The sequence below is a fragment of the Nicotiana tabacum genome, chromosome 3, assembly GCF_000715075.1.
Source record: "Nicotiana tabacum cultivar K326 chromosome 3, ASM71507v2, whole genome shotgun sequence".
Taxonomy (NCBI): Eukaryota; Viridiplantae; Streptophyta; class Magnoliopsida; order Solanales; family Solanaceae; genus Nicotiana; species Nicotiana tabacum.
The window spans coordinates 12,845,712-12,917,800 of record NC_134082.1 but is presented as its reverse complement, the minus strand read 5'-3'; the positions used below and the strand labels follow the sequence as shown (position 1 = coordinate 12,917,800).

The 72,089-nt window shown below is 38.5% G+C and overlaps 2 protein-coding genes across 2 annotated transcripts; one reads left to right on the top strand and one right to left on the bottom strand.

The window, feature by feature from the left end:
* The first annotated feature begins 26,507 nt into the window (after window positions 1-26,507).
* On the top strand, window positions 26,508-60,980 carry LOC107804228 (DExH-box ATP-dependent RNA helicase DExH11). The gene is made up of 23 exons (XM_075249224.1): window positions 26,508-26,872; window positions 37,728-37,985; window positions 38,298-38,558; window positions 38,661-38,729; window positions 38,915-38,990; window positions 40,589-40,800; window positions 40,949-41,056; window positions 41,374-41,475; window positions 41,672-41,872; window positions 41,974-42,084; window positions 50,120-50,187; window positions 50,369-50,756; window positions 51,039-51,194; window positions 51,300-51,410; window positions 52,404-52,457; window positions 54,536-54,793; window positions 55,761-55,870; window positions 56,356-56,509; window positions 57,283-57,739; window positions 58,255-58,469; window positions 58,593-58,831; window positions 60,161-60,287; window positions 60,473-60,980. Exons 1-23 carry the CDS (start codon window positions 26,738-26,740, stop codon window positions 60,683-60,685), a joined length of 4,083 nt encoding a protein of 1,360 aa, XP_075105325.1. The 5' UTR covers window positions 26,508-26,737; the 3' UTR covers window positions 60,686-60,980.
* A 345-nt stretch (window positions 60,981-61,325) lies between these two features.
* Window positions 61,326-65,536, bottom strand: LOC107804229 (uncharacterized). Its single transcript, XM_016628077.2, has 4 exons — window positions 65,194-65,536; window positions 62,980-63,075; window positions 62,462-62,599; window positions 61,326-61,514 (listed from the first exon to the last, which is right to left on the bottom strand). The coding sequence occupies exons 1-4, from the start codon at window positions 65,422-65,424 to the stop codon at window positions 61,473-61,475; spliced, it is 507 nt and encodes a 168-aa protein (XP_016483563.1). The 5' UTR covers window positions 65,425-65,536; the 3' UTR covers window positions 61,326-61,472.
* Window positions 65,537-72,089: the final 6,553 nt, after the last annotated feature.

Sequence of the window (72,089 nt, the reverse complement as noted above, 5' to 3'; positions counted from 1 at the left end):
GATGAAATTGAAAACACAAATTTCACAAAACATGAACAGCCCCTTAAACAACACATGGACTAAAAATAAAGAAAAGGAAAACAAAAACTCACCTTAAATCCCGAAAAATCAAAGAGTCTTAGCTTGGATTCGAACAGGCCTTTCTTAAGGCTGAACGGATTTTAATCGAAGTGTTTCTCAGATGAGAAACACTTCGATTAAGGTCCGTTAGACCTTAATATCTGTGGCTTTAAACAGATACGGAACAGGCACGAGGTTTAAACCTAACCTCTTGGTTTAAACAGGCACGGAACAGACACGAGGTTAACCCTAATCTCTTGGTTTAAAACAGGCACGGAACAGACACGAGGTTAACCCTAATCTCTTGGTTTAAAACAAGCACGGAACAGGCATGAGGACAGGCACGGAACAAGCAAGGAACATACCCGAGGACCCTAGAGTTCAAAACATCAGATCTGGGGTTTGTGTTTCCCTGGTCAGATTCAGACCAAACCAAGCATGGTTTGGTCACGAGGGAGGTTCGGGGATTGTCTAGGGTGAAGATGGTGAGGTTTGGTGTAGGTCAGAGTTCGACTCGAATCTTCAAATGAAGATTCGAGACGAAGGAAAGTGATTCGAGGCTAGGGGGTAACAGATCTGTGTTCAGGATTGTGAGGTGGTCCTAGGGTGTTCAGGCGGGGGTCATCGGCGTTCATGCCGCCGGGTTCTGGTGAAAGGGGAATCAGGGCGGCTGCTAGGGTTTGGGGGGTTTCAGGCTTGGGGAAGGAGATGAGTGAAGGGGGGGTTCGGATAGGGGGCGTTGGGTGTGATAGAAAGCTTATATATGGTTTAGGGGTTTAGATCCTGGCCGTTGGATCAAATGAGATCTATGGTCAGGATCTATTCACTTAGGGAAGACGGTGTCGTTTGGGTTTTGGTAGTGGGTGAGACCGAGTAAAGCTGGATCGGGTCAAAATTGGACGGGAAAGCCTGGGTCCGTTGGATCAAGGGGTTGGACGGCTTAGATTAATCTTCCTGAAACGACGTCGTCGAAGTGAAGTGATCAACCTGATCAGGACCGTTTGTTTGAGTCAGATCAACGGTTCTGATAAGGATGCTGATACGGCGTCGTTTGAATCAGTGTTTGGGCAGGCCTAACTTGGACTGGGTCCTTGTGCCGATTTTGGGCCTATTTTTATTTCATTTCTGGGCCCAAACCGATTTTCAACTCTTTTCTTTTTGTTTTGTTTTGTTTTTTTTTTTCTAATTTTAAAACAAAAAATGAAAAATAACAAATAAATAATAAAACAAATGAAATTAAAACAAACAACAATGTAGCACTTCAACATAATTATCACACCAAGTTAAAATGTTTAAGTAAGTTAAATCGCAACCTAGAACGACCGATGCACATATATATATTTTTTGAATTTTCTTTTAATGACACATATTTTTGTATTTTGTTTGATAATGATTAAATGCAAAATGGACAGACCCACAAATGACTATCAACAGATGTCACGAAAAATCGAAAAATTGTACAACGGAGTCATTTGTCACTATTTTTGTTTTCTTTTGGAGCGATTGTCCGTGAAGCAAAAATCACGTGCTTACAACTTCTGTTGGGGATTGTTTTTTTTCTTTTCTTTTTCCTGCTTTGCTATAAAACTTGCTGGGGATGATATTATTTGCTGGGGCTGATATTCCTGCTAGGGATGATTTTTCGTTTCTCTTCCTTCCCCGCTCTGTGTTGTCCGACCATTGTGGAGCTTGGTCGAGAATCTGTCGGAGTTGTTCCTGTATCTCGCAAATCTGCTGGGGATCCTCTTGGAATTTGATCCATAACTTTTAACTGTTGTTCTTTCTATTTTTCTCCGACTTCCCTGGGAATTTGGTCCTCTTGGGATCTAGACCCATTCGTCATTTGGTCTTACGACAAACTTTTTTTCGCTTTGTCGCCTTATCTTTGGCCTGTCCTATTCGCACTTTGCTTTGCACCATTTTGGCCACTGGTAGTAAGCTCTGAAAATCCTTTTCAAAAACAAACTACTGGGGAGGTAAAGTCTTTAAACCAAGAAATGAAAAGGTGATGATTTCAAAAAATAGAAAAAGAAGAAGTCTTTCTGAACAAATGCTGGGGAAAAAGAAAGAAAAGAACTTATCTGAATGATATAACTGATCCTCAACGATCATGTCGTGCATTCCAAATTAATCAACCCAGTCTATTCGTATCAATCTATCTTTCGGACAGCTTCATCTTGCTGGGGATAAACAAGCACTCAACTTTTGTCAAATGCGGACCCTTTCCGCCAATCTTGCCTTGTCACCTCATAGTGCCCTTCGAGGGGTTTTCACTAATAAGACTCTCTCATTTCTCTCAACTCCCGTCGTCTTATGGTGCCTGTGAAAGTTTTCACCGATAAGACTCTCTCGTTTTATTTCTCTTATCTTCCGTCGCCTTATGGTGCCTATGAAGGTTTTCACCGATAAGACTCTCTCATTTTATTTTATTTTTCAGCTGGGGATTGGAGTGTTGTCGATATGACTCTCTTTGCTGGGGATTCTTTCGGCTATCAATTCATTTCTAGCTTATGATCTTCTTCTTTGCTGGGGATCAGAGTGTTATTCCCGACTTCCATTTGCATTGACTTAGCACTTTTCAGATACTGATCGGGAGGTCTTTTTTTTGGACAATCAATATGGGTTTTTGTGTATGGTTAAAAATGAAAAAGGGGTATCAAAAGTTCAAATAATTTTGATGGGTAAAACAATACAACTCTTGGAATCAAACTTTCTTACCAAAATTACTAACACAAACTTCTGCCCCAGTTTTTCTTGCTTGGGGATTTTTATTTTGTTACACTATGTTACATTATGCACACTATGTTACATTATGACCGAGCCGTGAGGCGCCTACGTATCCTTCTTTGAGGAATCAGGTCAAACGTAGTTCCCAATCCTTTATTTTTCTTGTGACTTTTTTTTTCTTTATCATCATTATTTTTCTCTTTTTCTTTTTCTTTCATTTTAATTATTGATTCCAAAAGAGGGATATGAAAGAATAAATAAGGCTCAAAAGGGGAAGCAAAGGTTAAAGTGTTTGGATAGAAGGAAGAATTGCCTCCGTCATTTCATTCTCCGATAAATGTCAACTACAAATAAACAACAATTACAATCAAAAGAGATCATACATAATATCTCTTAACTGCGTCGGAATTGATAGCCATGTCGACGCATTTCCCGTCGATATCTGTTAAACATAAAATGCCATTGGACAACACTCTAGTTATAATGAATGGTCCTTGCCAATTCGGGGCGAACTTGCCTTTTGCTTCGGCCTGATGTGGCAGGATTCGTTTCAACACCTGCTGCCCCACCTCAAATTTTCTCGGGCGCACCTTCTTGTTGTAGGCTCTCGCCATTCTCTTTTGATATAACTGGCCATGACACACAGCTGTCAATCTCTTTTCATCAATCAAGTTCAACTGCTCCAAACGGGTTTTGACCCACTCGTCATCATCAATCTCAGCCTCAGCGACAATCCGAAGAGATGGAATTTTAACTTCCGCCGGCATTACTGCTTCATTTCCATATACTAATAAATAAGGAATTGCCCCTACTAAAGTACGGACAGTAGTGCGATAACCCAACAATGCAAATGGTAAATTTTCATGCCATTTTCTGGATCCTTCTACCATTTTGTGAAGTATCTTCTTTATGTTTTTGTTGGCTTCTTCAACTGCTCCATTCGCCTTGGGACGATATGGTGTGGAATTATGGTGTGTAATCTTAAACTGCTGACATACCTTTTTCATCAAATTGCTGTTAAGATTAGCACCATTATCTGTGATGATCACTTTTGGGACCCCAAATCTACAGATGATATGGGAGTGAACAAAATCCACCACTGCCTTCTTGGTTACCGACTTGAAAGTTTTAGCTTCAACCCACTTAGTGAAATAGTCGATGGTCACAAGAATGAACCTATGACCGTTGGTAGCTGCCGGCTCAATAAGTCCAATGACATCCATGCCCCAGGCAATAAATGGCCATGGCGCTGACATTGTATGCAATTCTGTCGGCGGAGAATGAATCAAATCTCCGTGTATCTAACATTGATGGCATTTCCGCACGAAATTGATACAATCACGCTCCATAGTGAGCCAATAATACCCTGCTCGAAGAATCTTCTTCGCCAATACATATCCGCTCATATGTGGCCCACAAACTCCAGCATGTACCTCTATCATAACTGTCGTGGCTTGACTGGCATCTATACATCTCAGCAATCCCAAATCTGGGGTTCTTTTGTACAACACTCCTCCACTGAGGAAGAATCCACTTGCCAATCACCGAATGGCTCTCTTTTTTGATCTTCGGTGGCCTGCTCCGGGTATATCCCTATCCTGAGGTACTCCTTGACGTCATAAAACCATGGCTCGCCATCCATTTCTTCCTCTATTATATTGCAATAAGCATGCTGATCACGAACCTGGATATGCAGCGGGTCAACATGAATTTTGTGTGGGTGATGCAACATTGATGCTAAAGTGGCCAAAGCATCGACAACCTCATTGTGAACTCTTGGGATGTGTCTGAACTCCACTGATCGGAATCGCTTGCTCAGATCGTGCAAACATTGTCGATATGGTATGAGCTTCAAATCCCGTATTTTCCATTCACCCTGAATTTGATGCACCAGGAGGTCCGAGTCCCCCAAGACCAAGACGTCCTGGACATCCATGTTTGCAGCTAGTCGCAGACCCAAAATGCATGCCTCATACTCAGTCATGTTGTTGGTACAATAGAAACGTAGTTGAGCCGTAACAGGATAATGACGTCCTGTTTCAGAAATAAGTACCGCTCTTATTCTAACTCCCTTCGCATTTGCGGCTCCATCAAAGAAGAGCATCCAACCTGGTTCCTCAGGTAATTCCAACTCATCTATATGCATCACTTCTTCATCAAGAAAATACGTCCTCGAAGGCTCGTATTCTTCATCAACAGGATTCTCAGCCAAGTAATCGGCCAGTGCTTGGGCTTTCATGGCCGTCCTTGTCACATAGACGATGTCGAACTCCGTGAGTAATATTTGCCATTTCCCTAACCTCCCTGTGGACATAGGCTTCTGGAAAATATACTTTAGTGGATCCAAGCGTGAAATGAGATAAGTAGTATATGATGACAAATAATGCTTCAATTTCTGGGCCACCCAAGTCAGGGCGCAACATGTCTTCTCGAGTTGAGTGTACTTAACCTCATATACTGTAAACTTCTTGTTGAGATAATAGATGGCTTGCTCCTTCCTTCCTGTAATGTCGTGTTGCCCCAGTATGCAACCGAAGGAATTCTCTAGGACCGTTAGATAAAGAATTAACGGTCTCCCCGGCTTAGGGGGAACCAATACAGGTGGATTTGATAAATATCCTTTGATTTGGTCAAATGCCTCCTGACATTCTGCCGTCCATTCTATCGCAGCATATTTCTTCAGTAGCTGAAAAATGGGTTCACAAGTTGTTGTGAGTTGAGCAATAAATCTGCTGATGTAATTCAACCTTCCCAACAGACTCATTACTTCTATCTTGTTCTTCGGCGGTGGCAAATCTTGGATAGATTTGATCTTTGACGGGTCTAGTTCAATACCTCGCCGACTGACGATGAATCCCAATAGCTTTCCAAATGGAACACCAAAGGCACATTTGGTCGGGTTGAGCTTAATATAATACCTTCAAAGTCTTTGAAAAAACTTCCTTAGGTCTGCTACGTGGTCTTCCTGATGCTTGGACTTTATGATCATATCGTCCACGTATACCTCAATCTCTTTGTGGATCATGTCATCAAAACACAGTGGTCATTGCTCTCATGTACATTACCCCAGCATTCTTCAAACCAAATGGCATTACCCGGTAGCAATAAGTCCCCCACGGCGTAATGAATGTCGTCTTTTCCGCATCTTCTTCATCCATCAGAATCTGATGATACCTAGCATAACAATCTACAAAAGATCCGATCTCATGTCCGACACAATTATCGATCAAGATATGGATGTTGGGTAAAGGAAAGTTGTCCTTTGGACTCGCCCTGTTCAGATTGTGGTAATCGACACACACCCTGATCTTCCCATCTTTCTTCGGCACTGGCACCACATTACCCAACCAATCAGGATATCGAGTGACCCGAATAACCTTTGCTTGTAGCTGCTTGGTTACTTCTTCTTTAATCTTCACACTCATGTCTGTTTTGAACTTCCTCAATTTCTACTTGACGGGAGGGCATGCCGGGTCAGTGGGCAATTTGTGAACCACTAAATCCGTGCTTAATCCCGGCATGTCATCATACGACCATGCAAAAACATCTTTGAACTCAATAAGTGTTTTGATTAATTCTTCCCTGATATTTGGTGCAATGTGGATGCTTATCTTAGTTTCCCTGATATCGACTGCATCCCCTAAATTGATGGCCTCTGTGTCATTTAAGTTGGGCATGGATTTCTTTTCAAACTGGCTTAACTCTCTGTTTATCTCTTCGAAGGCTTCATCATCATCGTATTCAGATTCATTATCATAATCGACCTCTTGTATAGTTAGTTCGGAATCAGATTGATCTTTTAGACTAGGTTGAAGATTCGTTGTGCATGCCATGTCGTTAAGACCAGTATAAAAAGAACTGTTCAGAAAAAGAAAAGAATTTAAAAAATAAAAAATAAAATAAGGAATGAAGAAGAAACTTTTATTTTATTGAATTATGGGATAACAAGGTTTCACACTTTGATGAGCACAATAAAAATAAAAAGGAATCTGGATTACAACCCTGGATTAATCAAGAAAACAAGAAGGAAAATCAGAGCCAACTACCAGGACTCCCTCCGAGTAGGAAGAGGAATAGTTGTCCAATTGTTGACATTGGCCCTAGGCCCCACAAACTGTATGTCTGCCTTATTGGAACCCTCTCCAGCTTCTATCATGTTGACATCAACGAACATTCTTTCAAATCCCTCATTCAAATCTCCATCTGGCCCGATCAGGGGTCCGAGAACTTCCGGGACCGGCAACTTTTTGAACCCTGCTTTGACAAATGATCTGGATAGGCGCGGGATTGGCTTAGGAAGGACCCAGACTCTTTTCTTCAACTTTCGGGCCCGCTTTACATCCGCTGCGGTAGGCTTGAATCCTAGCCCAAAAGTATTCAGGTTCTTGGTCAAAGAAACTGGTTGGACCATTCCCTGCAGATCAATCCCCAAACCTTTTCCTAGTACAAACCCGCTGTTCAACATCTCCGAGGCTATCATGAAAGTCGTAGCTGCGATTCTGGGAAGTGGAAAGCCCCCACCCTCAGGAATTTTTTCTACTGATACTGCGTCAAAAACCTGATAAACCCATAGGCCCTTGTCATCGTCGGTTTCTATGAAGGGCACAATGGCCTCACTGACGGCATGTGTGCCGTCATCCCCGTGTACCACAATCTCTTGTCTATCCCATTCAAATTTGACCATCTGATGCAATGTAGAAGGCATTGCTTTGGCTGCATGGATCCAGGGTCGTCCCAACAAAAGATTATACGACACCGCCACATCTATCACTTGAAATTCCATAGTGAACTCGACCGGACCAATTGTCAATTCCAGTATGATATCACCCACTGTGTCAGTACCGCCCCCATCAAAACCTCGGACGCAGACGCTATTCTTGTGGATCCTATCATCAACAACCTTCAGTTTGTTCAGAGTGGCCAAAGGATAGATATTGGCACTTGACCCATCATCAATCAGTACTCGAGTCACCACCGATTCTTCGTATTTCACTGTCAGGTAGAGTGCTTTATTGTGTTCTGTACCCTCTACTGGTAACTCATCGTCAGAGAATGTCACTCGATTTACCTCGAAGATCTTGTGCACTATTTTCTCAAAATGGTTCACTGAGAGCTTGTCCGGGACATGGGCTTCGTTTAGAATCTTCATTAATGCCTGACAATGATCGCTTGAATGGATCAACAAGGATAGCAACGAAATCTGGGTTGGGGTTTTCCTTAACTGCTCTACAATGGAGTAGTCTTGTGCCTTCATCTTCTTCAAAAACTTCTCTACTTCTTCCTCCGTCACTGGCTTCTTTATTGTTACAGGATTGGCCCTTCTCAATTCTGCGGGAACAAAACACCTTCCCGAACGAGTTTACCCCTGGGCCTCGCATACTTCTTCCACAACATCCTTCCCCTTATGCATCACTGTCACTTGACTGTAGCTCCATTGCACATCTTTCTCATTTGTTATCGGCAACTGCACTACTGGCCTGATAATAATTGGTTCTACGTGGACCCCCTTCACCACCAACACTGGTGTGCTTGATACTCCCTGCAGCACTGCCTTGACTGCTCTAGCTTCTTCGCAACAACAGACGAACCTTTCCCCACTACCACAAATGGCTTGTCATATACCTTTCCCAATTGTACCATTGCCTTTCCACTGGTCGACTTTTTGTTTGGACTGGCACGAATCATCATTACCGTTTGTGAGGGTGTTTTAGGTTTCCCTCCTTCGTGCACTAGTACGATCATGTGGGCCTCATGGTGCACCGGTAACGAGTTTTCATTGATGTTGGGTGCCTCTGGTGCCTGAACCTCGATCCTATTTATGTCAATAAGATCTTGTATGACAGTCTTCAACTTCCAACACTTCTCAGTATCATGCCCGGGAGCCCCCGAACAATATTCACAGCTTACTGAGTGGTCCAGATTTTTGGGAAGGGGATTTGGTAATTTGGGTTCAACAGGACTTAATAGGCCTAACTGCCTCAACTTATGGAACAGAGTAGTATAGGTTTCTCCCAGCAGAGTGAATGTTCTCGACCTCTACACCCTCTCATTCCTGAAAGCCTGATTTCCGCGGAAGCTTGGCCCTGAAAGATTTTTGTAGGCCTTTGGTGGTGAGTATGTGCTTTGCGGAGGTGGGTATGTGTTTTGTGGAGGTGGATATGTATGTTCGGGAGGTAGATATGTATGTTAGGGAGGTGGATATGTATGTTGGGGAGCCAACGCACGCTATTGTGGGCGAGCCGGAGGTTGGGTGTAAGTTTGGGCGTGATGGACGGAGAAATGTGGCTCTTGTGGTGGATAATAGGGTTATTGAGGGTTGTATGGAGTGTGTGGATAATTTTGGTAATGGGTTCTGGGTTGGTAGAGAGGGGAAGGACCTCTGGATTTGGACCAAGTACCTGCTTCGACTGTTACGACCTCCTCTCTCTTCTTTTTTCCGAGCGCACCTCCCATGCCGCTTTGGATAGCCTGAGTTGTGGCCTTGATCGTCGAATAACTCATTATCTTATTGGACCTGAGTCCCTCTTCAACCATGCCACCCATTTTTACTACTTCATTGAAAGATTTACCAACTGACGTCACCAAGTGACCAAAGTAAGTTGGCTCCAACGTTTGTAAGAAGTAGTCCACCATTTCACCTTCCCTCATTGGTGGATCGACTCTTGCTTCTTGTTCTCTCCAACGGAATCCGAATTCCCTGAAGCTCTCTCCAGGATTTTTCTCCAGTTTTAACAGTGTGAGACGGTCGAGGATAATCTCAAGGTTATACTGGAAATCACCTGCAAATGCTTGTGCTAGATCGTCCCAAGTATACCACCTGCTAGGATCCTGCCTCATGTACCATTCTAATGCGGACCTCTTAAACTTTGACCGAAATAAGCTATCAACAGCTCATTCTTTCCACTTGCCCCTCTCATCTTACTACAAAAAACTCGTAGATGCACCATGGGATCACCATGTCCCTCATATAGATCAAACTTTGGCATCTTAAAACCTGCCGGCAATTGAACATCGGGGAAGGGACACAGATCTTTATAGGACACACTGACTTGGTTGCCCAATCCATGCATATTCCTGAAGGATTGCTCCAGGCTTTTCACTTTACGAAGCACTTCGTCCTGCTCCGGATTCTTAGCTGGCCTCTCAGTTTCTGTCGGGAGCTGAAGGTGATGGGTATAAGTGTATGGCTCGGGTGCTTTGAAGGTGAGTTTAGGAGGATAGTATTGATTTTCGTAAACCTGAAACACTGGTTCATCGGATGATTTTTGCAATGTGGCGGGTGGAGGTGCCACGAAAACAGGAACAGCTGGTGGAGGAGGGTTTTTTTTGGGTGGTGAAGCTTGGGGATTATAAGAAGTTTCCCCTTGATAGTATTGGGCAACGGGAAAGCTCGTTGATGGACCAGTGGAAGGGTGTTCCGGAGTCTGAGCTGGTGAAAGGGTAGGAGTAGGGGGAAGTATTGGTGATGTTTGTCCCTTAGCCCAGGCTAGGTGCATCCCAGCTATCTCTTGTCTCAACCTGTCTACTTCCTCCTTCATCATTTGCATCTCTGTTTTTTCCTCCTCAACACTTTTGTCCGAACCAGACATACTTTCCGGAATGGGCCCTTTTGATCTTGTGTGGTAATGGTAATCTGCCAGAACGTTCTAAAGAGCTAACTGTTTTGAAATCTCTTTCTCTGGCACAAACAACAAACTTGTTAGCGCTAGAGTTTAACACATATTGCAATTTCACATTGGGGAATGTAATGTTCCTAGGCAGTTTAACCATTTCTAACATGTTTTTGCTTCGACTGCATGCGTCATTCCGGCTTATGTCCTTTCTTTTAATCATTTTGCCTTTTATCCTTTTCTTTTTAGTGATGGTCGAATCTTATGTGGATTGCCTATGTATCATGTCCCCGCATGAATCAGACCGGGCGTAGTTCTGCCACAAATAAAGACACAAAAAAAAATTATTTTATTTTATTACCAAAATATGCTATTACAAACTACCTATTTGAAAAAGGACAAACAAAATACAGACTCCACACTATTAACATTGTTGGATATGAAAAGAGAACAGAAGGACAGACAACAGACTTTTGAAAACAACAATGCAGACTTGAATTAGGGATACATTAGGGTCTTGTATTTTGGTGCCCGCGAGGCATCGTTCGGCCTTTCCGCGGGCTTTGGTGCCAGGCCTCTTTGCAAGCTTTTTAATTCCTCCATGATCCGGTGGACATAACCCATGACTGAGGCAAAAAGGGTGTCACGGGGCATTTCTTCACATTTTAGGCACTTCGTGGTGATGTAGTGCCCAATCTCATCGATCCTACCCCTGATTTTATCCCTTTCCATACACAACTGTTCTATTCGTTGATTCTTTAATCCCAATACTTGAGTGTTGTCAACGAGCTGATCTTGGAACATCTCCATTTGTTCTTCCATTCGGGCTATTGAATCATAGTAGCGCTCCCTGTCCGTTCTAGCATCTCGGACTTGTTTAAAGACCTAATCTCTGAGAGTGGAATTTGTTTCTCTTAATATTGCAATGCTCCCTTCATAATCCCTTATCACTTGCCATAGGTGATTTTTCCGCGCTGCTGCACCTTTTGCCCATCTGGCCCGCATTCTTGTTATGCTAGCCTCAGATCTTTCCAAGTCCTTTCGGCTTTCAATGACCTGATTCCTTAACCCTGCTATCAGCCTTTTATCGGACCGGCTTCTCTGTTGGTTGTCGGCATCCATTATGACTTGTCAGTTTTGAGCTCTAAGGGAGTCATTTTCTTGGGCTGATTTCTTTCTGACCCCTTCATCGACCGTGGTCTGAATTTCTCTTTCAAATTGAAGATTTATGACCTGCTGCTTCAACTTGCCTATTGTGGCCCTGTTTTCTTCTTCTTTCGCCAACCAGTCTCAATGCTCTAGTAAGGACTTGGCAAACTCTAGAAAGTGAGGTCTTTTAGCCGGCCTTCCAGACGACACTTCCCCTTTGTACCAAGCCTGATATCCGGGTGAAACTTCTCCTCTTGCCCGATTCAGTACACAAGTATTTGCCTCCAAGTATTAACATTGGATCCAAATCTGGCGGATCCTTGCTTCAGGAAACTGGCCATCCAAATTGATATCAATCATTTGGGTGCTCAGGTCCTCATCTTTCGGCACTATCTAACACCTCCCAAGTTGCCTCAAAACCCGATACGGCGCATAAGGTTAAATACTCTTAAGCCCCATCAAGAGAAAATGGGGCCTAGCTGCTGGCATATATATGACTTCATCGATCGGTAACCATCCCAGTGTCCACTGTATTTGACGGGCGTTGAGGGTCCGGAAATATGAGGTCCATGCCGAGACTCCTTCAGGTAAGCGGACCTCATTAATTCTGGTGTAGAACTCCTCTATGCAGGTTTTCTCAGAAGATCCATGGCTCAGGAACTGGGCTCGGTGACATAGGTGTTCGGTCATCCACATTTGCAATAACAAGTTACACCCTTCGACAAAGTTCCCTCCGGCTTTGCAGGCCGTGAGAGCTCGGAAGATATCAGATACAATCATGGGCGCAAGCGTGCTGTCATCTTGAGTGAGCAAAGTACTGACGACTCTAGCTATCTTTATGTCAATATTCCCGTCTTTTCTTGGGAACACTAAAAGCCCTAAGAAGGTTATCATGAAAGCAACCCGTCTATGTTCATCCCACTTTCAACGGTTACTTTTGCTGCACAACTTGTTTTCTGGCTTGTCGAATCCTCCTATGTGGCCGTATCTTTGGTATATGAAGCTCAGAGTGCATAAACCTTTCGCCAAGTCTGGGTTATGGATCGTTCTGACTATCTTTAACGAGTCCAAAAATCGGTGCACCGCTACGGCTCTTGGAGCAACCAGGTATTTATGCCTTAATGGAACCTCAGCAATACCGATGTACCCGGCTATTTCCTCTAAAGTCGAGGTGAGTTCAAAGTCCGAGAAGTGGAAGACATTGTGCGCCGAGTCCCAGTAAGTGACCAGTGCCCTTATAATATCCCCTCGAGGCCTGATACCCAACAAACCCATGAGACCTTTCAGATGTTTCTTGACTTTGTCTTGCCCTTCTTTGCCTAAATCATTCCACCATAGCCGCAACTGGAGGGGGATTTTATTCAAGATTGAAAAAGGTTCATTTTGAGTCATGCTCATTCTGCACATTTATTAATGTGTTTAAACAAAAGAAAATTTATTTGACTCAAAACGATTTGATTATTTTTCATAAAAGAAAGACCCGATTTTCCGAACACGACCTTTCACCACTTCAGGGACGAAGATTTTAAGGTTGTGCGAGTCAACCGATCAAAAAAAAAAAAAAAGGAGTGGCCGTTTATGCCAAGTCAGCCTTCCGGCGTCCTTTTCGGGAACATTCGGCTATTTTTGACAAAAACGGCATCGCCCGACTCTATGACAAAAATTAAAATTTGACATTTTTTGTCTATTTTTGCAAAATGGGAGGTTGGACCCGACGAGGGTTGCCTACGTATCTCACATCCTGTGAGAATCAAACCGGCGTAGTTCGCCCAACATAAACTAAACTTGTAAAAAAGACTCCTTTTTTTTTCAAATAAATCAAACTAAAAATAATTTTTTTTCATTTTCAAAATTTCGGCAGTTTGGCAGGGTTTTGACACTACTTGGACATTGGTTTTATTTTTCAAAAAATAAGTAGTCATCTCCCTACACTGGTATTTTTCTTTTTCTCTTTTTCACAATTTTTCAAAAATTCCCGATTTCAGAAGTCGGTCAGCATGCAGATCTGAAGCAAATAAATGTGCAAAACAAATAAGATGCAACAGGATGGTCTTTTTTCATTTCAGGTTGCTTGCCCTAGACGGACCCAACTCCTGTGTTGAGTCCCCTAAGTCAAATGCAACATGATGCAAATAAATGTTCCTACTAGGGATCCGACATGAAATCAAGTTATTCTAGGTTCAACCTGGGTATATTTTCTAGACAGAGTATCCGAGCGGACAACTCGAGTTGAGGAAGGAGCTTCTTTCCGGGAACCAAAAGGCCAGCCGGCTTAGAAACTTTCCGAGCCTCTTTTATTTCAGGGTATGACACTAACAGAATAGGGAGTCTCAACCAGTAAGCACATCCCCAGAGGTGAGAAGAGAAGGTTTCGGCACCGTTTATATGTACAATTCAAATAATATCAAAGCGGTAAAAAACATCATTTTGCACATTTAGGCCAAAACATGTAATAAGATCAAATAATAAATAAAGTCAAACATAACAATTCATATAAGCTCGAATTCTGAACCCTGAACCAGAGATTCTGGGTTCTTTTTCCCCAGCAGAGTCGCCAGAGCTGTCACACCTCCTTTTTCGCCCGCAGAGGAAAGGAACTTAAATGGAGTTTTTCCAATTAAAGGACAATCGAAACGGGATTTTATTTAAAGATTCAGAGTCGCCACTTGGGAGATTTGTGGTGTCCCAAGTCACCGGTTGAATCCTGAATCGAGGAAAAGAATGACTCTATTTAACAGTCTGCGCACCAAAAATTCGGATAAGGAATTTTGTTAACCCGGGAGAAGGTGTTAGGCATTCCCGAGTTCCGTGGTTCTAGCACAGTCACTCAACTGTCATATTCGGCTTATTTATCTGATTTTTAATACATATTGAATCTATGTGCAAATTTTAACTTTTAACCGCTTTTATTATTATTATTATTTTAAACGAGAATTGCAACGTCGTTAGAGCACGTCTCGAACCACGTCACAAAAATGCACTCGTAGTTTTTAACATATTTTAACGTCGTTGAGATTTGATTTGGGTCACATAAATGCGCACCCGAATTCAGGAAAGTAATTTTATTAAATACGCGCCTAAAGAGACTATCGTGTTATTAATTCGGTGAAGGCCGTGGATATTCGCTAAACGGCCTCTCCCTAAAGCTAGATAGTTATTAAAAATAGAGGGCCTTGCTACTTATACGTTTTATTTTTTGGCGAGGCACGCCTCTTTTATTTTTAAAAGGACATTCCTAAAGTGTCTACATTTTCCTATTTAAGTTTGTCTCTAAAATAAAAGAAAATAATCCTAGTTAATTACATGCTTGAAAAGGCCATCACTTATTTATCGGATTAAAGCAAGCGCAACTGGAAAACTGCAATCAAACTCACGTAAAAGGAAATTATTTCATGCCTTATTCTATAAGTCAATACTACTGAAATTGAAAATACGGAATTGACAAACAATATGTATATTCAAAAGAAAACTAATTATCCTATAACTAATTTAAACCCACATTGTTAGATGAAATGAACCATTAGAACTAATTGTTTTCAACTACTTGAAACTAAGCCAACCTTAATTACTAATGATTACGAAAGTTTGCTTAAGCTGCTCTGATTAAATGCACAAGAAAGTTATGGCCTTGGTTTTAACTCTTACGACCAGATTTACATACTATTAGGCGTGTTATTGCATTTTTTTTAGAAAGTATCGGCTAAGATGAAGCGCTATTAACTAAATGAAGCTAACACATTCGAAATTTGCTGATTTTTAAAGAAACATGAACATTGGCTAAATGATTATTCCCAACACTAGACTCACCCGAGTGTTCATTCAAATTCCTATCTTTCTAAGTTTAAGGCATCACTATGTTCACTCAAAAGTTATCTGTTAATAGAAATCTATTATTTGCTATCGTCACTGTGAATATAAAACAACGGGAAAACTGGAAATAAACTACTACACCAAAGTACAGTCCATAGTCTGTTACTAGTCTAAATGGTTCAAAATGATAGAGGCAATCCTAATTGACCAGTTCTTGACTCAATATAATTCAAACAAACGGAAAATGACAACATTAGACTGACTATCACTACAAATATACACGTGAACATAGGCTGGAAATACTACTTCATTTCATTCCAATTCGAGGTTACACCAATGAATTCGAGCATGTACCTGGTATTGAAGAATACGAAGAAGGAGTGAGTAGCAGCAGTGGTGACAACCAAGCAGCAGCAAACCAGAAATAGATTAAAACCAGCACAAATCCAACAAACAACCAATGGAACAGTTTTGTTTAACCAACAGCAAACTCAGGACCAAATTCAGTTGCAATTTCAGAAGTACCAAACAGCAACACAGATATACCAGAATCAGCAACAAATAACCAGTACAGACCAGAAATAACAAACTTGGAAAACTACTTGAAATCTCAATGAAATCCAGAAAACAAATCAGCAATCACAAATAGAACAATAGAACCAGAAGTGCAATAGAACAACAAACTTTGATTTCTATTTTTAAACTCTCCAAGAAAGAAGCACTTTGAACTTTTTATTAAACACTTAACCAAGCTGATTCTGATTTTTCAGAAGTGAAAGAAAACAAACTCTCCAACTTTTTCCTCTTTAGTATTTTTCAGAAGATAGCTTTTTCAATCTTCTTCTGACTTTTTTTTTCTTAGTCCTCTCCTCAATTTCCAGCCTCAACACCCTTTTATACAGGTCTGCCCTCTCTCAAACCTACTGCCCGACCCTTTTTCTTACTGCCTTGCCCCCTTTTTTCCATTAAAATCTGAATTTTCCACTTAAAATCCACTAAGGAAGTTTTTCCTTATTTTCAGCCCCACCCCATTCCCTTTTGTTCCCCATTACCACATTAATTTAAAGACATTAATATCTCACTAACAAAACACTAACATTAACATATTATTCCTACTGTTTGATTCCCAAATTATCCCTGAAACCCCTTAATATTACTGCCCATCAGCTGTACCAACTCACCTAAGGAGGAAAGTTAATCATTTGACTAAACTAATTCCCATATGATCACTTAAATTACTACAGCTATAAACCAATTCCAGCTAGTAATTTTAAGGCAGAAAAATACATCAAATACAAGTGTTTCAATGATTCAGAACAATGCTTATAATCAAACAGAATCTTAATTAATCGGACAACTAACAATTGAAAACTATAAACAACAGAATGGCAAATGATTCAAACTATACAAACGACCTAATCAACGAAGCTTAATTAATCAATTACATATTACAATTGACACTAAACAATCAGACACAGTAAATCAGGCAATTCACGGGTAATTTTAGTGGTATTGACAGAAACAGGGACTAACAGGAAACTAATTAATCGACGCAACTTATTAATCAATTATACATACACAATTGGTAACAACAAACAAAATCAAACATACAACCAGGGTGATTCATGGCTTTGTACAAAATAGTGGACTTATGAAACTAATTATTCGACGACATTAATCAAATCGAATGTGTAGTTTATAACAGGTACAATTTAATCAACAAAAAAAATCGACCAAATAAAAAGGTCATTGGGGATGAGAAAATGAATTGATAAAGAATTGAAAAACCAATCAAACTAAACTAAACAGATACATAGATAAAAAAAAATGAACACAGAACAAGTGAAAAGGAAAATACCTCAAAATATCAGAACTACACAGACCCAGGCTCGATCTTCGGACTCGAACACTTTGAGGTTGAACAGACCTTAGTCGAAGTGTTCTCAACGATTAAGGTCGATTAGACCCCAAATCCTCACTTAATTTGGACGGATTCCATGATTTGAATTTCTAGGGTTCCTGGTTTTCGATTTAGGGTTCGAACGTTTCTAGACAGATTTGAACGGAACCAAAGTCATTTAGGGTATGAGGGAGGTCTGGGGGTTGCCTGGTATGAATTTGGAGTGGATGGGGTAGATCTAAGTCCTGCTCGAATCTTCGATTGAAGATTCGAGAAGTTGGAAGTTGATTCGAGGTGAGCAACCAACAGATCTGTAATGAGGGTGGTTAGGGGGTGCCTTGGGGTGAGTTTGGGGTTGGTTGGTGTAGGTTTCCATTTGGCTCGAATCTTCAAATGAAGATTCGAGAAGATGAGGGAAAATTCGAACCACACGAGTAACATATTTGGAACGGGGGTGGTCAGATGGTCTTAGGGTGTTAAGGTGGTGGTCACCGGCGTTGTTGTCGCCGCTTTCAAACGGAGGGGTTTCATGGTGGCTAGGGTTTGGGGTCCATCTCTAAAAGAGACGATGAACAGGGATGAGGGGGTGTTTGGTTATGGGGTGTGGGGTGAGAATTGGCCTTATATACGGAGGGGAGGGATGGATCTTGGACGTTGGATCAGGTGATATTGATGGCCAGGATCTCTTCACTTAATGGAACGGTGCCGTTTGGTTTAAGTTGGGGAATGGGTTGGCCCGGGGGTGAAGTGGATCGGGTCTTGGTGAGTTCTTGAGGCCGTTGGATCAAGATAGATGAACGACTCAGATCTGATCACCTAAAACGGCGTCGTTTCAATTATGCAAGGGCTGAACTGGACCGTTTGATTGAAACAAATCAACGGCAAAGATTTGAGACTCAAAAACGACGTCGTTCGAGTCTTCTGAGGGACTGACTGAAATGGACCGGGTCTTTTGAATGTTTTGGGCCTGATTTTTGGTCTAAAATTTTGGCCCAGATCCGATTTGCCTTATATTTTCAACTCTTTTCATTTTCTTCTTTTAATTAACAATTTAACAAAAATTCTAAAAATAAAATGTAAAATCAAAATTAAACTACAAAATATTAATTAACTCTTAACAATAATTATCACACAAGTTAAAGCATTTAATTAAAATAAAATCACACGATGGCACACTTTAAATGCATATTTTTGTGATTTTCTTCTTTTAAAACCAAATTATGGTTTAATTAATTCCTAATTGTAAGAAATAAAAATCCTAAGTGCACATGCCACATATTTTTTATTATTTCAATTAATTATAACAGAATAAACATTCATAGACAAAAACACAAATAATTATCCAAAAATGCCACGTCAATCCTAAAATTGTACACCAAGAAAATTTTGTTTTATTTTTTTTATTTCTTTTGGAGTAGTTTTCGTGAAGCAAAAATCACGTGCTCACATTGAGTGCATTGGTGTTGTCACATAGAAGGGGCACACTCTCAGTAAGTACCCCAAAATCTTCCAGTTTCTGCTTAATCCATAGAAGTTGAGCACAATAGGATGCTGCAGCTACATATTCTGCTTCAACTGTTGAAAGAGCCACTGAATTTTGCTCCCTTGTTACACAGGAGATGAGATATGGTCCTAGAAAGTGAGCTATTCCAGAAGGGCTTTTCCTGGCCACAAGATAACATGCATAGTCTGCATCAGCATATCCAATGAGATTAAAATTATCGCCTGAAGGATAATAAAGAACCAGGTCCTATGTTCCTTCAAGGTATCTCAAAATTCTTTTGGCAGTCTTCAAATGAGATTCTTGGGATTTGATTGAAACCTTGCATATAGCCCACACTGAAGACAATATCAGGTCTGCTGGTAGTAAGATAGAGAAGATACCCAATGATGCCTCTATACATGGTTTGATTCACAGGAGATCCACTTTCATCCATGTCCAGTCGAGTGGTCGTCGGAATGGGAGTATCTATCACCTTTGATGTTTCCATGTCAAACCTCTTCAAGAGCTCCCTGATGTATTTTTGCTGACAAATGAATGTACCCTTTGAGGACTGTTTTACTTGAAGACCCAAGAAGAAGTTCAGTTCCCCATCATGCTCATTTCAAACTCATTTCCCATGAGTTTTGCAAATTCTTCACATAGAGACTCAACTATTGCCTCAAAAATGATATCATCAACATAGACCTGAACAATGAGCAGGTTCCTTCCCCGTTTCTTTAGGAACAAAGTGTTGTCAATTTTCCCTCTTTTAAAACTATTTTTGAAGAGAAACTTTGACAGTCTTTCATAACAAGCTCTAGGAGCCTGCTTCAACCCATACAATGTTTTGTTCAGTTTAAACACATAATCAGGGTGTTCATAACATTCAAACCCTAGGGGTTGCTTCACATAGACTTCTTTCTTAAGAAGTTCATTTAGAAAAACACTTTTGACATCCATTTGGAACAAGGTGAATTCCATACGAGATGCAAAAGTTATTAGAATTCTAATAGCTTCCATGCGAGTGACTGAAGCAAACATTTCATCATAATCAATCACTTCCTCCTGATTGTAGCCTTGAACCACTAGCCTGGCCTTGTTCCTTGTAGTATTTCCATGTTCATCAAGCTTGTTCCTGAATACCCACTTGGTTCCTATAATGGTTCGATTTGAGGGTCTAGGTACCATGTGTCATACATTGTTCCTTTCAAACTGATGTAACTCATCTTGCATGGCTGTAATCCAATCTACATCTTTCAAAGCTTCCTTGATATTCTTGGGTTCTATTTGGGAGAGAAAGGCTGAGAAGGTAAGTGAATTTCTGGCTTTTGACCTGATTTGTACTCCAGAATCTAGAGGGGTGATTATGTTGTCAAGAGGATGAGAGATTTTGTGTCTCTAGTTAGACGTTTGACGTTCATTTGTAGGGAATGTCGGTACATTTGACTGGTTTTCCTGTGTTCTTCTCTCAGGTGCTAGTGGAGTACCCTAAACTGCGTCAACCACTATTTCTTCAGCTTCAATGGTTGTAATTGAAGTACCCGGTTCCATTGAAGATGATGCAGTATTTTCTTCACTCAGCTCTTTTACTTGGCTCATCATATCTGCCTTTCCATTTATCATGTCAATGACTTCACCAGGGACTAGTAAAGATTCTCCATCTTGATCTTCTTCAGCACTCTTCTCACAGGATAGATAAGACTCATCAAAACTAACATGAACACTTTCCTCAACACATTGAGTCTGCTTATTGTATATCAGGTACGCTTTCCTTTGAGAAGAGTAGCCCAGAAATATTCCTTCATCACTCTTGGCATCAAATTTGCCAAGCTGATCCTTTTCATTATTGAGAACATAACATTTTCACCCAAATGTTCTTAGGTGGGTCAACTTGGGTTTCCTTCCATTCAGCAACTCATATGGGGTTTTGTTCAGGAGTGATCTGATCATGCACCTGTTCACCAAGTAGCAAGCAGTGTTGACTGCTTCAGCCCAGAAGTTCTTTGCAATTCCACTGTTGATTAGCATTGTTCTTGCCATCTCTTCAAGAGTTCTGTTCTTCCTTTCCACTACTCCATTTTGCTGGGGAGTTCTGGGAGCTGAGAAGTTGTGAGCGATGCCATTTTCATTGCAGAAATCATCAAATTTGGCATTGTCAAATTCTGTTCCATAATCTGATCTAATGCATGCGACACTAGACCCCATTTTCACCTGGATTTTCTTCACAAATGCCACAAACACCTCAAAGGCTTCATCTTTACTTTTGAGAAACAGAGTCCATGTGAATCTGGAGTAGTCATCCACTATCACGAAAATATATCTTTTTCCTCCCCTACTTTGCACTCTCATAGGACCACATAGGTCCATATGCAGAAGCTCGAGTGGCTTTGAGGTGCTCACATCCCTTTTAGACTTAAAAGAGGACTTTACATGTTTTTCTCTAGCACAAGCATCACAAACTTTTTTCACCTTGAACTTTGACATACCAGACCATGGACTAGGTCCTTCTGAATTAGTTTATTCAAAAGAGAAAAGCTTGCGTGTCCCAATCTTCTGTGCCACAGTTTAGCATCATCATCAACAGTTTTTAGACAACTCAGATCACCACTTTGTAAGGACTCGAAATCAGCAACATAGATGTTCTTGTATCTCTTGGCCACGAGTACCACTTCACCAGTTATCAGATCACTAACTATACATATCTCGGACAAGAATTCCACTTCATTTCCTTTATCACATATCTGAGAGACACTCAAGAGATTATACTTAAGGCCATTGACATAGTACACATTTTCAATAGAATGAGTAAGTGACTTCCCGGCTTTTCCAACTCCAAGAATGTACCCATTTTTTCCATTGCCAAAGGATACACTCCCTCCTTGTAGGGCTTTTAGTGAAAGAAAGTCCATGGTGTTCCTAGTCATGTGCTTTGAACACACACTATCCATGAACCATTGTTGACCGCTTCCTTTCACTATTCCCTACACAAAAATATCAAGAGTTAGTTTTAGGAACCCAAACGAGTTTGGATCCCTTGTAGTAGTCAAGAGGATGAATAAAAGCTCTCTTAGTCCACGCAGGTAATATGCATTTTTGTGAGTGGAACCTGGTCCCTCTTTTGTAGTCATCTTTCAGCAAACACTTTGTTTTTCTAAACAGATTGAACCTTGGCCTGACAATTTTTTTTAAAGTGCCCATTATTCCCACAGTGGGTACAAAGCCAGTTATTAGGAACAATGACATAATTGTTGTGAGGGTTGTAAGGAGTTTTCTCCCTTTGGAACCCTATTCCCTGCCTGTTTCCACCATTATTAGTGTACATGGTAGTGATAGCTTCTGAGGACCAGGTCCACTTTAGGGACTTTTCAAGATCATTTTTTACTCTTTCCAGTTCAGTTTGGAGGTGCTTGTTTTTCTCAGTTTCAACACACATCCTAGTTCTCACAGCTTTCAACTCATTTTCAAGTCTAATGTCTTCCTCTCTGGCTATCTCTTTTCCTTTTCCAGTATTTCTAGGTTTAGACTTAGTTCCTAGTCCTTCCATTGTTTCCTTAGGTCTGCAATTTCTACCAAGAGATCATCTCTTGTTTTATCAGCTTCCCCTAGTTCTAAGATCGGGTCATCCTTATCCTCCACAAGGTTATGATAGGCATCAATCAATACATTAACTAAAGACATAAGTTTCTTAGGAGAGTAGGATTTCAGATTTCTCTGTATATCCCTGAAATTTACCTCTTTGTGGTCATCGTCTTCATCATCATATGATTGGGATATCAAAGCAAAAGTTGAGTCATATTCATTTTCCTTGCTTTCAACTGCCATCATGGAACTATCACCAGCTTCAGTTTCATCTTCAGACTCACTAGAGGAACCCCCCCCCCCATGCTGCAAAAGCATGTTTTACCGCATGTGGTCAGCATAACTCTTTCTTTTGAAGTCCTTGAGAGGAACGGGGTTCCTCTTAGCTACTTTCTAAGGGTTGTACCTGGAGAATTCTTGCTTCAAGAGAGGATAGTCTTTGGTGAAGTGTCCAGGCTTTCCACACTTATGATAGAGATCATAATTTTTTGGTTTGCTAGAGCTGCCCCTTTTTAGCATTTTTTCATTTCTTCTGACCATCTTCTGAAATCTTTTGGTTAAGTAAGCCATGTCACTGTCTTCCTCACTTGAGTCATTGCTATCAGCTTTGAGTACCAGATTCTTTTCTTTCTTTGTTTCTCTTCTTTCACTGTCTATCTTCCTCTTCATCTCGTAAGTCTTCAGATTTCCAACCAGCTCTTCTATGGTCACCTCCTGCAAGTCCTTTGATTCAGTAATAGCATTCACCTTGCTTTCCCATGGACTAGGTAGAATATTGAGGATTTTCCTCACTAGCTTGTTCCTAGGAATAGTTTCACCAAGTGAGTGTAACTCATTTATGATGGAGGTGAATCTTGTGTGCATATCTTGAATAGATTCATCGTCCTTCATCTTGAAGAGTTCATACTCGGTAGTGAGCATATCGATCTTAGATTGTTTTACTTGGGCGGTTCCCTCATGAGTTATTTGCAAAGCTTCCCATATCTCCTTAGCAGTGTCACATGCGGAGATTCTATTGTATTCTTTAGGTCATATTCCACATACCATAATCTTCTTGGCACGAGAATTCTTCTCCACAGCTTTCATGTCTGCGTCGGTGTATTCTTTACTGGTTTTTGGCATTGAAAATGGAAGTTCTTCCAGTACCTTTGTTAGAACATAAGGACCGTCACATATGACATCCCATAACTCAGAATCCTCAGCCATGATAAAATCATGCATTCTTGTTTTCCACCACCCATAGTATTGTCCATTGAACCTAGGTGGTCGGTATGTAGATTGACCTTCTTCAAAATTCGGTGGAGCAGCCATAAGGATCCTTCCTAGGTGTTAGCCTGGTAGGGGGAACCCGCTCTGATACCAATTGTTAGTTTGTATGAGTCCACCAAACAGTAGAGTACCTGGTCCTCTATGAGGTTGTACTGAGAATGCTAATAAAACAGTAAGTATATAAGACACGTGATTTTTACGTGGAAAATCCCAACTCAAGGGAATAAAAACCACGGCCTACACTTGTAGACTTTCAACTTCACTAACTTGTAAATACCTATTACAAGCCGCTTTGTAATGACTCAATTACAAAGAATTCAACTTAACTAACTTGTGATACTCTTACCACAAGCCACTTTGTCACTCTCTAGTTACAAAGACTTTAACTTATGACTAAACCTAGTCATAACATAAACTCAGAGAGTTTACGGATTTTATAAGAGGGTTCCTAATCAACGTTTCTTGCTAAGCAACTTAGGAGATACAATAAGAACAATTACAAAGTTACAACTCAACTAAGGACAACAAAATACCAACTTTAGGAACTGGTCCGTAGTAGAATTTAACTTTGTTCTTCAAGCTCGTGAGAATTGATTTCTCAGTTTTTGCAAAAGGCTTGAAATGAGAAATTGAAGTGTTCAAGTGATGTTTTGATATAAACTCATTGTTGATACACCTTGATGACATCACTTGAAATGATGTAAGCACTTTAGTTGGTCAAGGAATAAATGACCACTGGAAACAGTGCAGCGCAGGCAAAAATAGTGCAGACAGTCACGTCACTTCCAGCTGTGTCCCATTGACTTCGTACTGCTATGAGGGAATCACAAGGGTATGAGGTCCTTGTTTGGTTCTCTATCCCCTAAAGCTATAGCAGTTCACATTTAGCTGGAATCTATTAACTTGTAGTGTAGCCCAAGTATGTCAGGTTCCCTATTTGGTCCTTGATAGTAAGTTTGTTAGATTATCAAAACATAAGGAAAAGACATTGAAAACTTATCATATTCATAAAGAGATCATATCGAAAGTTCCATAAACTCATGGAATATTTACAAAGAGATCAAGATGTGACCGAACATTTCTTGACAATCAAATAGTTTAAGAACGTCTACAGCACCTCAAGGAGATCAAATACATCTCAAGAAAGTCCGCATCATCCTATATTCGAGAAATACGCTGCGTAAGTCCTCAAATCATGGAAAACTATCCGAAGAGAAGAATCAAGGAAATAAATAAAAATAGAACTGTACTCACAATTTACTAATAAAACTTTTTTTCTTAAAAAGAAGAAGAAGGTAAGAATCACAAATTGTCTAGACAACAAAAATTATAAGTACAACATTTAAATTATCTAGAAAATAAGTATATTTATATGTCGATTCAATTCGGTTCTTTCTTGTTCAATATAAATCAAATCAAATCAAACATACGGTGATTTTATGCAACCACAACAACATACCAGTATTATCTCATACTGTGGGGGGTTGGAGAAGGTAATGTGTATATAGGTCTTACCCCTACCTTTGTAAAGGTAGAGATGATATTTCCAATAGACCCTCAGTTCAAGAAAACATAAGCACCACATTGTTTAAGAGATAGACAAGGAGGGAAAATACCAAAAAGCCATGTAAAAGCAGCATAAAAATAACACGATAATAATATGATCAAAATGAAAGAAAACGACGGGTAGTCAAAGAAACCTACGGGTAGCCAGTAGAATGCGAGAGTGTGTACTAATATTACCGGTATGAACAATCTAGACCACCTACCCTACTACCCTAATCCTCGATCTCCACACCTTCCTATCAAGGGTCATGTCCTCGGTAAGCTGAAACTGCACTATGTCTTGCCTAATCACCTCTCCACACTTCTTCTTCGGCCTACCTCTATCTCTCCGTATGCCCTCCAATGTCAACCTCTCACACCTCCTCATCGGGGTATCTGTGCTTCTCCTTCTCACATGTCCACACCACCCAAGCCTCGCTTCCCGCTTCTTGTCCTCAATAAAGGCCATACCCGCCTTATCGCGAACAACTTCATTCCTACAGTGATTTTATATCTGATTTAATTTGATATTTTGATTTGGTTAGATTTTTTGATTTTTCGTGAACACCCTTTTATTGACTGCAAAAAAGGGTTATCATTTATAAGGGTGGGCATAATTTGGGCAAACCCGGAATTCAAACCGAAATCCGAATTTTTTAGATTATTGGTTTGAATTTTTAGATTACGGATTGGATTTTGGATTTAGTTTTTATTATTTTTGGATTTAATATTTCGTTTTTTGGATATCCGAAAATCCAAAATTTTTATACGTTATATTTAGTCCATTATCCATATGCTAGTAGTAATAAGTTCAAATACCATACCCAACACATATTATCTCATATATTCAATATTAATTACTAAGTTACTGTCAAAGTACTTTCTATATGGACATAGTTTTACTGTTGCTACTTCGTATCGGCCGTTTTAATCTCTCTATTACAATTTTTTGATAATAATTTCATTACTTGAATATATATTTGGATGATTGCAGTGAGAATGGGGAACTTTTCAGGCAATTTAATATGAGTACTTCATTTGGATATACATTTTTGTAAAAAGGAGAAGCATCTCAACTTATAAGCTCAAAATCGAAAATCCAAAATATCCAAACTGATTAATCCGAAACCGAATTTAAAAAATCCGATCCAATCCGAGCTTATTTGGATTGGATTTGAATTGTCATTTCTTCAATCCGAAAATTGAAAATTCAAACCGAAATTTTCATATCCGAACGCCCACCCCTAATCATTCACAACTCTATTGGGGGTATTAAATGCAAAATCGCTTAGTTCATGTATCAAAACGTTACACTCATAAAATTAAACGGGGCAAAGTGCTAAATCTTTAGGCCCAAAACCTTTTGCACTTCCAAGGTAAAAAAAGAAAAAGAAAGAAAATATGTATATAAAGGAACATCCCGCCGTGACCCTTCGCCGGCAAAAGTATCTTCAAAACCACCGAAACGGCGCAATTTCGTACCGCTTTCCCACATTTTCCGGCAGAACATCGCCGGATATATTAGGACACTGATACACTTGTTTGAACATGTAAAAGAATCAAAAACTGAAAGCGAAGAGTAAAAAAATAGAACATTATAAAAATATGGATCGGATAGTAGCAGCAAAGGAATTATCATTTCGAATAGGGTTTACCGGGCACAGTGGTCACCTCAAGATCGAGCCGCTCCCTCCTGTTGAACGCGATAATCCTCTCAATTTGATTCCTGACTTCATACTCGTAAGTTTTTTTCTCACCCACACTACTCCTTTTTCATTTTAGTTAGAGCTAAAGCGCATCATTTGAATTTCTATATAGGCTTTTGTTTCCATAGGGTTCGAATAATGACCGAAATGTATCCAATAGTAGTGGAAAAAATGATTCCAAGAGCGCTTCCTTAGACATTTCTAGTTTGGTTGCGAAGTATTGTTTAGATAGGTTAGCTAAAAGGCTGGATTTTGAATGAAGTTAGAGAAAAGTTCTACACTGGAGAGCAATTGGCGGTTGGCTCTTGGGGAAGGAGATTGATTGGAACAAGTAGAGTAGAAAGAGGGTCATCTATCTTGGGTTCCGTTATTTCTTAACAACTATATTCAACGTGTGTGGACCTGGAATGACTTTCATGGTAGTCTCTACTCCAGCATGAAAGTTCCATCTCAGGGAAGGACACCATGCTATGATAATTATTGTTTTGTCGAGCCCAACATTTGTCTCTCGCATGCCCACACTCTCTCACACAGCACAGACATGTGTGGACGTGGAATGACCTTTATGCTAGTTCATGCTCCATCATAAAAGTTTCATTTTATAGTATGATACTTTCTATTTTGTCAAGGTATGCGATCTTTGGTATCTGAACATGTTAGTCACACACATGTGAAAAGGGTTTGAATCGGAAGTCGTGAGTTTTGTCAAACACGTGAAACCTGTATTAGATCCGATTTACTACTGGATAACTTAGTCAACTAAGGCTTAGGTATAGGGGAAGAAATCACTTAGTTTTTTGTACATTCATTGTTTCACTCTCCCTATTTATACATTCAAGATGATTTTCTGGATTTTGCATCTTTATGTTTTATTTTTTCAAATTTTGTGTGAATGCACGTTAGTTAATTGCCTAAAAAAAGAGGAAAGGACAAATTTAAATTAATATAACTTATTTATGACAACGAGAGAAACATCTACCTTTAGTTTCAAATTGATTGGGCCGTTTATATGAATACTTTTAGTCCATTCTACTTTATTTGACCGTTTCATGCTCCTTATGTAACCAATAACCTTTGGGGTTTAAGGGGAGAGAAGACATCCTCGCCTGAGAATTATTCTCAACTAACAACCTCATTATCAAGGCGGAAGAGCCTCATGACAAACTACGACAAACCAAACATTCACCGGAAGCCGCGTGCGACAATATGCAACCACATGCGCACTTGACAGAGACATTTTTTGAGCGGCTATTGGCGCATGAGCCCTTTTTTGTGCAACTTTCCGACGATATTTTTTCTTCCAATGAGCTCGTTTACCATCCTACGGTCTTCCCAGCGAGGTTAGAAGTAGCTCCAGTGATTGAAAAAGCGATAGTAGACTTTCCAATAGGTTCTACTGATGTTTTTACTTTTCCACCGACATTCTGGCATCGTTCCATCTTCTGGGGAAATTGCCTTTCATCATTGAGTCTGACCATCCATGTCAGACCTCATCTGATGACCAGAAAAGTGGCAACACAATTCCAATAGTTTTTGATGACTTTTCAGCTTTTCCAACAAATGTTTTCCTCTTTGTTCACTGCCTGAAGTTGGGTGGAAATGGCTAGAGAAGGACTTTTTCTTTTCTATTGAGTTAAGAAAAGTCATAACTTTTGTCATCAAGGATGTTATGATGTGGCCAAAGTTCTCAACGTTTTAGTATACTTCTTGTTTATGTGAGTTTTTTCTCCCTTTGATTAATACAATTTACCTTATCAAAAAAAAATGATGTGGCCAAAGTTGGAATTTGATGAAAATTGTTGGAGAAAGATGTTGGCAAGGAACCAAACATTGAGGGCCTTAAGTGAGTATACCAAGAGGAGGAAGAGCTTTTTGAGCACATGTTTAGTAGGATGTTTCGAAAAGTGGGTGGGTTAGCCGGAAGCTATTACAAATTGGGTGTTACAGGCATGAGAGTTGGCTTATGTGAGGTTCCTTTTCATACTCTCTGACGAGAAGCAAGCCACTAGAGTATTTTCTGAAAACTAAAGATGGATGGGTGGAAATTTTCTAAAGCTTGAAAGGTGGAGCAAGATGTCAGGCTGCATCCACCCAAGTTTGCTAGCGACGTAGTTCCAATACACTTGGTTGGGCTAACAGTAAACATGTGGTGTTTTTAATTTTTCTAAAAAGTAGGAGACGTGTGGGGTTTTGCAAAATGCTACATGTAGCATGCTCGACATGTCAATGGCTTGAATTTTGGTGAGAAAGGGAGGTAGTGTACCAGTGTCAGTGGTGATTGATGACAGAGAGATGGGATAGGGTGTTATTGGAGTTTCGGATTGAGCACTTTCCTTTGGGGGTAAAGGAGTGTGTTGGGATAGGGAGGAGAAAGAGAAAGGATTACGAGGAAAGAAGGAGGAAGGTAGTGCATGTGAGAGTGGGGGAGTTCTCATCGTCCGTAAATACAGGTGGTGAGCAATTTAATGTGGGAGAAATAAAGAATAAAAGAATATGGTAAAAAGACATGAGTGCCCTTGGCTTAGATCACTAACATGAGCAATATGTTGAATCAGATTGCCAAAATAAAAGAGAATTGCTTTCACATTCCTATGTTGAGTAGAGGGGTCATACTTTTGGCTTTTGCTCACATGTGCAGAATTTACTACACTCCCTTTGTACTGTATTGTGAATACAATCATACCTTAAAAAAACATAAGGGGAAAGAGAGAAGAGGGATCATGTGCCTTAAGGTTAGGACAAAAATCCTTGAGTTCTTCTCTTTTGAAGGCGGAGATCGGGGATCATAATTCTAGTGTTGTTGTAGATGGAGAGGAGACTAGCTAGGTTTAAGGCGTTTGAATTTAGTGCCGACATCTCGATGGGAGCTCAAAATAAGAACAAGACATAGGGGAAGATAGTTTGTGATGAGAAAGGACATGAGCTAGTTGGAGCTCATCAAGGACCTTTGGTAGTTTGCAGTTGATTAAGACAATTATCCAAAACTTCTACTTTAGAAGAGGGACTTTAGTTGGAGGAAGCAAATGGGGGAGTTGGCATTGTTTGAAAAAGCGAGCGCTTCGCTTTAAGCGAAAAGCGACAACCCATCGCTTTTTTGAAGCTGAAGCAAATCAATTTACAAAAGCGAGCGCTTTAATATCTGAAGTGAGAAGCGATGCAGAGAAGCGAAGCAAAAAAACGATTGCTTCATTTAAATGGGTCAATTTTTTTTTTTAAAAAAGATTGGGTCTTTTTTTTATTATTCAAAACATAGACCCCAACCCAAAGCGAAGACATTTCTTCTTCTTCTTCCATCGACTGCTGCTAGGGTTCGCTGATCCAGCCTCTAGGTAATTTTCTTCTTCTTTCTTCTTCTTCTCATTTTTTTCTCTCTTCTTTCTTCTTCTTCGCGTCGAGGCATCGACTACTGCTCACTGCTAGGGCAGGCAATGTATTTTTTCTTCTTTTTTTCCTTTTATTCTTCTTATTTAGCCTTTATTTATTAATTTTTATGTGTATTTCAGTTTATAAACTTAATTATTATATTTTGAAATGTTGCCGCTTTGCTGATTTCAGTATATTAAACTTAATTATTATATTTTTTTAAGGTTTTTTTCCCCTTTCTTTGAAATGTTACTGATTTTAGTTATTAAATTTAATTTAATTAAGGTGTTGCTGATTTCAGTATATATATATGTATGTATGTTTTTATTTTATTTCATTATGTTTGTTTTTCTTATATCTTAATAGGGATTAAAAATGTTTCAAAGTTCGAAAGAGAAAGACCTGGCTTAGCGATATGGCGATAAAGTTAATGAGAAGAATAGTGCAAATTTATATGCAAGTTTTTTACAAGATTACAACGGTTGGAATTTATCGCTTTAAATTCCATCTTATTAGTGGCAATAGAAACGTCACAAGTTGTCCGAAATGCCCGCCGTAGGTGAGGGAGGAAATAAAGAATTTTGTTGAAAAGAAAGAGCTAAAACATCAAATGTCATCAACCATTTGTGACGAATCTTGATGATGATGATATGGAAGAAGGTGAAGCTGCTAATTTGTGACTTCCAACAAAACGGGGAAGAGATGCAATCCCTTCAAGCCATGAATCGACGGGTACGAGTAAGAGTAAAGGTCCTATAGATTGTTATTTCCCAAAGAAGCCAGAAGCAAAGAGTTTTGGAAAAAATTTGCAAAAAATTGCCAAGGATATTTTAAGGGATCATGCAGTTAAAGCTTTTGCACGATGCGTCTATGATGCTGGCTCCCCTTCAATTGTGTCAACTATACTGATACTTTTGAAGGCTTTATTGAGGTCGCTGGTCAATATGGACCTAGAATGAAGTCCTCCACTTATCGTGAAATCAGAGGTTCTTATCTAAATAAGGAAGTAGAGGAGACCAATAAAATTGTGGAGGAACATAAAGTTGTGTGGAACAAGTATAGATGCTCCATTATGATGGATAAGTAGACGACAAGAACTGGGAATTGATTATTGATGTGTTGGTAAATTCTCCCAAAGGAAGTTTGTTTCTTGAGTTGATTGATGCTAGCGACGCTTCCACTGACCACATCAAAACGTTCACCTTGTTTCAGAACACCATTGAAAAGATTGGCCCAAGCAATATTGTTCAGGTGGTAACTGATAATGGGAGTGAAAATGCTAAAGCGGGTGGTATGGTGCAAAGAGCGTACCCGAATATCTATTGGACTCCATGTGCGGCTCATTGTATCAACTTAATATTCAGGGACATTTTCAAGGAAAAACCCTTCTCTACAGTTTTTGGCCAGGGCGTTAGGGTACATTCTTATATTGCTCAGCGGCCCTTGTTATTGAATATGATGAAAAGATTCACCAGACAAAAAAATTTGGTGAAACCGGGCAAGACAAAGTTCGCCATTGCTTTCTTGACTTTGCATAGTATCCACTTGCAAAAAGCCAATTTGAGAAAGTTGTTCAATTCAGAGAAATGGAACAAAAGTAAATTTGCAAAGGAAGCTGGGGAAAGAAGCTATATGCATTATTCTTTCTTATTCTTTTTGGAATAATGTCCTTCATGCTCTTAAAATTGGTGGCCCATTGATTAGAGTACTCCGTTTGGTGGATGGGAAGCAAAGACCACCAATGGACTACCTCTATGAAGCTATATATAGGCTAAGGAGGCTATTCAAGCAACATTCAATGATGAGCAGAAATATGCAAAGGTCTTTCCGATCATTGATTCAAGATGGACAGAACAATTTCATCGACCTTTGCATGCAACTGGACTTATTCTGAACCCGTCACTCTTTTATTATCAGTATGAGAATAATTCACTGGCTAAAAAAGTGTGGAATGGGTTCCTTGAGTGTGTTATTAAGTTGGCCCAAGATGATGAGCCGGAAGAAAATATAGTAGATGAACTTGCTATTTACAAGGCAGCCGAAGGATTTTTTAAGCTGCGACTGGCTTTTAAACAAAGAAAGACGAAGGCGTCAGGTGACCAAGTGATTCTATATTTTATAGCTCTAACTTTTAATGTATTTTTTATACTTATTAACTCTTGAATAATTTTTTTCCACTTCTATAGTTGAGTGGTAGGACCAATTTGGTGCAGAGACTCCGATTTGCAGACTTTCGCCATCAAAGTTCTAAGTTTAACTTGTAGCTTATCCGGATGTGAAAGGAACTGGAGCGTTTTTGAACACATGAGAACTAAAAAGAACGATTTCGTGTATTAAGATAAAGTAAATTATATCTCAATTGCCCTAACTCCTACTAATTAGTGACACATCTTGTTTGCAGATTCATACAAAGAAAAGGAATCGACTAACCTTGAAGCGCCTCCATAATCTAGTATTCATAAAATACAATAGAGCATTGAGGCATCGCTACAACCACCGCCATCTAATTGATCCAATTCTTTTGGACAATATTGATGAGGCTAATGAGTGGCTAATCGGAATTCCCGAAAATTGTGAAGATGAAGAAGTATTTGATGGTGACTCTAATTTCACTTGGGCTGACGTTGTGGAGGCTAGTGGAGTTGGGGAGAACCCTTATGGTTTAAGGAGGAATACTTCAAGTTCAAGCTCGAATAGGAAGGGAAAAAGTGTGGGTACTACAAGTCGATCCCTAATTGATGAAGATGAAAGTGATCATGAAGAGGAAGAGGAGGAGGAGGAGGAGTTCAAGATTTTGACAATCTTGAAGAACCAGAAGAGTAGAAGAATAAGATGTTGATTCTAGTAATTTAGTGGTTTTGATTTTGCTTATCCTATGCTTTATGGAGGATTTTGTGGTAAGTTTTTAAATTGAATTTTTTGATTATTTGTATTATCTCTTTGCAAGGTTTACTTTATGTTTTTTAAGAACTGCGCTTCACTTCAATGAAGCGTGCGCTTCGCTTTTGAAGTGAGGCGAGCCCCTGTCGGTTTTTTGCGCTTCTTGCTCTAAAAAACAAGGGGAGTTCCTATGGAGGGGGAGGTGTAGATAGGGGGAAAATATGAAGGGTAAAGGAGAATGCTCAACCATTAACTATCATCGAAAGGGGGTAGAGAATGACTAATTGGATGAGGGAATAGATTTCTAAAGTTTGAGGAATTGTTGGGTGTTCGTTTGAGTAGAAGGAGGACAAAGTCATTGATCTTTTAGTTGACATGAATTAGAGTCAAGAAAAGTAAGCAATGTTGGGAAAGGGGATATAAGCGTAAAGGAAAAGAGTTAGGCGGAATCTCATGAAAGAAGAGATAACACTATGGTGCATGGGAGGAGGTGTAAGGGGAAAGAGTGGTAGGATGGAGAGCCGAATGGGCCGACGAGGAGGGGCTGACGGAGAAGTTTTGGGAGTTGTCCACCTCTACAGTGGAATAAGATATTCTGTAGGTGTTTGGGGGAGAGGGGGAACTTCAATACTATTAGGTTCTCAGAGGGAATGATGTGGTGTAAAACAATGTCAAAGGCAATTGAGGAGCTCTTAGAGTTCATCGATAATCATTTTTATTGATTTTCTTTTGATAGAGCTAGTTTCTCATTGTCTAGGGTAGAGGACCGAACATTAAAATCAAGACTGGACAGATTCTTAGTGTTGACCTCTTGGATGGAATTGGTTACGACTGTGCTAAAGATTCTCTTGCTGAAGGTAATTTCGACCAAGCCGCCTATCAGATTTGAGAACACGTGGCTAGAAAAACGGACTTTGGAGATAGAGTGGGAGGCTGGGGAATGGATATGTAGTCATGGGCAAACCATCATTCCCGGTCGCAGAAATTCAAAATTATTGAAAGGGGACATAAAGGTGTGGAATATGGAGGTTTTTGGGAGGGTAGAGATGAAGATGCAAAAGCTTATGAATGAATTAGAGAAGTTGAGAGGGCAAAAGGGGCGAGGAGATTGGAGGAGAGTGAAAAAGTGAAGGAGGATGTGAAGAAAGACAACTACATCAGCAATAGCTCAAGATATAAGTTGGAAATTGTAAACGAAAGATAAAGAAGAAGACTTGGGGAATAATTGGCTCGATTATTTCCTCAAGCATGCCGGGGTCTTAATATTGTTTACAAGTGATCCTAAAAAATGAAATGAAAGTAATCCGATAAAGGAAAGGGGAAGTAAATCCTATTTCTAATTAAACAATTATAAGGATTTTACCATATTTACTAGGAATGGACTATTTCTATAACAATTTCTTAATTCTTAATACTCCCCCTCAAGTTGGAGCATACATATTGTATGCTCCTAACTTGCACGAATATATTCAATTTTGGAGCATTGGAGTGACGTTGTAACATTGTTGTGAAGAGCGTGAAGCGAGGAAAAGCGACAACCCCCTTTTCGCTTAAAACGAGAAGCAAAGCGCTCGCTTTTTCGAAGTGAAGTGGAATTTGAAAAAAAAATATTGAAATAAATACTGAAGGGAAGGGCAATAAAAACTAGGAATAAAGGATAAAAATAAGAGGATATAAAAATAAGAGGAAGGGCAATATACCATTCCAATAAAAAATGGGCAGCATTTCAAACGAAAAAACAATGCAAGAAAATGAAGAAGAAGAAGAGGAGAAGAATGAGAAAGAAGAACCGAAGGGAAAAAAAAATTCGCCAGCATTTCGCTGCTATTTGGACGCTGAAACAGTGAAAGAAAAAGAAGAAGGAGGAGGAGGAGGAGGAGGAGGAAGAAGAAGAAATCACATACCTGGAGATGATCTTGAAGTTGAAAAGTGTAGAAAACTTGGAACCCTAGTCGCCTCTTTCTTTCTCTGTTGCTGCTGGAGTGCTGGTCGATATGTTTTAATAAAAGAACAGCTATTTTAATTAGGCAGCCCTTTAAAACAGAGAAGTGCTCGCTTCAGTCGCTTCTCGCTTCGCATCGTCGCTTCTCGCTTCGCATCGTCGCTTCTCGCTTTTTAGCGGGAAGCGACCGCTTTTTCATACCTGCTACGCTTCAGATAGCTGAAGCGGTGAGTTGGTCGCCTCGCTTCGCTTCTCGCTTTAAGCGAGGAAGCAACCGCTTTTCACAACTCTACGTTGTAACAATATTGGCCAACTGATACCGGAGAGAAAAAGAAGAAATTTTGGGGAATGAATGACTAGATTATTCCCTTTAGCATTTCGGAGTTTAAATAGTGATCAGAAACAATTCTAAGAAAGGAAGAATCTTTAGTAATTCCTATTTCTAATTACACAAATATAGGATTATTTTTCCATATTTACTAGCAATGGGCTCTTTCCATATTAACAATTTCCTAATTCTTAGCAGAGACAAAAATTGAGAGCTTTGTGATTGGAAGAGGGGGACTCAAATAAAAGTTCCTCCATAGGGTAACGATAGCAAATAAGAGGAGAAATTTTATGGTCTATGAAAGTGGATGAGGTCCAATATGAGGGAGAGGAGGTAAGGGGTAATACTGAGATTTTATGAACGATTGAATACTGAAGTTGGGAGGGTCAGTGTTCAATCAAATAGGTGAGCATAAGAGGGAGTGATTGGAGAGGGCAATTGCGGAAGACGAGGTGAGGGAGGCGGTAGAGAGATGTTCAGGTGATAAAACCCGGAACCAAATGGATTCACAATTGCTTTCTTCTAATGGTATTGAAACACGGTCAAAGGAGAGATTATGGAGATCATTACTGCATCTCAGGAGACCGGGGAGTTTTGAAAAAAGTCTCAATGCTTCCTTCATAGCTGTCATACTGAAAAAGGAGGGTGCAACGAACATCTTGGGTTGTGAATTACATGTCAAAAATCTGTCCTGGTCGGTAAGAGGTTGTGAATATGTTACTTTAGCATGTAGTGGTCTAGTCTAAAGTGTGTCTAGTCTAAAGTGATAAGGAATAAGTCTGGTCTTCTATAACATGAACAAGTCTATGGTGCAGTTACTAACACACTGTTGAACAACCTAGGGAATTCATCTCTTTGGTCTATGTCTGTCCTCCTGATCCTGTAAAGTGGTTAATGGTTCACTACTTTTATTTTTTCCTTTTTTTAATAAGCAAAGATAAGGTTCACTAGTTTTTCTAAAAAATATTGTTTATTCATGGTTCCTTTTCAGTTGCATTTCCACTTGTAGATTACCTTTGGTCCATAGTTATCCTTTATCTACCTTTCTACAGTTAAAACTGGGGATCTATTTGATAATACCAATAAAAAATTTCTATTTGATATGATACAATTTTTCTGAATTTAAATTTATAGTGCCAGAAGGATTTGATCTTCTTGGTAGATTTTTGTTTTTCTTGGAGGACACATTGACTCTTAATGTTGTTGTAGTCAAGTCAGTCACTTTTGGAGTGTGCTATGCTGAACCTGTTTGAGGGAATGTGCTTGAATCAAATGCTACCTTTTACTTGCGGTGCTATCATTGTGGCTCCGGTTGCTCACTTATGTGGTTTTAATTAATGAATTTCCTTTTCTTGTCTACAAAAATATTGGGGTTTTTATTTTGTTATTGATTTCTGATGCATGCTTGGACGTAACAAGTTTTGTTCATTTATTCCAAAGAAGCACTAGTTAACTCTTGAGGTTTTGGAATCTCAATCTGTCCATGTGCGTGTATCTTCAGCCAGGGATCCAACTTTTTGTTTATTATTGGTTGGTTAGCAAAAACTGTTCTTTCTTGATTTGGATTTTCAAGTCCATATTAATCCGATCAAGCAACAACCCGCCAAATGCTTGATATGTACTCAATAGCAAGAGATATAAGTTTTGCAATAATTTTTTTTTGAGACCGGTTACCCGTCTTGAACCCTTGACCTAGTAGTTTGGAGAGAACTTCCCAACCACTTTGAACAAGGAAGGTCAGTTGTTTGCACTAAATTCTTAGTGATCAAGCTTTTTAAAACATGACCTAGTTTGATTGTCTCTTTCCCTCTAATTTGCTTTTATAATAATATCCTGCAAACTGTTTGGTTAACCTTTCTGGAATCCCCCCTAGTTGAAGCCTGTATATTTTTTCTGGCTCTAATATCTTAATCTAGCTTTTGGGTTTCGACTCTAGGAATCTTTGTAAGTGGAAGATTTGAAGAAGCTCTAGTTTTAGAAAATCCCTAGTTTTTCTTAAAAGGCAAAATATTTGGTATTGAAATAGAATGTACTTGGATAGAGCGGAATAGATACAGAGGATGCAGATAGCCGGCCCATCTTATGTTAGATTGAGGCGTAGTTGATTGGTTGATAGCTCTTTGAATTGCTACCTATAAGGCCAAGGACTTTCAAGCGAGTTTTATATACTAGCAGCATATCCATATTTAATATTTCCAGTTATATGAATAACTTAAATTGTTACCTTTTGTCAACCTCCCTAATAATGACATCTCTACTTGATGTATAATTTGAAATTTTTAACTCCAGTACTCACTCCATATCAGTTCTCATTTCCATTCCTCTTAAAAACAAAATAGTAAAAACTGTTTACGATCAATTTTACTGTCATTTCAGCCGCCTGCATTTCCAAAGGAAACACCTGAAACAATAAAAGAATATATTAGGGAGAAGTATCTATTGCCTCAGCTGGATGCAGATGAGTTTTCTCCCGAAAAAGCCGGAAGGCAGTGGGAGTTTGATTGGTTTGAAAGAGCTAAAATCCTTCCAGATCCATCTTTGCCACGATCTGTTGTTGTTCCAACATGGGAAGTGCCTTTTAGACGTCAGAGGGACAGATTGGATAATGGAAGATGGGAGCCAAACTCAGAGGAGGTATTTAGAATTTGCATTTTCATTTTATCAACTTGTTATTGATTTAGTTGCTAGCTCGGTATAAGACAATCACGAGTAAGTCAAAGCAGCCTCCAAACCCCCCCCCCCCCCCCAAAAAAAAAAAAAAAAAAAAAACCACAACCCTACAAAAAGGAACAAGAAAAAAGTGTTCATGGTTTAACAAGTTCTTTCACTACTTCTGATTTTCCATTTCCTTTCCATACTAAAACTACTGGAGAATTTCAGTGCCTGACAATTTCCTTTTTTTGGTTGCTAATCATGACAATTTTTGGCTAATTTCTGACTTCTCAGAGAGATGTATCTGAACTTACAGTTGGAACTGAGGATTCTGGGGCTTTGCCGCGTATTGTTGGACCACCAAAGGATTTCGTTAGAGGAAGCATAAATAATCGTCCTTTTCGACCTGGTGGCTTGGATGATTCTCCTTCATTGGGCAGAGTTGTTCCTGATGGTGCTACCAACGGTGAATGGGTAAGGGAGGTGCTTAATGGTGGTCCTGCCCAAACCGCTCCTCCAAGCTTTAAGCAAGGGCCTGATCTTGGTGATCTTAAGGTAAGGTGCTTGAGTTTTTTTAACGATTGAAGAGCTCTTGATTAAGTTTCTATTCTCTGTATACATGAAGTTCTGAGGGATCTTATTCTTATGTTAATGGAGACGCATTCCTTCTCATGGAATATATATGAGGATCAGAGTGCTGTCACGAACACAGTGGAGGTGAAACTGGTCAGTATCAGTATGAACTCAAGTTTTCTTATATAAAATACAGACATCTATATTTTGTATTTCCATCCTATCAAGTAAGAACTGTGCACCTAGGTCTGCTCGTCAGGTTTGCTATGGAATGGGTCAAGTAATTTTGTCCTCATCTTCTTGTTTTCTGATAAGCATCTCTGTCTGGCTATCTGCAGAGTGAGTTATCCGTGCAGTTTGATGACTTGTTTAAGAAAGCTTGGCAAGAGGATGTCACAGAGTTTGTTGGAGATGGTCTGTATTATCTAGACAATTCTTTTGATTGTTTTATGTTTCTTGCGTTTGAAGAGTGATTTCATAATCAAATATCTGTAGATCAACCTAACCAATTTAGCTAGTACAGGGTTAGTTTGTTTTCTCTGGTACATATAGCAAACATGTAATATTTTAGGATAGCGTGGCTTATATACCACGCATTCCTCCTTGAAGCTAATTTTTTCCTTTTTTCTCCTTTTGTTGGGAAAGCAGTTTCCATACCAGAAAAGTGAAATGTTTATTTAAGACCATCATATGCTAAGGTTGTGGAGGTGCCCGTAGAAACATGGGAGTGTATACCGTCCAAATTGTGACTGCTTGTTGAAATACGGAGTTGTCTCGTGATGTGTCCGACTTTATTAAATACCTTAGTTGTATGACCACTTCATTTAAAAGTTTAAGCTGTTAGATAGGGTGTTCATTTATTTATTCAGTTAAATCTGCAATACTTCCTTTCATAACGGGCCTTAGTCTTTGTTTTGGTGGCTGTGAGACTTGAATCATATAAAATTTGGATCTTTGCCTACTTTGATATCATATAAAATTGTGTGACCACTTCATCTAAAACTTATGTTGAGGATACTTTTATTTATTTATTTTGGTGTGCAACAGTAACTGCACACCAGAATTATTGAGCTGTTGGAAGTGGTTCATTCAGTCTGATACAAACTTGATAATTAATGTTGATATATAATTAAGTAGATAATAGTGTGCTCTCTCCAACAAACTTAGTTTTTTTAGATGAGATGGTTACACATTTCAACATGGTATTCGGAGCAGGCTGATGTTCTGGGTTCGATACTCACTTCCACTCATTATCAACAAGAATTTACATGTGCTTGGTCCGTGAAAAAGAATTAGGACCGCATGTGAGGGGGCATGTTGATATATATTAAGCAAATAAAAGTGTGCTCTCTCTAACAGGTTAAACCTTTAGATGAGATCTGGTCACACACTTCAACAATTAGTAAGTAGTAACGATGGAAAAGGAGATATTGAAAGGTGGAGTAACATATGCATAGTTTGATACTTTTTCTAAATTTTATTTTACAGAAGAAGTGATGCTTCTAGTTGAAAATAGGAGAAAGAGGAAGATTAGAGCAATGTTATCAAACCATTGTTTATATTTGAATCATGGGCTACTATGAAATAAGTTAATTATTAGAGAAAGAATTACCTTCTCTATGTGTTCTCAGAGAAGACAAAGATCAAAGTGTTAATGAGGACAAGAACAGTTTTTCTTATTCTCTCAATTTGTGTTTCCGTCTCATTTGAGTCATCATCTTGCTTATCTATTTGCAAGAACTCTAGTAAACTTGCATTGGAGTTGCAGCTGCTAGTCTCTGGTGCCCCATCGGATCTGTAACTCTTCATAACTGTGCTGTTATCCGCTGAGTTTCTGCAAAGTATAAATGTTTATTCTGAAAGATTTTTCTTATCGTGAACGGAAAGCAACTATGGACGATTTTCATCATAGTGCTCCATCTTGCTGTATTCTTAGTTTTGGGTTGTAGAGAAATGGAAAACAAGCTAATATTTGTCTCTTTTTCAGAACTAATTTTATTCCTCTCATATAGGTCATGCGTCTGAATTGCAATCTGAAGCAGAAGAATTGACATCTGTCACGCCAGAGCCACTTCAGGTTGAAGCTGAAGTAAAGAAGTCCGAAGTGGCTGATGAGGCTTTAGACACTGAGATATCTGTCTTGGATGAGATTTTGTCTGTTGAAGCACAAGGATCATCATCAAGATTGGATGAGGATAAAGATGGTGCACGTCAAGAGAATGAGGTAATCCTTCGCACATTTCCCCGTTTAACAGAGGAGTTCTCTATGTCTTTTTTTTTTTAATAAGTAAAAGAGGAGTTCTCCATTTCAACCAGTGCATCTAGTATAGTGATCCTTCTGCTCATGCTTTTCCTCAATGTATCTGGTGCAGGGATGGGCTGTTACTGGTGGCAGTAAAATCATTGTAGAACGATTTCATGAGCTAATTCCAGATATGGCTCTGACTTTCCCATTTGAACTCGACCCCTTTCAAAAGGAGGTATAAATTTATGGTCTGTGTAGTGTTCTCAGTTCTTGTATGGAACTTGGCCTAAGCCTGCTTTATTTTGATCTCATGTCCTTTGAAATTGTTGGAAAAGTACATGCTTTTGATCATGGTAGCTATGTTTATTTTAGCCAAATGATTTCCATTGGCAAGAAGGGCTAAGTGCTATTTTTGAACATAATAGGTTGAGTTCTTTTTGTTTTTTTATTAACTTGAAGCTATTTGTTGTTTTTTTCCCTTTTCATTTCAGGCATATATATGCCTATCAAGCTGTCAAAATATTGTGGTCCTTCTCATTGCATTAATTGCAGGCCATCTATCATCTTGAAAAGGGGAACTCTGTCTTTGTTGCTGCTCACACATCTGCTGGGAAGACTGTTGTCGCAGAATATGCATTTGCTTTGGCAGCTAAAGTATGACTTCTCCTGATATCAGGAATTTTATACTGATATCTAAAGTATAAAATTCTTCTACGCTTATGACTAAAATGTCTTGTAGTATTTACTTCTCCTTAGTTATAAGTTCTTTTACAATTTTTTGTGTAAATTCTGTCCAGATTTTCATGTCTTTACTTACTCCCAATTTGTCTTGTTTAATTGTGTGCTGCAGCACTGTACCAGGGCTGTATATACAGCTCCAATCAAAACAATTAGCAATCAAAAATACAGGGATTTTTGTGGGAAATTTGATGTTGGCCTTCTCACGGGTGATATAAGTTTGAGACCTGAGGCATCTTGTCTTATAATGACGACTGAGATATTAAGGTCAATGCTTTACAGAGGGGCTGATATGATTCGTGATATAGAATGGGTAAAAATGTGATTAAATACTTTTGTTCTACTCGTTTGATTTCTACAATCTTTCCAGTACTTGAGATTATTTGGTTGGTTACATTTTTTTTGTGAGTATAGGTTATATTTGATGAAGTGCATTATGTCAATGATGTTGAAAGAGGTGTTGTTTGGGAAGAAGTTATCATTATGCTCCCAAGACATATCAACTTTGTCCTCCTTTCAGCTACGGTAGGTCCTGATATTTTAATCACTTTATTTTGTGCTTTAGGTTCAGTACTCTTAATGAAGGTGTGAGAACTGAGGACACAATAGAAAGATGTGTGAGAATGCATGAGGCAGATATATAATGCCTACATTTGTTCTATACACACTTTACTATGTATAACTTCACATTTGATCAACGTGGGATATTGATATGTACAGTAGTACACCTTCTAACTAATTACACTTATTCAATCTAACATTCTCCCTGCAGCCGGTGCATACTTGTCGAATGTGTCGAGCTTTCTAATGTAACTAATTCGAGGATGGACTTGGTAAATATGTTTGTATGATCTTGTGGCTTTAGAATCTTGTGATGATGTGTCTTGAGAGTATCCTTTCTTTGACCAAGTGCTAGTCAGTTTGTATGTACTTGATCATCTCTTGAAACTCCGGATTTGATGCAATACGAAGTGCAGCTTGATCATCACAAGCAAGTTACATCTGAGTGGTTTCCTTGAGCTTTTTCTTCGGTAGTTGTTTGATCCGTATGAGTTCACAAGTTGCTGCTGCGATTGCTTGATATTCAGCTTTGGCACCGGGTCTTGTAGTTGTAACCTCACTTTGTTTTTTGCTTTTCATGGTACTAAATTGTCCCCCAACTAGAACACAATATCCAACAGTAAACCGTCTATTAGAAGAGAACTCTGCCCAATCGGCATCAATATATGAGAAATAAAGACACGGGAGAAAGATTTATGCGAATGTGTGAGACAAATGTCTTATGCCTGCATCTTTTTATATGCGCACTTTACAAAGTATAATTATACATGCAGTCACTATGGAGCACTTATACGTACGGTACTGCCCTTTCGAACGTTTTACACTCAGCTTATCTAAGAGAAGGTAGCATTTGGCATTTGCTTGATCTGATCTTGATTACTAATTTGTCTAAAAAGCATAATGTTTTCAGAGGGTCAACAGATAACAGTAAACCAGTTCATGTGGATGCATCTCTGGTTATACTTTATGTAAATTACTATTCTAGGGTGTTATGGATTGAGGCCGCCCATATTTACTATGTGAAAAACTTTTTTGGTTATCAAAGTCATGCGATTGTTGCATTTTAAAAGAGTTGATTAGCCATCATTTCTGTGGCATGGAGCAAATCACACTTGTGAGAAGGCACGGGAGAAAATATGATATATATTGATATATTGTGTGTGATGCAATACAAGAGGTGCTATTTATAGCTACTCTATACAAAGGGGATACTACTCCTATTCCAATGTGGGACAATTACATAGCTATCTCTAACACTCCCCCTCAAGCCGGAGCATATAAATCATATGTACCGAGCTTGTTACATATATAATCAATGCGAGGACTAGTGAGGGACTTGATGAAAATATCTGCAAGTTGATCATTCGATCTCACAAACTTCGTAGTAATATCTCCTGAGAGTATCTTTTCTCTGACGAAGTGACAATCAATCTCAATGTGTTTAGTTCTCTCATGAAACACCGGATTTGATGCAATATGAAGTGCAGCTTGATTATCGCACACAAGTTCCATCCGACTGATTTCACCAAATTTCAACTCCTTGAGCAATTGTTTGGTCCAGACTAGTTCACATGTTGCCATAGCCATTGCTCGGTATTCTGCTTCTGCACTAGACCGAGCAACTACATTCTGTTTCTTACTTTTCCAGGACACCAAATTTCCTCCTACTAAAACACAATATCCAGACGTAGAACGTCTACCAGAAGGTGATCCTGCCCCATCAGCATCCGAGTACCCAACGATCTGCTCATGACCTCGATCCTCAAACAGTAATCCTTTACCTGGAGCCGATTTTATATACCAGATAATGCGGACAACTGCATCCCAATGACTATCACAGGGAGAATTCATAAATTGACTTACAACACTCACAGGATAAGAAATGTCGGGCCTAGTCACTGTGAGATAATTTAATTTACCAACCAGCCGCCTATAGCTTGCAGGATCGCTAAGCCGCTCCCCCTGTTCAGGCAGAAGTTTAGAATTCGGATCCATCGGCGTGTCAACAGGTCTGCAACCTGTCATCCCTGTTTCCTCAAGAATGTCTAACACATATTTCCTTTGAGAAATAACAATACCTGAGCTAGATTGAGCAACCTCAATACCTAGAAAGTACTTCAATCTGCCTAGATCCTTAGTTTGAAAGTGCTGGAAGAGATGCTGCTTCAGATTAGTAATACCATCCTGATCATTGCCTGTAATAACAATATCATCAACATAGACTACCAGATAAATACATAGACTTGAAGCAGAGTGGCAATAAAACACAGAGTGATCAGCTTCACTACGAGTCATGCCAAACTCCTGGATAACCGTGCTGAACTTACCAAACCAGGCTCGAGGAGACTGCTTTAGACCATAAAGTGACCGACGCAAGCGACATACAAGGCCACGAGACTCCCCCTGAGCAATAAAACCAGGTGGTTGCTCCATATAAACCTCATCCTCAAGATCACCATGAAGAAAGACATTCTTAATGTCCAACTAATAGAGGGGCCAATAACGAACTGCAGCCATGGATAGAAAAAGGCGAACTGATGCCACTTTAGCCACTGGAGAGAAGGTATCACTGTAATCTAGCCCAAATATTTGAGTGTATCCTTTGGCAACAAGACGTGCCTTAAGTCGATCAATCTGGCCATCGGGACCAACTTTGACTGCATAAACCCAACGACAACCAATAGTAGATTTACCTGAAGGAAGAGGAACAAGCTCCCATGTACCACTTGTATGTAAAGCAGACATCTCGTCACTCATAGCCTGTCGCCATCCTGGATGAGACAATGCTTCACCTGTAGACTTAGGGATGGAAACCGAGGACAATGAAGATATAAACGCATAATGGGGAGATGACAGACGATGATAACTCAAACCAACATAATGAGGATTAGGGTTTAGTGTGGTCCGTATACCTTTTCGAAGTGCAATCGGTGTACTAGGAGCAGGATCCGCAGTAGGAGCCGTGTCAGGTGCAGGACGAGAACCAGATGGGCCTGATGTAGGGCGCAAACGATGATGATAAGTCAAGAGTGGTGTTCCTATGGCTGGGGAACTAGGAGGGATAACACTGGACTCCTCAAAAGTTGGTATGGGTGAAACCTCTGTGGTTGAAGGTGGAGGAGGATTACTAAACTCCTCAAAAGTCGGTATAGGTAAGACCTCAGATATGTCGTGGTGGTCAGCAGAAGTGACATCAGTTGTGAAGAAAGGTTTAGACTCGAAAAATGTGACGTCAGCTGACATAAGGTACCTATGAAGATCAGGTGAATAACAACGATATCCCTTCTGAACACGAGAATAACCAAGGAAGACACACTTGAGAGCACGAAGAGCTAACTTATCTTTCCCCGGGGCTAAATTATGAACAAAACATGTGCTCCCAAAAACCCGAGGTGGAAGAGGGTATAAGACTGACTCGGGAAACAATATTGAATGTGGAATCTGACCCTTGATGAGATGAAGGCATCCTATTAATCAAATAACAAGCTGTGAGAACTGCATCGCCCCAAAAACGTAGCGGAACACGAGACTCAATTAGAAGTGTGTGAGCAGTCTCAATAAGGTGCCTATTCTTTCTTTCTGCAACCCCATTTTGCTGAGGGGTATAAGGACAAGATGTCTGATGAATAATTCCATGAGAAGACATAAACTGCTGAAATTGAGAAGATACATATTCTAAGGCATTATCACTGCGAAAAATGCGGATAGAGACACCAAATTGGTTTTTGATTTAAGCAGAAAAACTCTGGAATATAGAGAATAACTCAGAACGATCTTTCATTAAGAAAAGCCAAGTACATCTTGAGTAATCATCAATAAAGCTAACAAAATAACGAAATCCCAAGGTTGAACTGACTTTACTAGGACCCCATATATCAGAATGAACCAAGGAGAAAACAGACTCTGCATGACTCTTAACACTACGCGTAAAGGAAGCTCGGGTATGTTTCCCAAGCTGACACGACTCACAATCTAATCTAGACAAACTGGATAAATTAGGCACCATCTTTTGAAGTTTGGATAAACTCGGATGTCCTAAACGTCTGTGGATTAGATCTGGAGGATCTGTAACTAGACATGTTGTGGAAGGACTGAGCGAGTTAAGGTAGTAAAGACCTTCTGATTCACGACCTGTACCAATTGTCCGTCCCGTACTGCGGTCCTGCATAATAAAAGAATCATCAATAAAATATATACCGCAATTGAGGGCACGAGTCAAACGACTAACAAATGCAAGACTAAAAGGACAACCAGGAACATAAAGAACGGAGTCTAGGGTGATAGAAGACAATGGGTTGGCTTGTCCAACTCCTTGTGCCTTAGTTTGACATCCATTGGCTAAAGTAACAGTAGGAAGAGACTGTGAATATACAATATTTGACAAAAGTGATTTATTACCAGAGATATGATCAGAAGCGCCTGAGTCCATGACCCATGGTCCAAGAGTACTAGATTGGGAAACACAAGCAAAGAATACCAGCAATAGGAGTATCAGTCTGGGCAACTGAGGCTACTTGTGGAGATATTTGCTTACTTGCTCGATACTGAAGGAGCTCATTATATTCTTCTTTAGATACAGAAAAGCCCTGGTTACCTGTAGTCTCGCTCTGAGCAACATAGGCATTTTTGGGTGGACGACCATTTAAGGAATAACACATTTCGCGAGTGTGTCCAAGTTTGTGACAATAAGAACACTTGGGTCTAGATCTCCCAAAACGACCGCCTCCTCGTCTATTCTCCATAGCTTGAGATGCCCGAACATCCACTGTCTAGGATGCAAGAACAGAGGAATCAAGTATCTGTGATGAAATCACTGGGTGACTTGGTGCTGCAGCAAGGCGAAGTAATCGAGAGAATAATTCATCAACTGTAGGGACAGTCGGACTCGCCAAAATTTGGTCTCGTACTGAATCAAGATCATGAGGAAGTCTAGCGAGTGTAAGAACTAGAAACATTTTCTGTCGCTGCTCTTGTTGTTTTGACACACTAGCAGAAACTGACATCAATGTCTCAAATTCCTCCATGACTGCCTGTACCTGACCCAAGTAAGTAGACATATCTAATTCTTGCTTCTTTAAGTTTGTCATCCGTGATATCACATCATAGAAGCGAGATATATCATTGGTGTATAACGTACGAGCCTTTGCCCAAACCAAATAACATGTCTGGAATGGCCGAAACAAAGGCATCAACTTAGAATCAATAGAACGCCACAAGATGCTACATAATTGAGCATCAATTTTTTTCCCCAAAGCGCTATCGCCTTTTCATCTCCTTCGCTAGACTGTTTAATCAGATGATCTTGCACACCTTGACCTTTACACACAACTCGACAGATGAAGCCCAAGCTAAGTAGTTTGAACTTCCCATTAAAGGTTCCGAGGTAATCATAACATTAGAGTTTCCAGAACTCATGCTTTTAGACTCAAAAACATCAATTCCCAAAGACATCTTGTAAATTATTACCAAATAAGAGAAATAATCAACTGTAATCCACTGAAAATAGAGTAAGGAACACTGAACCAGAATAGGAAACTACTGTAGCAGTTGGAAAGTTACTGTTGCAGCCGAAAAATATTCAAAGTGGTCGGAATGAAATAAAAATAGTAGGGGTAGGATCGGAATTACCAGAAGACCCAACTGTTCTGAAGGAACTTTTTCAAAAAATGGCCGGAAATCCACCTTTTTTTTTGAAATCACTATTCACGCCGGAAAAATAAAAAAGTGGTCGGAATTTGGTGTAACCTGGATGGGTAGGCTCGGAATTGCAAGGGAAACAATCTGTCTTGAAGAGTCGTCGCCAAAAAATGGCCGGAAGGTGGCCCACGCAACGTTGGAACTTCGTCGGAAAATTTTCTTTAGACAGCTACAGTACCGCCGGATATTTTAACTGGGATTTGGTCGCCGGACAGTTACTACTCTTGTGGTAGTGTTGGATTTTGTGCACAACACTGACCGCGAGACAAAGCAGACGCAAAACAACTTTGAAAGTCGCCGGAAAAAAAGGGTTCCGGTGACTGATTTTACTTCCCGGAATCGCTGGAATTTATGCACAGCGATAAATCTCTCACGATAGCTCTGATACCATGTGAGAAGGCACGAGAGAAAATATGATATATATTGATATATTGTGTGTGATGCAATACAAGAGGTGCTATTTATAGCTACTCTATACAAAGGGGATACTACTCCTATTCCAATGTGGGACAATTACATAGCTATCTCTAACACTTTTGACACTCATTATTTGATCAGTTTTGCATACACTGGATACAACAACATAATGAGGCTTGGTTGTTGGTCCGAACGCAGTTGCTTGATACAATGTACTGCTGAGGAAACATAGGAAACCAGGATGGAACTTTTGAAATTTCTTAAGTCTGGAAGTAGTATGCTGATTTCTTCTTTCACCAAATCTTGTCCACAAATGTTAAAGCCTTTTGGTGCCGCCAAGAAGAAGAAAAAAATAAAACATCTTCAAATTTGTAGTGAACATGAAATTATCTGTGGCTTGTAAACAATGTGTTTGTTGGCCAAAAATTTAAGGTTTCTCTATTTGAGCCCTCTCTCCTCTTAGAAAGGGACCAAAATAGAAATAAAAGTAGTGAGCTAAAGGTCAGATGGCACTATGGCAGATATTATTCCAAAAACTCTTTTTTGATGCGTCATTATTGGAAATATTTTTGCTGCATTTGATATGTCGTCTAATTCATGTCTGACCCTCTTTTCATCTTGAGGTGGCTTTCAGTAAACCCCCTGTCAGATCAATTTAAGTAAAAAGAGGGATGACATGCTGTCTAGACTACTGTTTTAAAATTTGGACCATTTCAACTAACAACTTGTTTGGATGGTTGTTATGTATCGTTTCATAACGTATCGTGTAGTATTGTATTGTATTGCACTGTATCGTTTTGATGTATACAATATTTGGATATATTATAGTGTCTGTCGTTGTTTCATGATGTCATGCACCGACAATATGAAGAATAAACTTGCAATACTAAAAAGATAAAATAAGACACGAGACAGAATTATTACATAAATAGGTTGGGTAAAGGATAAAATAGAATTATTTAATAATAAGGAGGGCAAGATGAGAGAAAAAAATAAGGTAACGATACAACCACACCAAATCGATCGTTCCATAAAATAACACTTTTCATCGCTACGTAACGACGGATTTAACGATGCGATACAATAAAATTTAAGTAACAATCAAAACAAACATTGTATTTAAATTAACAATATGATACAATACAAACAAGCTGTAAAAAGACAACTATATCAAAGATATCTTACTTTCCGTAGGAGTGGGAACCCACTCTTTCCTTTTTAAAAATGGCTTCACCAACCTATTGCATGGTTGTAGTAGGTTGGCATTGTGCCTATCTTTTGTTTACACAAAAAGCTTTCAGTTACCTCATTTGTATGGGTTTTCAGTAATCTAATGGAAACTTAAGAAAACTAGACAAAAAAATAAAATAAATGCAAATGAAAAAGCGAAATGAGAAAACGAAACAGAATGAATCATATTAGGATTTAGGATACAACTTGAAATCAATGGAAACTGGATTTCTTGGATTGGCAATGGGTCGGGACTAGCAAATTGTCATTCACCTGGTCCATAGGATTGTTGCCTGTAGGAAACCAAGCTGGTAATGGTAGATGTATGGAGACAGGGTTTCTCTGACTTGTCAGCGTGGAAATTGCTGGCAGTGAAGAGGTTGATTGCTATCATGAAAGGTCCCGACCTTTTATGACATAGCATGAGTGTTTGGAGGAAACCAAAAGTGGAAAAAATGCTAACCTACTGCAGTTGCCATGTAATAGGTTAGTAAAACCTGTCAAAAGGAGCTCTCAAGTTGGGATGACATAAATATGTGCTTCAGTGGGAAGAGACGTTAGCCCCAGTATTGGTCTCTAATTATGAACTAGAAAAGCAAATGCTTGAGCTTGCGCTAGGAGGGCATGTAAGAGATGTTTCATTTTTCCATTGCAGGTACCAAACACAATTGAATTTGCAGACTGGATTGGTCGAACAAAACAAAAGCAAATTCGTGTGACTGGGTTAGTTGTGCTTTCTTTAATTATAATTCAAAACTATGAAGTTATATGACTTTGTTTCTTGAAATTTCCTGGGGCGTATTATGATTCAGGAAGCAAGATAGGAGCTTTTATCGTCATAATATATCCATAGATCGTTTCTTTTGATTTGGTTTCTTTTTTCTTCTATGACCTTTTCTATCAGGACGACCAAACGACCGGTCCCATTGGAGCATTGTCTCTTCTATTCTGGGGAGTTTTACAAAGTATGTGAGAACGAAGAGTTTCTGCCTCAGGGATTTAAAGCAGCCAAAGATGTACATAAGAAGAAAACCACTAGTTCTGTCTCTGGTGGCACCAGCTTGCATCCTGGGTCTTCAACAGCTGCTGATAAGGCTCGAGGACAGAGGCGTGATAGCTCTTCTCAGGGGAAGCAACACAAGCATTCTGGTCCCCAAAAATCAGGGAATTTTGGTACTGGTTGGGGAACCCAAAGCAATGGCTTTGGACAGAACAATATGGGCTTAAGGAGATCAGAGGCGTCTTTGTGGTTGACACTGATTAACAAACTCTTGAAGAAATCGCTGTTACCTGTATGTAAAAAATCATCTTTTTTTAAACATGCATGGTTCCTTGTATATCTTCCTCCCACAGCCCGTTCATGGTATAGTTAGCATTACTATTAGCATGTCCTGAAGAAAGTAGCACGTAGCAGTGTTTTGCTGTTGGTATTTAGTCTCTTGATATCTCGTTCTCTGTTTTATTTTTTTTCCTTTTCTTTAAAACAGTTCAACAGAACCATTTTCCTTTTACAGGTTGATAATAGCTTATCATGTATTTAAAGCCTAATATTTGTCATGAAATTGTGATTTCAGGTGGTTATATTTTGTTTTTCGAAGAATCGATGTGACAAATCAGCTGATAACATCCCTGGTACTGATCTCACAAGTAGCTCTGAGAAAAGTGAAATTAGGATATTCTGTGATAAAGCATTTTCGAGGCTTAAGGGATCTGACAGAAACTTACCGCAGGTGTCCTACCTAATTATCTGCATTTGTTAACTTGGTTGACCTTGCGGTTCTTGGTCCCTGCTAAAATCTAGAACAGTGTCTTATTGATGGTCATGTAATCTACAGATTGTCAGAATTCAGAGCCTTCTCCATAGAGGTATTGCTGTGCATCATGCAGGGCTTCTCCCAATTGTCAAGGAAGTTGTAGAAATGCTTTTTTGTCGAGGTTTGGTTAAGGTAATGTCACATGCCCGGTTGTTTTAGAATAGGGCATCTAAGGTTTTGAAACTTATGCACCAAACGGGTACATTGTTCCACAAAGATGCCCACCTCGTTAGGACCTCTCTGTATTTTGTTACTTATTTCATTTCAAATATTATTCTGCATTAAGCATCGCCTATATTTATGCTTGAGCACTTGTCATATGTATAGACATGCTTATATACTTCATTACATTATGGATACATACATACAGAATTTACATTAGAACTTAATGAAATGAATAAAAAATTAATATCAGATCTTTATAACATACAGCAATTAGCATTTGGTCATGTTAGAATATACTAGCACTGATAGCATGTACTAGAAGGATATTATACTGAAATAACTTTTTAAGATCCTGGGGAAAGTCATTTAATAATTTTGGATCCAATTAAGATATTTTGAAGGACCCAATGATTCTTGGTTTCGGAAGTATGGCTTAGGATTTAGTGATATAATGTTGTGTTCTTTTTCAAGTAAAAAATAAACTAAATAAATAAAGGGAAAAAGTTATAATGAAATGATTTATCAGTTAAATGGTGAAATTCTGGAATGAAGTTGGGCTTTGGATTTTTCATTTTCAAGTTATCTACTTTGACCGCACCCAAGGGTGTAGCCTAGTGGTCAATGAAGTGGGTTAAGAACTATGAGGTCTCAGGGTCAAATTTCAGCGGAGGAAAAAACTCAAGGTGATTTCTTACCATCTGTCCAAGCCTTGGTGGACATAGTTACCTGGTGTCTGTTGTTGGTGGAAGGTAGTAGTATCCGTGGAATTAGTTGAGGTGCGCGTAAGCTGGCATGGACACTACGGTTATCAAAAACTAAGTTATCTACTTCGGCCACTATTGCTTAAGTTTCTTTAACCTCATTTAGAGAATTTGTGACTCATTTGTAATCAACATTTTGTCTTTTGGTGAGTTTTTCTTGCGAAGGACTAATTTGTTCATTTGATTCTTTGGTTCTTAGGTTCTGTTCTCAACAGAGACATTTGCAATGGGAGTTAATGCTCCAGCTAGGACGGTAAGTTCATTGTTTGCAGTGTTCATGTTGCTGAGTGTAGTTTTTCTCGTAAAACATTAAAAAAATTCACCTATATGATAACTGACAAGAGCCTTGTTATACCCTGTCTTGAGTTCTGTTTCCATTTAATGTTGTAGAAGGATTTTGCTCATTTATTTATTGCTAAGAGTTGAAGTCTTTAATGAGAACTTTAAAAACTGATGCAGCATCTTTAAGCATCAGCATCGAAACACATTAAGAAACAGTGATTACTCTGCAAATATATGGAGAACCTAAAGAACATAAATGAGAGAGGCCAACCGAGCTAATATGGGGCAGATATGCCTGGGAAATAGTAGTATTTAGTGCCATTCAGGGGCTGACAGAATGCAACAGTGAGGAATGAGCTGAGAGGTAAAGAACTAAGAAAGCGAAGAAAATGGAGGAAAGCAGAGAAGAAAGGTAGAAGAATCACATAAATTTCTGTGTTGTTTTTCATTCAAGTATGCCAAAAGCACATAGTATACACATTTTTTTACGAAGAAAAGACCAGAAGAAGGAGACAGATGTTATGGACAATCTTAGGGTTATAGTCTAAGATTGGTGGGTATTTTCCAAGATTGCTTGCCATGGAATTGACTATCCTTTGATTCACAATAAATGACTCATCTTGAAGGGGTGATTTTCTTCTGTCTTGTTCAATTTGAATATCAATTTGAGCTAGGCCCAAGGTCCAATTTTATCAAAGCCAAACCCATCTATATCCTTAGTCTATCCTAGTTGGGCCCCCATATTATGTTGTCCACACTCCAAATGTCCAGTCTTGAGCGTGCAGGAGGATGGGGTGCTAAGTCTCCCACACTTGTTGAGGAAATGAGCTATTGTCTCTTTATATGGTCTTGGACAATTCTCACCTCATGAGTTAGCTTTTGTGGTTGCTTTCTAAAATAAAAAAGTTAGCTTTTGGGGTGGAGTTAAACACAAGGTCCATTTCACTTCACATGGTATCATGCCAGATCCATCACTATGTATGGCTTTGCCAATGTTGGGCCCATATTATATTGTCCACGCACCAGATGTCCAACCCTAGCTGTGCTTGGGGAGGGAGCGTTAAGTGTCCCACGTTGGTTGAGGAAATTGTGTGGTCTCCTTATATGGTCTTTGTAAATCCTTACTCTATGAGCTAGCTTTTGGGGTTGAGTTAGGCCCAAGGCCGATTTTCTTTACGCTTCTGCCTCTCAATTAGTGATACATCAATCTACTATGCAACTTCAAGGGTGGATCTGTCACGATGATGATTCTTGCCATAAAATTTGGATTTCTGTTGTGCTCCGCAAACCTCTTGGATTACTATTTTTATCAAATACAATATTAGTTAGTTCTGACCCTATGCACTTGCTCCCTTTATCAAATTAAGTTGTCTCATCTCCATAGGTGGTAAATGATTGGATTGTGATGTTAGTTGTTAGTACTGAATATTTACTTAGTAATTGGCTTTATAGTAAGATTCACAACTTTAAATTGATCTTTTTAAAGAATACGATGAGCCCAACTTACCTTTTATAGATTCACAACTTTTTTTTTTTTAAAGAGTAAGATGAGCCCAACTTACCTTTTATATTGTACTAATATATTAGAAAATGATAGTACGAGGAGAAAAGGTCAAGAAAACTTTGAGCTGTTTACTTCTTCTGGTGGGATCAATTGATCCCACTGAAGTAACTTTAGGTAATAGGTTTCCTGATTACTATATCTGATAGTTTATTGAAGAAAATCATTCTTGATGAGATCCTGAATTTTCTGTATCAAACATGATAATGTTTTTAATTTTTTATATAGCTTTTAACAGGTTTGCTTTCTGTATTTTTGTCACTTTTGCCTTTAAATTTCTTACCTGCATATTTTCCTTGATTTTCAAACTTCCTATGTCCTCTAATCCTTGATCACTTGTCCGTATTAATGCAGAGTACCATTTTAGATTGCAGAATTTCTTTGGTTTTCCTGTCGATATTTGCAGTTACTTATGTTAGGATCTGTTAAGCATCTCTCTATATAAACAGTCTATTGCTGAAAAGTTTTAATTGGCTTAATTTTGGCAGGTTGTTTTTGATTCTTTAAGAAAGTTTGATGGCAAGGAATTTAGGCAGCTACTTCCTGGAGAGTACACTCAGATGGCTGGACGTGCTGGAAGGAGAGGGCTTGATAAAACTGGCACAGTTGTGGTGATGTGCCGTGATGAGATCCCTTACGAGAATGATTTGAAGCATGTAATAGTTGGTACTGCAACTAGGCTTGAATCTCAGTTTCGACTGACCTACATCATGATTTTGCATCTACTTCGGGTTGAAGAACTGAAGGTACGTAGTTTTGACTAATGAAAGAAGAGAAAACAGCTGTTCTTAAATAGTCCACACAGCATCTACTTCAATCTTCTGTTTCTGACAGTTCATTTTCCTTGCAGTTTAGTTTTATATGATTATGGAACTAGTCTGTTCTTGTATTACATCATTGCTGTTCTCATGTGTTGGTCGCCTGGAGCTTGTATATAGTAGCGAGTTGGACTATTTGCAAGTCTCTTTACTTCACCTGTAAAACATTGTTTAAGTTCGATACTCTAGCAGAGAAGTTCATGGTTTATGAATACAATAAGTCTAAATGCCTCAAGAATCTTTAGGAAATTAGGAAAGAAGAGAAAAACAGCTGATCTTATATAGTCCACACAGCATTTACTTCAATATTCTATTTCTGACAGTTCATTTTTCTTGCAATTTAGTTTTAAATGATTATGGAACTAGTCTGTTCTTGTATTACATCATTGCTGTTCTCATGTGTTGCTCTCATGGAGCTTGTATATAGTAGCGAGTTGGACTATTTGCAAGTCTCTTTACTTCACCTGTAAAACATTGTTTAAGTTCGATACTTTAGCAGATAAGCTCATGGTTTATGAATACAATAAGTCTAAATGTCTCAAGAATCTCTTAAGAAATTCAATTTTTTTTTTCTTTCCTGTTTCCTTTTGTTTTAGATAAACAATAAGAAAAGATTATCAGAAAAGACATTTCACAGAGGGTAAAAGTATAGCGTGTACCTCTAACATGACCTTTTCTTTTATCTTATTGCAAAAGACGGCTGATTTGTTCCAACAATATTATTGAGAAGCATAATGTCATTAGATCTCATAATAGTTTGAGAGTAATGATGCTTACCGGTGACATGATTTATGGTACTGATGTGTTCCATTACATGGATTGATTAATTCTTCACTCCCCACTTTTGCTCATCCCGCAGATTTCTCCTGCTGATGTACATTTTACAACTTTGCAGGTCGAGGACATGCTGAAAAGAAGTTTTGCTGAATTTCATGCTCAGAAGAAACTACCTGAGCAGCAACAACTCTTGATGCGAAAGCTTGCTCAGCCAACAAAATCCGTTGAGTAAGCACAGCTAAAACAATTATGGTATCTGCGCTTGCTGCGATAATTGTCTTGTCAGATTAATTTTTCGACATGCATTTATCACACATTAAGCTACTTATATGTGCTTTCTTGTCTGTATTTTGTGCTTCACTGCATTAATGTGTGATTTTCTCAAGTTATCACACATTAAGTTACTTATAAGTTACTCTCTCTCTCTCTCTCTCTCTCTCTCTCTCTCTCTTACAGACACACTCACAGAGGTAAAGAGAGAGAGACGTGCGTGCAAAACACTAGAGAAGCACAGACATAAATGTACTTCTTTATCTTGAGAATCCTTCCTTTTTGGTAGTGCTCTTAATTGCTTAATTTTATAAAGCTACCCTGTCTGAAATGCTTGCTTCTATGAAAACCTATATCTTCTAAATGCTACCTTCCGGGAAGACTCTTACATCATTTGTGATATTTAAATGCGTAGTAAACTAAATACGATTTGTCTAATATAGATGCATAAAGGGTGAACCAGCAATTGAGGACTACTATGACATGTTCTTGGAGGCAGAAAAATATAGCCACCAAATAGCAGAGGCAGTAATGCAGTCGCCAGCTTCTCAGCAGTATCTTTCTCCTGGGAGAGCAGTGGTTGTAAAATCACAATCAGTAAGTTTTACTACATTCTTTTCACTAAATAGGCATTAGGCTGGTGAAATATGATTTTTAAGGCTCTTTGGTAATTTGATATTTTCTTTTGAACCAGTAGCCTCTTTTCGTCTTCAAGATCAAGAAATTGAGAGCTATCGGGCATACAATAACAATAATAACTTAGCATCAATCCGAAATTAGCTGCCTCTATATTAATTATTTGCTCCATTTGCTCTCGCTTCTTGCTAATACTCAATAGTTTGTCGTTTGAGACACAATAGGGTTGAGTTATCTGGTATGATCTGGAAATTTACATGGCAAAGGTTCTTTAGTTCCATGATCTTAGCCCCCTGCAACAGAGAGTCACATCATAATTTTCAGTGTGCATAAACACATGAATGCCATCAATGATATTAGCAAGCAAAGATTCAGATTTAACCAAATATGGTATTAATAAACCAGCAAAGGAAGATGTAGGTCAAAGCGTTAAATGCCTTTAAGGAATTTGCACTGGCAAAAAATGGTTGATATGCTGTAACTGGGCCTCCTTGCATAGAACCTTCTGCAGTTTGAGATCACTGTTTTGGAAACTGAAAGTGTTCCAATTCCTTTTGCAGTTTGTTCTGATCCATTTTTCATCATAGAAGTATCATAATCCTGTCTACTTTTGCCCTTGCATGTGGTTACTTGGATATTGCATTTCTGACTTACAGTTCATATTTCCATTAAAGAGATTCATGTGACAACTACAAAAAGGTGCTAATGTTTTTCTCTCCCTTAACTACTTCCAGGGTCAAGATCACTTGCTAGGCGTTGTGGTGAAGACACCTTCCTCTAACAACAGACAGTATATAGTTTTAGTTCTGACTCCTGAGTTGCCTTCAACTCTGCAAGCTTCGTCAGATATAAGTGACAGAAAAGACCAAAAAAATCCTGAATTTCAGGTATTAGTGCCTAAATCAAGACGGGGTTATGAGGATGAGTATTGCTCGTCAGTCTCCTCCCGGAAGGGATCTGGCATTATCAACATTAAATTGCCTCACCGCGGTAATGCTGCTGGGATGAATTATGAGGTTCGAGGAGTTGAAAACAAGGATTTCTTGTATATATGTGTTAAAAAAATTAAGATAGACCAAGTTCGGCTTCTTGAAGATGTTAGTGCTGGGGCCTACTCAAACACTATACAACAGCTGCTGGGTCTGAAATCTGAAGGAAATAAGTATCCTCCAGCCTTAGATCCGATTAAAGGTATGTCAGGATTATTTGAATGGTCAGATGTACTGATGTACTGATAGTATATATAGTTTTAGATTGTTGTTTTATCCTAGCATGAATATTATTTGACAGGCAGCTAAACTTGTTTAGGCCTTCTCTTACCACCAATAATTCTATTGTCATATAAGCAGTGTATCCACTGATATCTAAGGACTAGCTAACACACAATTTTAGATAAGGGTATTAATTTCAACAGTTTCCCGACATTAGATTTTCTTATATCACCATTTGACTCCATAAATTGCATAATAGTTGCAATTCTATAATAGTTGGTAATGGGGAAAAGAAATTTTTTCTATGAATGACGTTTCCATCCACGACAGTGTTTTCACAGTAATACTATTAAATTTTACTTAACAAGTATACACCGTATGAACTTGGGAAAGTTCTAGACTTGGATATATAGTGGGAATTACTACTATTAATGATGACTTTTTAGTTATGTGAGGTTCTCTATATTTCATTCTCTAACGAAGATTCTATGCCAGATCTGAAGTTGAAAGACGTGAATCTTGTGGAAGCATACTACAAATGGAATAATCTCTTGCAAAAAATGGCACAAAATAAGTGTCATGGTTGTATTAAATTGGAGGAGCACATGAAATTAGCTAGAGAATTGAAGCGGCACCATGAGGAAGTGAATCATTTGAAGTTTCAAATGTCAGATGAGGCACTTCAGCAGATGCCAGATTTTCAGGGTCGGGTATGTTGTTGTTGTTGTTGTATGGAACCCATCATCATCATAAGAATTTGGTGATCCTTTTAGTGCCAATAAATTCTTGCAGAGGAAAGGATCGTAAACATCCTCTTTTACACTTATTCACAGATAGATGTGCTTAAAGAAATTGGCTGTATAGATGCTGACCTTGTAGTTCAAATCAAAGGTCGTGTTGCTTGCGAAATGAATTCCGGAGAGGAGTTGATATGCACCGAATGTTTATTTGAGAATCAACTAGATGACCTGGAACCAGAAGAGGCAGTGGCTATCATGTCTTCCTTTGTGTTTCAGCAGAAGGAGACTTCTGAATCCTTTCTCACGCCAAAGCTTTCTCTGGCTAAAAAAAGGTTATTTTTCTTTTGAAAATGTTTAGTTTGATATTCTCATCATGGCGATATATGTATTGAATTGATATTGATAGTTTTGGTCTTTTGATAAGATTCTTTTTTTGTGAAGAGTTTTAGATAAGATTCTGTGCTTGTGGTGTATGAATGATTGAGCGATCAAACCTGTAAATCAGGGCCATGTGGTTTTTTCTTAATGTTTCTCTAATGATTGATCTTAACAGACAGTCTAGGATTTTTCCTTCTCATACATTAGGTTTAATGGTAGAAAACTCGTCAAAGTTAATTGATGAGATAATTGTCAGACAATATGAAATCAGATAGGGTGTACTATTTCACTGCTTTGTGGGTTCAATTTGGGGTACTAACTTGGTTTTATCTGTATGATTGGGATACACCGTGTTTTTTTCCCTTTATTTGAATGAGGATAAAACATATCATTTAAATATGTTCTCATGTTTCACAGAATTGCATATGCAAGCTGTATGGACAATTTACTAGCTACTAACTTGGTTTTATCTCGGTAATTGGAATAAAATATATCAAGTGAAATATGTCACCTGTGAAAATTTTACGGAATTGCACATCCAAAGATATACATATTATAATGTTACAGGTCAAAGAGTTGTGGCACCTCTTTCTTGATAGAATTAGGTGGGTGCCATGAAGGTAGGGATGGAGAGTGAGTTGTGCTATGCATTTAGTGTATTCTTCTTTGTTGGAGTGAATACAATTTTTGGGTTGAAGAGGTTGTTCTAGCAGGCTGCCTATTCTCTTATATCTTCAGCATGTGTTCTGCTTTTCCTTTATGAAAAGAAATTTAAAAAGGATGGGATTTGGTCAGATTTACAGATCAAACATGTAGTGGTTTAAGACCTCATTGCTGTTTGTTAGTGGAACATCTTTTGACTGAAAAATTATCCTACTTTCCTTCGGTAAAAGAGTTACTGGTCAACAGAAGATAGAGTTTTACACAGCTTCAGATTATCCGCAAAATTGTGTCTGTCAGATCTGCTTTTATAGGCCGTTACTATTTAAACGATGTGCGACCATTGATTCTCCTTTATTTCTGAAGTCATGTTATCTCCTGCTTACACTCTCTCAAGTCTCTGTGTTGTCTTCATTTGACTTGTAACTCTAGTTTTATGGTGATTTCGTTCTGATTAGCTTCATTTCTACCTTCTAATTGTTTTAAATCATTCTGATGTGCATTCTGTTGGTATTGTCTCATGAATACCATGATCTGAAACTTTATCTGTATTCTCTCGGCCCCCTAGGCTATTTTTCGTGTTTCCCTTTTTCTCAATGACAGTCATTATCGTGACATTTCAGATTATACGAAACTGCAATAAGACTTGGGGAGCTTCAGGCTCAGTTTAAGCTACCAATCGATCCGCAGGAGTATGCCCAAGAAAATCTTAAGTTTGGTTTGGTTGAAGTGGTATATGAATGGGCAAAGGTTCTCTCTCTCTCTCTCTCTCTCACACACACACACACACACACCCTCTCTCTCTCTCTCTCACCTCCCCCCAAACCCACAGGTCTATGTGTGGGTGCGTATGACTGATATATCACAATATCCTATCCCTTGCTCAATCTTCAATTCTCCTGTGAGGGTTGTTTCTAATTCTGCTTCTCTTGCAGGGCACCCCATTTGCTGAAATCTGTGAACTTACTGATGTCCCTGAAGGTTTAATAGTACGGACTATTGTCAGATTGGACGAGACATGTCGGGAATTTAGAAATGCTGCAGCAATTATGGGTAACTCTGCATTGTACAAGAAAATGGAAACTGCTTCTAATGTGATCAAGCGTGACATCGTGTTTGCAGCTAGCTTGTACATTACTGGGGTTTGATAAGGTCAGAAGGCCTTGATTTCAAGTGCAATCCCAAAGAAATCGCTGAGTGCTTGTTGTACACTAAGATACTTTAGCCAAGGTGTGGACTTGAGCAAGGATTCGCTACACTTGGGCAAATGTGTACAGAATTTCCAGTCGTTCATATGTACATTACCAATCGGCAAAATATGCCGTTGTTAGCTCAGAGAAACACAAGAACTTTGAGATTTACTGTATCATATTCTTGTAAAATCAGATGTAACTTTTGAGTTTTGGGTTCAGGTTTATCAATTAAAAAAGTTGAATGACAGAATTCATTATGAAGGTTAACCAGCTCTTGAATGTGATTGATGCTAAGCAAGCTGTTGAGCTGGTGATCTTTCTTTCTTATGTTTGTTTTCTTTAACTATCTCGTATCCGAATCAAATTGGTCAAACTAATAAGGATTCATGCCAGGTAAGCCGACAAAGCGGATAAAACGCTCCCTCCCAAGAAGTCTTTCGTTTCATAGCTTGAACCTTACGCTTCGGGGTAAGGGTAGAAGGATCCAAATCTTAACCATATACCCTTGGTCATCTTTTATGATCAATTTCTGTCGTTCTATTGTGACTAGTCTGCTTGCTGGAAATAACAAGAAATGGAAAGTAGGAGCAGTGGCTTGGAAAAACGTTTGAAAGAATTTATATAGTAGGTTATTCAAATACAACCAAACACGAGAGACACATAGAAGCAAGGCTTCACAGAAATACAAAATAAGCAGCAGGAGTCTGCAATATCCAGATGCTGCATTTATCAGGACCTGATTTCAGTTATCACTTCTGCTTGGTTTGTCCGAGATAAAATTAACCTGATTCACCAAAATAAAAAGCAATCAGATATTAAATATTAAGAATTTCCATATTTAAAGAGTAAATGATATTTTCCCAATCAGTAATATATGTTCCAATGCCAATTAGTCACTAATGTCTTTGTGAATCTTCTATATCCATTCTATTCTAGTTAGCTGAAAGCATAGTTAAGCCTCTCTCTTTCATCCAGGTTGACTCAGGGCTATCTTTGACAAACTCAACTAGGTGAAGACAGACGCATTCAGAATTTAAATTTTATGAGTTAAACTATTAAGGTTTTTCATACCAAACTTATTATATATTTAAACTTATTGGGTCGTATTTTATTGCAATTTTAGTAAAATTGTACACAAATTTATGCTTTGTGTCGAAAGTATCGGGTTAATCTAAACCCGGTACCATAATGCTACATCCGTCTCTGGGAGGAGAGAAAGATTGTTTCTGTTCTTAATATCTTTCTTTTTCTTTTCTAAAAGTAGGGAAAGTTAGAGAAAAGTGAATGAAGACCCTAAGATAAGAAGATTAGTGAGGTTTTAATCTTCCTCTTTACGTATGAAATTACAAATATATAATGATTGGATGAGCACCTTCAACTTCGAATTAGCTTTCTTTGTACTTCTTTTTCCACGGGAGGCGGGGAAAAGAAAAGAGATTAGATAACTAGAGAGCATATTCAAATCCAACCAGCAATAACTGAATCAAGTGTGTCTGAGTTACAATCTCATGTATGTAAGAGAGCTAAGGATATCATAAAGTAACATTCCTATAAGCAGTGTATTATTTGACTTAGTTCACTCTTATGTATCCCTAATCTTTCTTTATCGGGTTATAATAATTGACTTTTTAAAATTCGCCCCCTTATCTTACTACTGTTTATCTTATTTTTATGCAACAAAAAATATATATATTTTTAAAAATTCTACAAAAAGATGCATTTGGGCATTACCGCATCAACAGCAGATGGAATCCAGTCATTAGTAGCTGGATTCCCTTTGTAAGCATGGTATGAATCAGTAGCAGAATCAGCTCCTATATTGAAAGTGTTCCCCTTTGCATTCTCCACTTTGATAAATCCTGTTCCTGTCTGGATTTTACAAAAACACTACTTCATTAACCTTTTTTTTTTAACCAAAAAACTATGTTGTCGGATTCTTTAAAAATGCACAATTTTTGAAGGATCCCACATAGGAAAACGGAGCTAGCCTTCGGCTACAGGTTCAGCCGAACCCAGTAACTTTGGTGCAAACCTTATATTTGTCTTAAGAAATTCATTGAATACACACAAATTATAAAGTTAGAACCCAGTAACTTAAAAGAACTAGAATCCTGAACCTATAAGCTTCAAATCTTGGCGCTACCTCTAATCTCACATGAGTGTGGCAACATTTTTAAAGGATCCGAACAATTTAGATCAAAACAATAATTGGAAGATTTGGTAATAGGAGTGTTAAATTAGAGTAGAACCGTGTGGTGCTGCTTGTCAATGCCATTGAGATCCTTGTAATACTCTGTCTCCACAAATTCCTCCGTCACTTGGCTGTTTCCACTGTAAACCAGTTTCTGCAAACCAAAAAAAGCAAAACAGAACTTCATACTTTAAAATTGTGTTAACTCTCTGAAGCTAAGTTTTCTTTTGCATTGAATAATTGAAAGAGATAACATTCTTTTTTATAACAGTGGTGTTCCATTATAAGTTTTCGAGCCGTGGAAGTAACCGCTAATATTTGCATTAGGATAGGTTGTCTACATCACATCCCTAGAGGGTGCGGCTCTTTCCTGGGCCCTGCATGAATGCAGGATGCTTTGTGCACCGGACTGCCCTTTTCGAAGGGGAGCTTTGCAGCAACGGTAAATTATCTCCGTGTGACGTATAGGTTTCGAGTAGTGGAATCAGCCGCTAATGCTTGCATCAGGGCAAGCTGCCTACATCACGCCCCTTTAGATGTGGCCTTCCCCGAACTCTGCGTCAACGCGGGATGATTATCATGAATAACTCTACTATAATTGAAGAGATGATCTTGAATCTTGATCCAAGTATGTTAACTGTCTTACAGATCATCTGAATCAACTTGGTACTTCCCAGATACTACTACTACTATTATAGTCCTTTTTCTTTTTCCTATTCTTTCTTTTTTGGTGGGCAGACCCTAAAAACTGAAACAAGTTAAGATGGTAGATATCACATGAATGTATCTTAGTCCACACAAAGAGAAGGAAAAAAAAAAGATTTTATCCCATGTTTTGCCCCCCAAAAAAAGATGGTGGATATCACATGAATGTATCATAATTCGATTGATAGTAGTGTAAGGTTTGTAACCTCCTGAATTTTTTTACATAATATAATATTTCTTGTTTCCTACACATGGGTTAGCATATGTCTCCGGGACTCATACTTTAGTATCATATCGTAGACCCTCATGATCCAACACTATTTTCCTTATCGAACTTAATGCATATGTACTTTTCGATGCAACACAGAAAAAGAGGTGTGTAAAATAGTGTCGTGAAGAAGTGTTATTTGTAGCCATTGGATTCGGCATGGGTGTGATTCAAATGGATCAAATAAAACCCAGGACAGTCATGGATCATACGAGTTCGATTTGAGGTCGAGCCTTTCCTAGTCTTTTTTAGCTAAAATAACAACTACATACGCCTCAATCCCAAGCTAATCGAGGCCAACTATAAGAATCCTTACTATTCATGTCACTATTTAAGCATGTCTTATTCCGAAATTACATAACTAAAAGAACAATAACAACAAAAGATTTCTCCAGCACTAAAAGTTCTTTTACATTTTTTACTAGCATTTAAATCGTTAAAAAGATCCTATCTTGTTAACTACTTGGGAGAAAAAAACCCAATATTTGGGATATTTATACAAATAGCCACGGAGGAATTCAACGGCGAAGCTAGGAATTTCCCCAAGGGTGTTCAAATTTTAAAGAAGTGGAAAAAAAATTTCCGACAAAGGGTGTTCAATATGTGTTATATACCTCTAAAACGTAATAATTTACCTATACACGCACTGTAATTTTTTGACGATGACCACCCTTACAAGCATGTGGCTTCGCCCATGGGCGAATTTATAGACCAATATACCGGGGTGCATGAGCCCATGGTCTTTCCGCCAAACTAGGTATTTTATGTACATATTTTTTAAAATTAATCTAACATTTTCTACATGCACCCATGCTCCAAAAAGACTAAATGGTGCATTTGGTTAAATGCTAAGTTATTTAGAGGAGCATGGATGAATTGCTAAATAATACTTTCATTTTATCATTTTTTCAGTGATGCACCCATATTATAAAATTCTAAATCCCACTCCGCAAATAGCCAGCGAGATTCACTATTATTTTTTCTAGTCAGTATATATCAATTATACATTTCGTATTAGAGGCGGATTCAGGATTTAAACTTCACGGGTTTAACCTTTAAGATTTTTAGCGTTGAACCCACTATATTTTAAAAAAAATTATGGGTTCAAAACTACTATTTGTTACAATTTTAATAGACTTTTAAACATAAATTTATGCTGCACATCAAAGGTTATGGGTTGAACCCTTTACCTTAGTGCTACGTATGCCCCTGCTGAATATATACTGTTATACATATATTATACTATTTTTAGTTTATGCAGAAAAAAATCAAGAAAAGGAAGAAGAAAGATATATATACCTGAGGATCATTCTCTAGACGTTGGAATTCAAGGAGTTCAGGAATATTACTATCATCTGAAGGAATATCATCAGTATAAGAAGAAGAATAGTCACTACGTTGTGGCTTAGTGTGTCTTTTTGGTGTTATCCCATCAAAATACTCTCTTGTTGCTTCCTCTATCTTTGCTTCTTCCTCCTTTGACACATGCACATCACTTCTATTTGGCCTAATTTTTCCATTGCCCTCCATTTCTTCTTCTTGCTTTCTTTTCTTCTCCTTTATTTCTTTAAAAAATGTTTTCCAAAATCAAAGTATTTAGATATCTTTGGGTAGATATTTCCCTAAAGATATTTTGTCAAGTTTGGAAATTTGTCACAACCCTTATTAACTCATAGTAGTAACTATTTCTCTCCACTACTTTATGTCCTTTCATGGTTGGTGGTGTATGCAAGATTTTATAAATTGATTAGAGTAAAAATGTCAATGACGACATTTATAATTTAAATAATTAAATAAACTTTGATTAAGAAAGACTTGGAACAACAATAAAATTATCTTTGTATTATTTATAAGTTACGTCACACCCTTTGAGCAGTGGCGGGTTTAGAGGAGCACAAAGGGTTCACTCGAACCCCCTTCACCAAAAAATTACACTGTATATATAAGGTAAAATTTGTTTTTTATATCTATATATTAAGGTTTGAATCCCCTTGACACAGCCCAAAAGCATAGCTAAGTGGTCAAGGGGGTTCAAAACTTTTGGTCGTAGGTTCAATTCCCACTAGTTATAATCTTTTTCAACTTTTTTTTTGAACTCCTTTAGCGGAAATACTGCTTCCACCACTGCCTTTGAGTGCGACCTTTCCCCGTATCCTCTATGAATGCAGGACTTACGGGATGCTTCGTACACCAGGCTGCCTTTAAATAAACTTTGATTTCTTATAAAAATTGCATTAGTAATATTTTTATCGTTGGAATAATATCGACGATTAGTGTCAAATAATTATTGTAGAGCTTATTATACGTAGCAAATTTAAGCTATAATATATAACTGAGTTCAATATGACATGCAAAAAGAAAAAGGTATTAGTAGTACTAGATGCTTTTTTAATCTTAGAAAAATATCTGATGAGCCTTATCCATTCATCACAAAAAGCTGTTGTGAAGTCTCTTTCAAGAGAGACAATCGAGTGGTTGTGTGAACTGCCTCGACATATTTTTGTGAAAGATGGGTGGATTTCATTAAAACTTGACGGTCTCTCTTTCTTCTTTCTTTTATTACGATTTGATATTCATATTTATTACTCCTACTAATTCGAATTTACAGGCTCATTAAAAAAAAGAGTGGTGGTGATGTTTTATACTTTAATATCACATAAAGGAGGTAATTTATGTAGTGTCTAATTTTTTGCGTGTACAGATTATACAAGACTTTTGTTCTTCTATTTATTCTTTATATTACCATTGGAATAATAAATGCAGAAAGTAAAAAACACAAGTATTTTTACGTGGAAAACACCTGGCTCAAAAGGTGAAAAAAATCACGACCTACTATCCAGTAGGATTTATCCCAACACTTCACTAAATCACTGAGCCAAAACAACGTTTACAAAACTCTTGTAAACCCAAGGATTACCTCTAACCCTTTGTGGCAACCAGCCTCAGACTGTTGCGACAATTTCAAGTTAACTATAACTTGAATTGTACACTCAGAGTACCTAGTACAAATGCTTCTATAGAAAGTTGAAAGGTACAACTCAAAAGCCCTACTACAATGAAACTAGAATAAAAGACAGATACTTTGAACTAGTTCTTCTATCTGGTTCATGTAGCTTCAAGTTCGTGTTGATACCCAATTTTTCCTTATATATTTTCAATATGCAAAATACCTTCAGGATAACATATGTATGCATATATAAGCATGTCCAAGAGTTTTATTATTTTCCCATAATTTTAAAGGTTTTTTTAATTGATTTATTTCTCCATTTTTATCAATAAAATCCCAATAATTATTTTCAAAATTATTGTTTTTGATAATTCATCTATTGAATTTTTATATTTATGCCAAAATGTGGCTAAAGTAATTCGTACATATTTTTTACAATTTTCATTTAGTATTTTAAAGCTAATTGCACATAATTGCAATATTAGCCCTTTTAAGGTTTAATTAGGTTTTATATTTACAAAATTGGGTCCTGTATTTTTAAATTATTAATTATGTATTATAAATCATTTTAGTACTTTAATTTATTTTCCAGAAATCATTTACTATTTTTTATAAATTAAAAAGGGAAAACTGACTATTTAAATAGCAATCCCTTTTGTATTTCAATTATAACCCAAATCGGACCCCAATTCCCTAGCCTAATTTTTAATTAAAACCGACCCTAACCCAATTTTAACCCAAGCCCAAACCGGATCCCCACCTATCCCGTTCAATCTGGACCGTTGATCATGCAGATCAACGGTCCTCATTCCACTTGCCATAATTAAACCCAAACGACCCCCTAACCTAATTCATTTTCCACCAACCCGCCGCCGTTGAATCCCCTTCCTCTCCAATTCTCTCTGCAATCTCACTCAAACCCTAGCCGCCACCCACCAAACCAACCCTAATCCCCTTCGATCCTCACTCAATCCAAGGACTCCCATGGCTGTTTGAGGCATGTACCGGTCTCCTATGTCTCCTAGTTGCCTGTTTTCGTTATTTCTTGGAAAGATCTCGAAGAGATCTAGTCCAGACCTTGCTCAACTTCTATCCATGGTCTTTTTCCATCCATGGTCGTTTGAGTCAGATCCATGGCTTTTCCGGTTAGATCGGTAACTTTTCGAAGTTTTCTCACTTTTTTTGGGTTCTCTGAAACCCTAACTTTAAATGCTTTCTGATTTTCTTTCAGATTTGTCTTAGATCTGTGCATGTTATGAACCTCTTGGTGTTTTCTCAAAAGTTTTTCCGATTTCTTTCAAAGTGACTCTTCATCTTCAACGATTAGGGTTTTCTTAACCTCTTTTAAAAGACTTTTCTTTGATTTTCAGTGCTGTCTTATGATTTTACTATGTTTAAACGGCTTGTTTATGTTTTTTTTCTACCTGGTTCATCATGTTGAAAACCCTAGGTATTTTTAGGGTTCTGAAATCGTCTTCGTTTATTTTGTATGTATCCCTGTTTCAATTGAGTTCTTTATGGTTAGATCATTTCCTTAATTTGTCTTGATTGATTCTGAGTTCTTACCGTTTTAACCTAACTTTGTTAAAACCCTAATTTCTTAAAATTTTCCTCACTTGTTACTATGAGCTTTTGAAGACCTCCTTTTACTTATTTCCATGTGTTGGTCTGGTCTCCTTTACCTGTTGCTATGTGTTAGACTGGTTTCTTCATTTTTTGTTCTATGTGACTACTTTACTTGTTGATTACCATACTTCGAGTAGTCCTTAGCCTACTCATGTCACCTTGGTATGTTTGTGTTCATCTAGTTTACTTTTTTTGTCAATATGTTTGACCCTGCATGTCTGATACGCCTGCTCATTCTTTTCTATTTATATGTCGAAGTGCAGAATCATGACTCCCTCTTGATTGATCTTGATTTCCTTAAGTTGTGGTTTGATTGCAAGGTTTTCTTATGAATCCTTAATTTTACTCATTTGTTTAAATTGATTGATTCTCTTCCCTTATTTGCTGTGATGTTTCACCCCTGCTGAATCCTTTCCCCAAATTAGGTATATTCTTTACCTAGACTCAATTGTATACTCTATATTTTTATTATCCCTTATATAGTCAAAAATCAATCTTTCTCAAATTGATTTTTTCTCCTTAATTATCCCCGTTAGTATCCGTTTGAGCAGTAATTCCTTGATTAAAGGAATACTTGTATTAATTGATTCTGATTGTGATTACTTCCATATTTGTGTTAAACCTTTACTTGTTACTTTATTTTCAAAGCTATAAATACCCTACTTTCTCTTCTCTAAAGACACGAACATATAGTTCAGAACACACACATACACACTCATACTCTCTCTTATTTTTCTGTTACTTGTGCTACTGCTTGTCTAGCCGGCTGAAAGCCTAGGATAGACTGTGAAATTCTACTTGCTTTACTTTTCTGCACTTTGCTTCTTTGACTAGTATGTCCTAGTTTAATTTTAAAGCTTCAACAACAACATGCTTCTCTTATTGTTTTAGTTTCTCTCATTTTTGGTCTACATCTGCTTGTGGTTCTGTTGTGAAACCCGCAGTTAAGTTACATTACCAGCATGCTATAATGTCTCCCCTTCCCCTTTAGATTAATGCACTCCCCTATGTGTGTGTGTCAAGGCGTGCTCTGGCAATCACTTATTGTGTACTTACCATCTTGTGAATCCCAAAGTCTCTATCCCTTAAATGTGTTTATGTTCTTTCTGACTAGTTTGTGATTGTGCCAGTATCAGCTATTATTGCGTATGTCCAAACAAGTCATAAGACCCTTGATGGGGTTATGTGTTTACAGTCAAATGTCTGTGTATACTAAATCCCTTGACCCCCTTGTGTGACTACTGATTCTGTGTGTGATCCCCTCTTAAGGTGTTTGAGTTTTGTTTTCTACTACAACTGCCTCTCTAATTACTGATTGCTTTCAAAATGGACTTGTCAGTCCAGTTTTTAAACAAACTCTTTTCAAACTATGTCAAACACTCTCACATATATTCTTAGGCTACTAGGTTCTGCCCCTTTTGTGTGATCCTTGCTTTGGGACCCTTGAGCTCCCTCTGAACCTGGACACATAATAGCTGGCCCTTCCACACTGCACTTATTCTTGGTTATGCAATCTGGGTGTAAGTATTGCCTGGGATCCTTTGATGTCCTTAGGGAACTCTGACACACCCATATATGAGAAAGGCTATGGAACAATATTGGCATTTGAGGTGGTTTATTACATAACTCAGAGAGGAAGTCAGAATCAGGCTTCCTATAGTTGTAACTTCTTATTTTTGCATTTCTCATGTAATTCAATCACATGGTCTGTAATAATTTGTAAACAAGTATTGGGGGACTAGTAAAAAGGGATAGGGTAAATATGCATGCCATAATTTGTTAAGGGTAGAAAATATATTTTAGGTTTATGTCCCTAATTGCGCAATAGAAACCATGCTTAGGGTTCATGCATGCATTAGAAATCATGCTCTTAGGTCCCATGTTTATTGTTTCAGCATGTGCACCTTTAGAACATCATGTTTTAAAATCCGCTAATAATTAGCACTTTATTATTATCTGTATTCCTGCCATGTGCACTTAGAAATCCTGCTCTTAGGAAATTCTGTAATCTCACCATACGCATTTAGAAATCCTGCTCTAGGAATTCTGCATTTTATACCATGTTTTAGGATCTTATTTGCACATACACTTAGTGTAAATTGCTGATTATAAAAGAGGTAAAAACAACTTCACACTTGATTATCCCGTTTAAAATAATGTGTAACAACCTCTGCACTTGATTAAGAACAGCATGCTCCTAGGGTAAATAACTCCCAAACCGTCTTTTAATAATTCTGAATAACTATTGCATCTTGCTTTACACCTAGGCGAGCCTTAGGTAATAACTTAAATAAAACTGGAGCTGCCTTTGTTTAATTATCAACTGTTAAAATCAGTAGGCAAATCTGATTTAGACTTCTTTTCTGAGTTATGTAATAAATCTAGTTCTGATGTTACCACTTAAACACCCTGTTGTAGGATTTTAAACTAAGACCTTAACTGTGTATAAGTCATGCTGTCTACGTGCATTTTTTGTGAAGGTCTAACTGAGCCTTTTGCTTGTTTCTGTGTTTTTCCCTTTTAAATGTAGTCCTACTTATTTTGTATGTCGCCTTAGTATTTTGCCTTTGAACCTAAGAGTCTACCTAGAACCTTATTCTTATAGGATAAGAGTCCTAAATTCCTCCGGGACTGATAGGAAGGGACGGGTAACATCATGCAATAGTGGTCGAGACCAACCCTCGCTTTAGTTATCTTCACGGGGTGGGAAGGGTAGATATGGATATGATGACCGGTGCGCTAATGCCACGCGTATCCCCTCTTCTGAGGAGTGTCATACCGGGTATTGCATTGATGTGATCCATATTACAAACAAACCTAGGACACCCCTTTACATTCAGAAGCATATTTAGATTGTAACTCTTTTCAAAACCTTGCTTTCATTAATCGTTTTCAAACACTTGTGTGTTTAAATTTAAATCCCCTGTTATTTGAGCCCTACTTGTTTATTTGTTAATTGCATAAATTCACAAAAATTGTCTGGCCGGAACCACACTAGTGGATCTTGAGGGGTGCCTAACACCTTCCCCTTAGGATAATTTCAAGCCCTTACCCTATCTTTGGTTATCAAACGTAGTTGTAGATGAACCTTATAGGTGACCTAACGCACCTTAAAATCGTTAGGTGGCGACTCTTCAAAAATGCAAACCTTGTTCCCAAAATGAATGAGTTGTCCCATACCCAAAATGTCATAAACCCGATTTCCGCGGAAGGGGAAAAAGGGGGCGCGACAGCATGGCGACTCTGCTGGGGATTTTTAGGCTTTTACCATTTCAGATTGTTCTTGTGAATTTGTACCTCCCCCCCCCTTCTATGTGCAATTACTTGTTTAATTTCTTTAAGTATTCAATTTCTTCTTCAAAAGCAAAACTGACATATCTTTCTTGTTTCCCTCCTTTACTGTTGCTTTATATTTTAAAACTACTGTATTTATCGCTTTCTTAACGTGCAAATACATGTCAACATGCCTTTAATTATTGCATAATCATGCTCAACATCATACTCCACTTGTGCCAAACAAATACTATAGCAACGCTTGATGAGTGGTTGCGCTCTTCCTATATCATTACCCCCTAAATTCGGAAAGGCATATTTACGGTAAAACTAGTCGATCAGCGGTGCA

Excerpts from the sequence above, each read along its gene's own strand:
- LOC107804229 (XM_016628077.2), bottom strand. The coding sequence starts at position 65,424 with ATGGAGGGCAATGGAAAAATTAGGCCAAATAGAAGTGATGTGCATGTG. Across the intron at positions 62,600-62,979 it reads TTGACAAGCAGCACCACACG|ACAGGAACAGGATTTATCAA; the intron begins GTTCTACTCTAA and ends TGTAAAATCCAG. Across the intron at positions 61,515-62,461 it reads TTCCATCTGCTGTTGATGCG|GTTAATTTTATCTCGGACAA; the intron begins GTAATGCCCAAA and ends TTGGTGAATCAG.
- LOC107804228 (XM_075249224.1), top strand. The coding sequence starts at position 26,738 with ATGGATCGGATAGTAGCAGCAAAGGAATTATCATTTCGAATAGGGTTT. Across the intron at positions 26,873-37,727 it reads TGATTCCTGACTTCATACTC|CCGCCTGCATTTCCAAAGGA; the intron begins GTAAGTTTTTTT and ends CTGTCATTTCAG. Across the intron at positions 41,873-41,973 it reads TGATTCGTGATATAGAATGG|GTTATATTTGATGAAGTGCA; the intron begins GTAAAAATGTGA and ends TTGTGAGTATAG.